This window comes from Theropithecus gelada, chromosome X (assembly GCF_003255815.1).
Source record: "Theropithecus gelada isolate Dixy chromosome X, Tgel_1.0, whole genome shotgun sequence".
Taxonomy (NCBI): Eukaryota; Metazoa; Chordata; class Mammalia; order Primates; family Cercopithecidae; genus Theropithecus; species Theropithecus gelada.
Window position 1 is genome coordinate 145,321,002 of NC_037689.1, and position 72,089 is coordinate 145,393,090.

General features: G+C 38.3%; 1 protein-coding gene across 1 annotated transcript; it reads left to right on the plus strand.

Annotated features, from left to right (window-relative positions):
• The first annotated feature begins 4,432 nt into the window (after nt 1-4,432).
• Nucleotides 4,433-50,923, plus strand: FMR1NB (FMR1 neighbor). Its single transcript, XM_025373153.1, has 6 exons — nt 4,433-4,824; nt 26,279-26,398; nt 32,184-32,324; nt 34,110-34,206; nt 49,119-49,267; nt 50,760-50,923. Exons 1-5 carry the CDS (start codon nt 4,560-4,562, stop codon nt 49,252-49,254), a joined length of 759 nt encoding a protein of 252 aa, XP_025228938.1. The 5' UTR covers nt 4,433-4,559; the 3' UTR covers nt 49,255-49,267; nt 50,760-50,923.
• The last annotated feature ends 21,166 nt before the right edge of the window (nt 50,924-72,089 follow it).

Below are 72,089 nucleotides of genomic sequence, written 5' to 3' on the forward strand. Positions count from 1 at the left end.
AAGAAACAAAAGGCTGTGGCAAGGATCTATGCTGAATCATGGCAGAGACTAATGTTGCGGCTGGATGGTCTTGGAAGGAGCAAGTTTGGAGGATTGCAAGTTTGGAGCAAGTTTGGAGCAAGGAAATTTGAGAAAGAAGTATGTGAATTGATCTATAATGTATGTCTTGCATATGAATATTTATCACAAGGTTCTCTTCGTAGGAGAGGTGCTAAATAGTCAGATGGGCTTAATGCCCATTCAGTGGATATCAGTCAGACTCTCTACCACTCCAGTACTTGATTGATGAGCTCATATACAAAGTGGCCTTGGGGACAAAGATGAAAATATGCATGGACTCAATAATATGAATTTCTTCTCACCAAAACTTACTATTACTACTGCTTGGATGTCAAATTTACCAGTAGCAGCCATTAGCCCTGGGCCCCTGATACGGTATAATATCCTATGGGTACCAACCAGCCATCTTGAGATAGTTTGATTGCTTTGGACTCCTTTTATTACAAACTGGACAGTGACTTTTTTCTTACCTTAAATAGATTGTAACTCCAAATTGGATTTGTTTTCCTGTTTACCATACCTCGGCTAGCCCTACCATCTGTAGATTTACTGAATACCTTACACAGCACTATTTTATCTCACAAAACATTGCTCCTATCAAAGGAACTCACATCACCCTGATCTAAGTACAGCAATGAACTGAAGCCTGTTCATACCAACTCACCTAGAAGAAATCAGCCAATAAAACAATGAAATCACCTCTTATAGATCTACTTATGACACCGCCTAGCAAAAACACCCTGTGAGTTTGGGGTACCATCTTGCAGGAATGTGCTGTGCATTCTGAACCAGGACTAGTGATCAACATATGGTGTTGTTTCCTCCATAACCAGAACACATGGGGCTGAGAACCAAGGGATGATGGCAAGATTGATACCTCATGATCCACTTACAAAAAGTTTTGTGTTTTGCTTCCTATTCTCACAACTTTGCTTTCGGCTATTTTAGAATTAGAAGATTATTATTCAATATTTCTTTCAGGGAACACAACAATGATTCCCCTCAATTAGAAGCTGGAACTGCCACCCTATGCTGGTAGGCAAACCAGCAAAAAAAAAAAAAAAAAAAAAAAATAGGCAATTTATCCTGATTATCGTTAAATGTTATACACTGTAGGAATGAACTAGTTTGCTTTTATCAACCTACTGGGACATCACTTATGTTATTTCCACTATAACAATGAACATCGTTGTACATGTCCGCTTGTACACATGAGTGAAAGGGTAGATACCTAAAAGTGGAATTCCTAGGTCACAGAATATGCGAATATTTAACTTTACAATTTGTTGTCAAAAACTCACCAAAGTGGGCCAGGCACAGTGGCTCATGCCTGTAATACCAGCACTTTGGGAGGCCGAGACAGGCAGATTACCTGAGGTCAGGAGTTTGAGACCAGCCTGGCCAACATACAGTGAAACTCCTTCTCTACTAAAAAATACAAAGTTAGCCTGGTGTAGTGGCACATGCCTGTAGTCCCAGCTACTTGGGATGCTGAGGCAGGAGAATCGCTTGTACCCAGGGGCAGATGTTTCAGTGAGGTGAGATCGTGCACTGCACTCCAGCCTGGGCAACAGAGCGAGACTGTGTCTCTCAAAAAAAAAAACCAAAAAAAATCACCAAAGTGGTTGTACCCATTTGTAACCCCACCTACAATGACCAAAGTCCTATTTCGATATATTCGTGTGGATATTTATTGAGTTTTGCTAATATAAGTGTGAAATATCTCATCATTGATTTAACTTATGAGTTATTTGTAACTTATGAGCTATTTGTAACTTATTTAACCATGATTACCTGAAGTCAGGTATCTTTTCATGTCTGTCTGTGGTGATATTTGAAAAAAAATAGTGTCAATTCTGTTTTCCACAAGAACAGTAGTTACATTCTGAGCAGTGATATGCACTACCTCATGAAGCAATTCTTGTATTCATGCCCCATGCAACACATTTTTATCTCTAATTAGGTCTAGGTTGTTTAGTATCCAATTTAGCTCCCTTGAGGGTATAGGACAAAAGAGGAAAGCCAGTGCAGGACTTTAAATTTACATCTGATAATCTGTAAAATGGACACTTCACATGGCTTTGCGTGTGTTCGTGTGTGTGTGTGTGGCCTCAATCTCGAATTAGTGTTGTGTAAGCCAGGAAGTGCTGAGATGTAATCTTAGGGATTTTATCCTTTGAGTTCCTGTTAGTAATTTGGGTTTCTAATGGTATAACGTGGATTGCATTGTAGTAGAACTGCCATGCCTCACGGGTTTGCAGCAACCTCAAATGCTACAGTCAAGTATGAGTCATAGCATGTCAGAGCTGAATGGTATCTTCACAATCGCGCTATCCACAGCCCATAATTGGTAAAAGGGGGAAACTAAGGCGAAGAGAGCTCAACCTGTGAGATGGCAAAGAGCTGAGTTCCCAATTGCATGCTCTAGCTTGATCTGAGACCTCAGGGTGGCTATGCGGTGTCTGGTCATATGATAATTTTCCACCTGTGCTATGATATGAACAAGGCTGCTGTTGGGAGGCAATTTTCCATGGATTTGTTGAGTTTCTGCATGTCTCAGGAGAGCTTTTGTCCTTTGTCTCTGACTCAGTTGTCTTGCATCTTCTGCCAGCATCTATAAAACTGCAACTAGTTACCTTGCTACTTGAAAGAAGAGTAAAATCTCAGATACTTCACGGTTCCTCACAGTTGCAAGTAGTAGTTTCAGAAGCTATTAATAAATGTTTTGTGTGATAACAATCCTCTCATCAAATTAGTTTTGGAAAAGCTGAAGCCAGAAAAAGGATTTAAAAAAATATAGAAGGAAAGTGGGTTCTTTTCCTGTTAGACTCTTTGATAAACTAAACGGCATTATGAATGGCTCTTGGGCATGGGGCAGGGATGGATGGAGTGTGCCAAGTTTAAAGAATTATTGGAATAGGAAGCCTTGCTTCTCCCTTCCTCTGTGGGATGCTTAGGAACACTGGAAATAACAATAGAATAAAATTAGTAGAAACGGAAAGTGCGTATAATTACGAATAAGGATGGAAATGCAGTTGGGGTGGTTTTCATATCCTTTGTAAACCAGAATGTGGTAAGCTAACAGTTATGGAAGCAATACCTACACAGTCCTTTTGCAGGTGTGCCCAAACCAAGGAAGGTAACGGGAGTTTGCCCAAGGGTCAGATTTTAGAGCCAAAAGGGGGTCTAGAAACAATGTTCAACCCTTCCATTTTACACATGAGGCACCAAGGCCTAGTTGGAGGAAGGCATGTACTTAGAGCCACCCAGTTCATGGGTAGTAATTTTGGCAATAAAGCGTAAATGATTTTAGTAACTTTTCAGTGTTCCTCACACATTATTTGTTCTCATGTTGTTGTATTGTTTTATTTATTTGTAACTCAGTTTTAAGGTTTCATAAGGCACACAGCATTTTGTCTAACACTCAAAGCTTCTACTAAAGTGTAATAATCTATTGAATATCTATGATATTCACTAGTCACTCTTCACATCCAGCACTGCCCAAAACAACTTTTTGCCATGATGAAAACCCTCCAGCAGGGCGCGGTGACTAATGCCTGTAATCCCAGCACTTTGGGAGGCTGAGGTGGGCAGATGACCAGAGGTTAGGAGTTCGAGACCAGCCTGGCCAACATGGTGAAACCTTATCTCTACTAAAAATACAAAAATTGACCAGGCGTGGTGGCGCACTCCTGTAATCCCAGCTATTTGAGAAGTTGAGGGAGGAGAATGGCGTGAACCAGGAAGGTGGAGCTTGCAGTGAGCTGAGATCGCCCCACTGTACTCCAGCCTAGGAGACAGCAAGACTACGTCTCAAAAAAAAAAAAAAAAAAAGAAAAGAAATAGAAAAAAAATCATATTGCCAGTGTCCAGGATGGCAGCCATGAGCCACATGCGGCTATTGAGCACTTGTTAATGTGACTACTGTGATTGAGGAACTCTTTTCTTAATTTCATTTAATTTTAAGTAATTGAAACTTGCACTTAAATAGCCACATTTGGCTAGCAGCTGCTGTCGTGAGCGCTGTAATGATGAACTGTAGTGACCGGACACTACAATGTGCACTCTAGGAATGAGGAAGAATGGAGTCAGAATCCGAGTTATTCCTTTTTGTTGATCTATGACAAGCAGTCATACCACTGGTCCAGGCCTGAAGCCCCGTTCACTTGTTCCACAAGCATTTAGCAAGCACCTATGTGCCAGGCTTTCAGTGGGAGTGTGAGGGTGCACCAACCACTGGCCACGTGGTTGTAAGGGTCTGGGCCTGTGGAATGAAGCAGAAGACGTCATCGTGAAGGAATCAGTTTCAGCCCCGCGAGAGTTGGCACATGCCACGCGAGAGTCACTGCCCCATTGGCTTCTGAGTCACGGACTGCCCCGGAAGCTTTTGTGCCAGGGACTGCCCCGGAAGCTTCTGGGTCAGGGACTGCCCCGGAAGCTTCTGGATCACGGACAGTTGGGCAGTGAGGCGGCGTCTCAGCGAGGCGGCACCCGGAGCCATGCCTTCAGATAGGAGGCAAGCGAAGGGGAGGAATAGGTCAAGTCGCCATGCCATGCGTGTGGCTCACTTACAGCCGGCAACTTATGAGGTGGCGGCAACTGGGTCGAATCCCGAGAGCAGCCATCCCGGGTACGAGGCCACCACGGCTGACAGGCCTCAGCCAGGATGGCGGGAATCTCTAAAGATGTGGGTCAGCAAACCCTGCGGGATGCTCATACTCTCCATCTGGATCCTGCTGTTGGTGTGCTACTACTTGTGCTCTGGTGAGTGCTGGCTCAGGCCAGACTGGGAAATGCTGGGGGAGGGGTAGGGAGAGGGGGCGGGGTGTGGCGATGCACCGGCACCAACTGTAGGCCTTCCTGCCCCTTCCTGTCCTCTCTCCTCCCCAAGGCCTTTATGGCCCCATCTTCAGCAGTCCTTACAAAGGCCTGCCCTCTCTCACCTGGCCGCAGGAAGTCTTTCCCGCCTAAACTCACTTCTAAAAGACTTTCCCTCCCCGACTTCCCCTAACAAAAGCCTTTCCTTCCTCACACTTCCCACCACAAAGTACTAACCTTCTTTGTCACCGCTTTTTAAAAGTTGAGGACCAGGCGCGGTGGCTCACACCTGTAATCCCAGCACTTCAGGAGGCCGAGGCAGGCGGATCACTTGAGGTCAGGAGTCCAAGAGCAGCCTGGCCAACATGGTGAAACCGCCATCTCTACTAAAAATAAAAAAATTAGCCGGGCATGGTGGCACACGCCTGTAATCCCAGCTACTCGGGAGGCTGAGGCAGGAGAATCGCTTGAATTCGGGAGGCGGAGGTTGCAATGAGCCGACATGGTGAGACTCCCTCTAAAAAAAAAAATAGGGCCGGGCGCAGTGACTCGCGCCTGTAATCCCAACATTTTGGGAGGCCGAGGCGGGCGGATTGCCTGAGCTCAGGAATTCAAGACCATCCTGGTTAACACTGTGAAACCCCGTCCGTACTAAAAATACAAAAAAATTAGCCGGGTGTGGTGGCAGGCGCCTGTAGTCCCAGCTACTCCGGAGGCTGAGGCAGGAGAATGGCATGGACCCGGGAGGCGGAGCTTGCAGTGAGCCGAGATCACACCACTGCACTCCAGCCTGGGTGACAGAGCAAGACTCCGTCTCAAAATAATAATAATAATAATAATAATAATAATAATAATAATAATAAAAAAATTGAGGTGAAATTCACATAACATAAAATTAACTACTTTATAGTGAAAATTAAAGGAATTTAATTCATTTAAATGTTGTGCAACCATCACCTCATGTAGTTCCAAAATATTTTAACCACCCCAAATTAAAACCCACACCCATGAACCAGTTACTTCCAATTCCCCAATCCATAAGGCTACTTCCTTCCTTTTTATGGCTGATTCGTATTCCATTGTAGGGGTATACTATATTTTTATCTAGTTTTTGAAATTTACCGAATTTGGGTTGTTTCCACTTTGGGCCTATTATGAACAATACTGCTATGAGCATTTGTGTACAAGTTCTTGTGTAGACGTGTTTTGAGTTCTCTAGGAGTAGAATTGCTGGATCGTATGGGAACTCCGTTGATCTTTTTGAGGAAGTCCCACACTGTTTTACAAAGTGGTTGAACCGTTTTACATCTCCATTAACAATGTTTGAAGGCTTCAATTTCACCAATATATGTTATCTGTCCCGCTTGTTATAAATTATAGCCATCATAGTGGGAGTGAAATAGTATCTCATTATGGTTTTGATTTATATTTTCCTAATGCCTAATGACTTTGAACATGTTTTTATATGCCTGCTGGCCTTTTGTACATCTTTGGAGAAATGTCTTTTCAAATTATTTGACCATTTTTAATTGGATTGTTTGTGGTTTTGCTGTTGAGCTTTAATAATTCTTTATATATTCTGGATACTGAATCCTTATCAGATACCTGATTTGCAAATGTTTCCTCCCATTCTGTGGGTAGTCTTTTCACTTTCTTGATAATGTCCTTTGATGTAAAAATGTTTTTAATTTTGAGAAAGCTCAGTTTATCTATTTTGTCTTTGGTTGCTTGTGTTTTGGAGTCATATCTAATAATCCATTGTCAAATCCAAGGTCATGACGATTACTCCCATGTTTACTTTTAAGAGTTTTATGATTTTAACTCTTATATTCAGATTGTTGATCCATTTTGAGTTGATTTTTGCATATGGTGTATGTTAAGGGTCCAACTTCATTCTTTTGCATGTGGATAACCACTTGACCCAGCACCACTTGTTGAAGAGACGATTTTTTCCTCAATTGAGTGCTCTTGGCAGCTTTCTCAAAAATCAGTTGATTATGGATTTATAGATTTAGTTCTGGACTCTCAATTTTATTCTGGTCTATGTATCTATCTCTATGCTGGTACCACATTCTTTTGATTACTGTAGCTTTATAGCAAGTTTAGAAATTGGAATGTGTGAGTCCATCATTTTCGTACTTCTTTATCCATATTGTTTTGTGTATTCATGGCCACTAACAACTCTATATAAATTTGAGAGTCAGCTTTTCCATTTCTGCGAAAAGGCCATTGGAATGTTGATAGAGTTGGCACTGAATCTGTAGATCACTTTGGAAGTACTGCCATCTTAACAATATTAAGTATTCCAATCTGTGACCACAAAATGTCTTTACATTTATTAATGCTTTCTTCAATTTATTTCGGTAATGTTTTGTAATTTTCAGTTTACAAGTCTTTAACTTCCTTGGTTACATTTATTTTTAGATATTTTATTCTTTTGTATGCTATTGCAAATGGAATGGTTTCCTTTTTCTTTTCAACTTGTACATTGGTGGTGTATAGAAACACGGCTGATTTTTACCTGTTTGTCTCGTACCTGTAAAGTTACGAAATTCATTTATTAGCTCTAGTAAGTTTTTTGTGGACTTTTTGGATATTCTAGATATAGAATCATGTTATCTGTAAATAGAGAGAGTTTTACTTTTTACTTTCCGATTTTCATGCCATTTATTTCTTCTTATTGCTTAATTGCTCTTGCTAAAACTTCCAGCACAATATTGAATAGCAGTGATGAAAGCAGGCATCCATGTTTTAGAGGAAGCTTTCGGTTTTTCAACATTGGTTATAATGTTAGCTGTTCATCAGCTCTTCATCATGTTAAGTAAGAGTCATTCTGTTCCTCGATTGCTGAGTGATTTTATTATGACAGGGTTTTAGATTTTGTCAGATGCGTTTTTTGTATCAATTGAGATATGAAATTGTTTCCCTTTGTGTATTATGTTGACTGATTTTCTTACGTTGAACCATCTTTAGATTAGTGGGATGAACTCCACTTTACAGTCATTGCGTATAATCCTTGTAATATGCTGTTGCATTTGGTTTGCTAGTATTTTGCAGGATAATTTTGTATCTATATTCATAAGCGATATTGGTCTGCAGTTTTCTTGTGGTGTCTTTTTCTGCCCTTGGGATCAGGTCACTACTGAACTCCTAGAATGAGTTAAGAAGTATTGTTGCTGAAGATTTTGAGAAAGATTGATGTTAATTCTTCTTTAAAAATTTGGTAGAAATTACCAGTGAAGCCATCTGTTCCTAGACCTTTTTTTGTTGAAACATTTTATTTTTATTGTTTTATTTTTTTATTTTTTACTTTAAAAAAGTTCTGGGATACATGTGCAGAACGTGCAGGTTTGTTACATAGACATACATGTGCCATGGTGATTTGCTGCAACTATCAACCTGTCAACTAGGTTTTAAGCGGTATTTGTCAAAACGCTCTCCCTCCCCTTTCCCCCCACCCCCCCGACAGGCACTGGTGTGTGATGCTCCCCTCCCTGTGTCCATGTCTTCTCATTGTTCAACTCCCACTTAAGAGTGAGGACATGCGGTGTTTAGCTTTCTGTCCCTGTGTTAGTTTGCTGAGGATGATAGTTCCCAACCTCATCCATGTCTCTGAAAAGGACATGAACTCATTCTTTTTTATGGCTGCATAGTATTCCATGGTGTCTATGTGCCACATTTTCTTTATCCAGTCTATCATTGATGGGCATTTGGGTTGGTTCCAAGTCTTTGCTATTGTAAATAGTGCTGCAATAAGCATACATGTGCATGTGTCTTCATAGTAGAATGACTTATAAACCTTTGGGTATATACCCAGTAATGAGATTGCTAGGTCAAATGGTATTTCTGGTTCTAGATCCTTGAGGAATTGCCACACTGTCTTCCACATGGTTGGACTAATTTATACTCCCACCAACAGTGTAAAAGTGTTTCTGTTTCTTCACATCCTCACCAGCATCTGTTGTTTCCATACTTTGTAATGATTGCCATTCTAACTGGCATGAGATGGTATCTCATTGTGGTTTTTATTTGCATTCTCTAGTGACCAGTGATGTTTAGCTTTTTTTTCATATATTTGTTGGCCTCATAAATGTCTTCTTTTGAGAAGTGTCTGCTCATGTCCTTCACCCACATTTAGTGGGGTTGTTTATTTATTTCTTATAAATTTGTTTAACCTCCTTGTAGACTCTGGTTATTAGACCTTTGTCAGATGGATAGATTGCAAAAATTTTATCCCATTCTGTGGGTTGCCTGTTCACTCTGATGATAGTTTCTTTTGCTGAGCAGAAGCTCTTTACTTTAATTAGATCCCATTTCTCAACTTTGGGTTTTGTTGCCATTGCTTTTGGTGTTTTCGTCATGAAGTCTTTGCCCATGCCTATGTCCTGAATAGTATTGCCTAGGTGTTCTTCTAGGGTTTTGATGGTTTTAAGTCTTTAATCCATCTTGAGTTAACTTTTGTATAAGGTGTAAGGAAGGGGTCCAGTTTCTGTTTCCTGCATATGGCTAGCCAGTTTTCCCAACACCATTTATTAAATAGAGAATCCTTTCCCCATTGCTTGTTTGTCAATGATCAGATGGTTGTAGATGTGGGGTGTTATTTCTGAGGCCTCTGCTCTGTTCCATTGGTCTATATATCTGTTTTGGTACCAGTACTATGCTGTTTTGGTTACTGTAGTCTTGTAGTATAGTTTGAAGTCAGGTAGTGTGATGCCTCCAGCTTTGTTCTTTTTGCTTAGGATTGTCTTGGCTACACAGGCTCTTTTTTGGTTCCACATGAAATTTAAAGTAGTATTTTCTAGTTCTTTGAAGAAAGCCAATGGTATCTTGATGGGAGTACCATTGAATCTATAAACTACTTTGGGCAGTATGGCCATTTTCATGATACTGATTCTTCCTATCCATGAGCGTGGAATTTCTTTTTCCATTTGTTTGTGTCATCTCTTATTTCCTTGAGCAATGGTTTGTAGTTCTCCTTGAAGAGGTCCTTCATGTTCCTTGTAAGTTGTATTCCTAAATATTTTATTTTCTTTGCAGCAATTGTGAATTGGAGTTCACTCATGATTTGGCTCTCTGCTTGTTTATTATTGGTGTATAGGAATGCATGTTATTTTTGCTCATTGATTTTGTATCCTGAGACTTTGCTGAAGTTGTTTATCAGCTTAAGGAGTTTTGGGGCTGAGATGATGGGGTTTTCTAAATATATACAATCATGTGGTCTGCAAAGAGAGACAATTTGACTTCCTCTCTTCCTATTTGAATACCCTTTATTTCTTTCTCTGGCATGATTGCTTTGGCCAGAACTTCCAATACTATGTTGAATAGGAGTGGCGAGAAAGGGCATCCTTGTCTTGTGCCGGTTTTCAAAGGGAATGCTTCCAGCTATTGTCCATTCAGTATGATGTTGGCTATGGGTTTGTCATAAATAGCTCTTATTATTTTGTGGTGCTGAGAAGAATGTATATTCTGTTGATTTGGGGTAGAGTCTTCTATAGATGTCTGTTAGGTCTGCTTGGTCCAGAGCTGAGTTCAAGTCTTGAATATCCTTGTTAATTTTCTGTCTCATTGTTCTGTCTAATATTGACAGTGGGTTATTAAAGTCTCCCACTATTATTGTGTGAGAATCTGTCTTTTTGTAGGTCTCTAAGAATTTGTTTTATGAATCTGGGTGCTCCTGTATTGGGTGCATATGTATTTAGGAAAGTTAGCTCTTCTTTTTGCATTGATTGATCCCTTTACCATTATGTAATGCCCTTCTTTGTCTTTTTTGTTTATATTTGTTTTATCAGAGACTAGGATTCCAACCCCTGCTTTTTTATTTTTTATTTATTTATTTATTTATTGCTTTCCATTTGCTTGGTAAAATTTCTCCATCCCTTTATTTTGAGACTGTGTATGTCTTTGCATGTGAGATGGGTCTCCTGAATACAGGACATCAGTGGATCTTGGCTCCGTCCAATTTACCAGTCTGTGTATTTTAATTGGGACATTTAGCCCATTTACATTTAAGGTTAATATTGTTATGTGTGAATTTGATCCTGTCATCATGATGCTAGCTGTTTATTTTGCACATTAGTTGATGCAGTTTCTTCATAGTGTAATTGGTCTTTATAATTTGGCGTGTTTTTGCAGTGGCTGGTACTGGTTTTTCTTTTCCATAGTTAGTGCTTCCTTCAGGTACTCTTGTAAGGCAGGCCTGGTGGTGACAAAAATCCCTTAGCATTTGCATGTCTGTAAGTATTTTATTTCTCCTTCGCTTATGAAGCTTAGTTTGGCTGGATATGAAATTCTAGGTTGAAAATTCTTTTCTTTAAGAATGTTAAATATTGGCCCCCACTCTATTCTGCTTCTAGGGTTTCTGCAGAGAGACCTGCTGTTAGTCTGATGGGCTTCCCTTTGTAGGTAACCTGACCTTTCTGTCTCGCTGCCCTTAACATTTTTTACATTTTTTCCTTCATTTTAACCTTGGTGAATCTGATGATTATGTGTCTTGGGGTTGCTCTTCTCGAGGAGTATCTTTGTGGTGTCCTCTCTATTTTCTGAATTTGAATGTTGGCCTGTCTTGCTAGGTTGGGGAAAGTTCTCCTGGATAATATCCTGAAGTGTTTTCCAACTTTGTTCCATTCTCCCTGTCACTTTCAAGGATCCCAATCAAACGTAGGTTTTGTCTTTTCACATAGTCCCATATTTCTTGGAGGCTTTGTTCATTCCTTTTCAATCTTTTTTCTCTAATCTTGTCTTCATGCCATATTTCATTAAGTTGATCTTCAATCTCTGATATCCTTTCTTCTTCTTGATTGATTTGGCTATTGATACTTGTGTATGCTTCACGAAGTTCTCGTGTTGTGTTTTTCAGCTCCATCAGTTCATTTATGTTCTTCTCTAAACTGTTTATTCTAGTTAGCAGTTCCTGTAACCTTTTGTCAAGGTTCTTAGCTTCCTTGCATTAGGTTAGAACATGCTCCTTTAGCTCAGAGGAGTTTGTTATTACCCACCTTCTGAAGCCTACTTCTGTCAATTCATCAAACTCATTCTCTGTCCAGTTTTGTGCCCTTGCCAGAGAGGAGTTGTGATCATTTGGAGGTGAAGAGGCATTCTGGTTTTTGGAATTTTCAGCATTTTTGCACTGTTTTTTTTTCTCATCTTTGTTGATTTATCTACCTTTGATCTTTGAGACTGAAGACCTTTGGATGGGATTTCTGTGTGGGTGTTCTTTTTGCTGATGTTGATGTTACTGCTTCCTGTTTGTTAGTTTTTCTTCTAATAGTCAGGCCCCACTGCTGCAGGTCTGCTGTAGTTTGCTGGAGGTTCACCCCAGACCCTGTTTTCCTGGGTATCACCTGTGGAGGCTGCAGAACAGCAAAGATTGCTTTCTGCTCCTTCCTCTGGAAGCTTTGTCTCAGAGGGGCACCAGCCTGATGCCAGCCAGAGCTCTCTCCTGTGTGAGGCACCTCTCAACCCCTGTTGGGAGGCCTCTCCCAGTCAGGAGCCACAGGGATCAGGGACCCACTTGAGGATGCAGTCTGTCCCTTAGCAGAGCTCGAGTGCTGTGCTTGTAGAATCCTCCTTGTCAGGGTCCACTGCTCTCTTCAGAGGCGGCAGGTAGGAACGTTTAAGTCTGCTGAAGCTGCGCCAACAGCTGCCCCTTTCCTCGGGTGCTCTGTCCCAGCGAGATGGGAGTTGTATCTATAAGCCCCTGACTGGGGTTGCTGCCTTTCTTGCAGAGACGCCCTGCTCAGCGAAGAGCAATCTAGAGAGGCTGTCTGGCCACAGCTGCTTTGCCGCACTATTTTGAGTTCCACCCAGTCCTTAGCACAGTCAGGGGAAAGCTGCCTACTCAAGCCTCAGTAATGGTGGATGCCCCTCCCCACACCAAGCTCAATCGTCCCAGGTTGATTTCAGACTGCTGTGCTGGCAGGGAGAATTTCAAGTCAGTCTTTCTTAGCTTGCTGGGTTCTGTGGGAGTTGGACCCACTGGCTTGGCTCCCTGGCTTTAGTCCCCTTTCCAGGGGAGTGAAAGGTTCTGTCTCACTGGGGTTCCAAGTGCCACTGGGCTAAGAAAAAAAAAAAAACAAAACTCCTGCAGCTAGCTCCATGTCTGTCTGAACAGCTGCCAGTTTTGTGCTTGAAACCCAGGACCCTGGTGGTGTAGGCACATGAGGGAATCTCCTGGTCTGCAGACTGCAAAAACCATAGGAAAAGCATAGTATCTGGGCTAGATAGCACAGTCCGTCATAGCTTCACTTGGCTGGAAAAGGGAGGCCTCCGCTCCTTGCACTTCCCAGGTAAGGCAACACCCCACTCTGCTTCTACTCACCCTCCATGGGCTTCACCCACTGCCTAACCAGTCCCAATGAGATGAACAGTGTACCTCAATTGGAAATGCAGAAATCCCCCACCTTCTGCATTGGTCTTGCTGGGAGCTGCAGACCAGAGCTGTTCCTTTTCAACCATCTTGCCAGCAGATGCCCCTGTTTTTGTATTTTTATATTGATATATCATAGTTGTATGTATTTTTGGAGTACACGTGATATTTTAATATGTATACACAATGTGTAGTGATCAAATCCAGGTAATTGAGATATCCGTTACCTCAAAAATTTATCTTTGTGTTGGGAACATTCCAATTCTTTTCTTCTAGCTATTTTGAAATATAAAACAAATTATTGTTAACTATAATTTCTTTATTGCAAGGGAGATTTCGTTTAGTGTTTCAATATCTTTACTTTTTATAAGTATTCTTTGAAAAGTCTTCCCTCCTTAACCTCCCTTCACAAAGTACTACCTTTTCGTTCCCTCTTTTCAGAAATGACTTTCTCTCATAGACGGCTTTCCTCCCTCATCTCTCCCAAGGTCTTCTTTTCAGTATCTCCATCACATGGGACTAACCTTCTTCACCGCACCACTCAAAGTACTAACCTCCATCATCTCCTCTCTTAAAACTTTTCTACCCCTAACCTCACTTGCTAACCTCCCGTACTTCACTACACAAATTTCCTCAGTCACTTCCCTTCACAAAAGTCTTTCCTTGCTCATTTCCCCTCACGAAAGCCTTTCTTTACTCACCTTCCATCACAGAGTCCTACCCTCCCGCATGTTCACTCACAAATGCCTTCCTTTATCTCCCTCTAAAGGCTTCTTATCACACTTCTTCTGACAAAGTGCTTCCTTTTCTCACCTCAGTCATGAAGGCCTTTAATTCCTCAACTCTCCACTAAAATTCCTTGTCTTCCTTCACAAAGACCTTCCTCCCTCATCTCTTCTCACAAGGGCCTTTCTTCTCTCATCTCCCTCATGAAATTATAACCCCCTTCATCTCCTCTTCATAGTCCTTTCTTCTCTCACCAATACATTCCCTGTCTCACCTTTGCTTATATAGTTCTAACCTCCCTTATCTCTCCTCACAAAGGTATACCCTCCTTCTTCTCCTCTACCAAAATCTTCTTTCCATGCTCTCCCCTAACAAAATTCTAACCCCTTTCGCCTCCCCTCACAAAGACCTCACCTTCTTTTATGGTTGCCTTTCCTGCTTTCTTTACCCTCACAGTTGACTTCCCTCCCTGCTCAAAGGCCTTCTTCCCTCAAGTCCCCTCACAAAACCCTAACTTCCTCATCTCCTTTCCCAAAAAACTTCCCTCCTTCACTTATCACAAAGGCCTTCCCTTTTTTACCCTCACAAATGCCTTCCTTCCTTCATCACCATTCCAAAAGTTTTTCTTGTCCTTCAGTCAAGGTCCTTTCATATCTCACCTCCCCACAATGACTTTCCTTTGCCCACTTCACAGGCCATCTCTCAAAAGCTTTTCATTCCTTATCTCACAGAGCCCTTTTCTCCTCTCTCTTAAAGTCTTCAGTCCCTTACTTCCCTTCTTTTACCTTATATCATCCTCTCCCTCTCTAAGCTACCTTCACTAAGGCCTTGCCTCTCTCCCTCAAATTCCTTCCCCTATCTCTTTATTTACCCTCCTCCAGGCCTTTACTCACTCCCCTTCAGAAGCCTACTTTCAGCTCTCCAAAAGTTCTCCTCACTCAGGTTTTCCTTCCTTTACCATCCAAAGGCACTTTCCAATTCTTCCCCAAAAGCCTCCTTTTCTTCCTTCTACTTAATGATCTTTCTGCCTCATGTGCCTCTCTCAAAGTCTTTCCCTTCTCCTCCAGATTCTCCCAACCTGAACTGCTTTTCCTTTTCCTACACCCTTCTTTCCTTCCATAACCTTCCTAAGTCTCAGATGGTTTTCTCAAAACAGCTTTCTCTGTATTACCCACAATAGCATGCCTTTTCTCCCAACCCCCTCACAAATGTATTTCATGTTCTCATCTGCACAAAGGCCTTAGATTTCCCACAGTCTCCTGCCTTTGAGCTCCAGACCCAAGCCCAAAGACTTCAGCATCCCCACATCTAATCTCAATGGCTTCTTTCTCCGTGCTCTCCCTAGAGGTTTTCCATCTTCTCAACCAAGGTCCACCCACAGTCAAAGAGGGAGGTAAAGATTGGGCAATGGCATCACAGCTAAAAAGAATGGAGACTTCTATACACTATGTCACAACTACATGGGTTTATAGGTTTTTGTGAGGAATGAAATTCGAAGTTAAATAAAATATATGCTGTGTCTTATCAATTATTTGAAATAAGTTAGAAAATATGATTTCTGTTCTTTGAAAAAATGTTAAGATATTTTTAATGATCATTTACAAATCATAATATTACCACAAATTATTCAGGTTTATTTCTACTATTTATCTAAAACACCAAAGTAATTCTGAATTACTGAATTTGTAATAGTACAATACTAAAAGTCTTCTTATCCTCTAAAAAAGTAAGCTGAAAAACAAAACTATAAATTGTATATTTTTTCTTAGTCAGTGAGTTCTTCATTTTCTATTTCTATTTTGAGTAGAACTCCCACAACAAAAAAGAATACTGTCTAATTCAGTGTGATTTCTTTATTTCCAGGAGTACTTTTTCCATTATAGGTCTAACATGTTTTCTCCTAAAATAATCCATGATTCATTCTTTATATTGTTAGATTTCCCAGATTCTTAGGAGGTAATATGTGACTGTATGAATTAAATTTAATTTGCATTTAAAATTATTTCACTTAATTAACATAACAAAATGCACTGTGTTACGGGGTGAATCGTGTCCCCTCACCAAAAACAGTTGCAATTTTAACCCCAATACCTTATTTGTGATCTTATTTGGAGATAAGGTCTTCATAGAGATAATCAAGTTAAAATGAGGTCATCTGGAGTGTATTTTAATTCACTATGAATGGTGTCCTTATAAAAAAGGGGAAACTTGGACACAGAGACAGACACCTATACAGGAAAGACTATTTCAATCTGCAAGCCAAGGAGAGGACTTTCCTCACAATCCTCAGAAGGAAACAGCCCTACTAACACCTTGATTTTGGACTTCTAGCCTCCAGAGGTGTGAAACAATAAATTTCTGTTTTAAGTCACCCAGTTTATGGTATGTTGTTACAACAGCCCTAGAAAACTAATATACATCAGAAGGTAAAATAATTGTCCATGGTCCTGTAGAATTATGCCGAAAGCAAAACATATGGTTCTGACATTAAAATTCCCTTTTTTGTTTCTAGACAGACCCCAGTGAGTTCTCTTACATTTAATGCTACTGAGAGGAATCGAAGTTGAGTGACCTGAGGTAACTCTGGGATATCCCTCCAGTTTGTATTGTCATTTGCATTCCCAAGCCACATTGCCTTTCCGGTTATATTTATGCAAAAGACATACAGACCAGTGGCATACAGGATGAGGAGAGAAGCAAATTGGGGACTGGGAGTTTGATCCCACCAATTATCTGTAACCTATTCAGTCAGTCCTAACTGCTCATCCTTTTTAGGGAAATTTAAAAAACGAGAAATAAAGATGGACCAGTAGGTAATATTTTCAAATTGCCTTAGCTCCATGGACAAATCCCAGTAACTAGTTTCTGTATCATTTTATTAGAATACCTTATTTATCTAATATCCTTGCGGAGTGAATGAGGCATTACACATAGAAAGTCTGGCTGCCTGCCATGTACCTAATTGAGCACAAGGCTAGCTTTTGCTTTAACCCCGTGTACATGTGGTATAGTTGGAGGAGCCCTAAGCTAGGAATCAGGAGATCTAGGTTGCCCTGATTGTTCACATTAACTTGCTGTGTGACCTTTGATAAGTCATTTTACTTCTTCAGGCTGTAGCTATCTTGTTGAAAAAATGAAGAAATTTCACTAGGTAAGCATTTCTTCTGTTCACTCCTTTCAAGCTAGGAGCCCTAAGCTAGGAATTAGGAGATCTAGGTTGCCCTGATTGTTCACACTAACTTGCTGTGGACCTTTGATGAGTCATTTTACCTCTTTAGGCTTCAGTTATCTTGTCGAAAAAATGAAGAAATTTCACTAAGTGGGCATTTCTCCTTTCAGTCAGAATGCTTGGTTATCTTGATGATACCAGTCATTCATAGTTCCCTTTAGGCTACCTTACTTTTTTACATTAATATATTTATTTAAAAAGGGAACTGTACCATAGTTATAAATGGAAAGTTGACCATATTTGCTATTAACATTATTAATAAAAATAAATATCCTTAAAACAAAGTAATGATATTAAATTTAAAATTGTAAGCAATAAAAATAAACAATGAAAGTCACGTAACAAACTATTTGTTTTGCATTGTATTAAACACTTCACATGTGACATCATTTAATCCTTATAACACTTCAAAATAAATATCACCATTTTGCAGATGAGTAAACTGAGGCAACGAGAAGTTTACTGACATGCTCAAGTTCACCAGCTAGTATGTGGTAGAGCCAGGATGCAAACTCAGGTCTGTTTGAGGCCAACACCCAGAAAGACAGTGGCATAGGTAGACCCTGAACTTAAAGCCCCAGTAAAATCCTTTAGATACTGATACAGTTAGCCACTGCTCTTTCTGTCTCCCCACCCTGTCATTCAGTTTCTCATCTATTAGACCTCACACCAGAGTGGGCGGGTGGGGCGGGAGGGGCAACATAATTTGTAAAATGAAAATACAAGATCTCTCATTCAAAATTTATGGATTTCAAAATGGTGATAGCAAAACATTAAACCAAGCATGGAGCTCCCCAAGTGTGGGGCCCTGTTTGACTGCACAAGTCACATATAGATGAAACTCTCTGTCTGCACTGAGTCTGGTGTTTCTTTTCTGTTGAAATGTAGTTAGATTTTTAGTCTTTCATTTGTTACAGGGAAATTTAAAAATAAAATTCTTTGTGACAAGGAAACGTAATTGGTTCTTTACTATTTTCTACTACCAATTTAAAAGGCTGATTCCTAATCTTTTATTTGCTGAACATGCTAATGAGTGTAAAGATGCAAATTAGAGGCCAAGAGGATGAAATTATTCTTCATATGAAAAAAAATGGAGGAGGGGAAAAAGGCCAGAGGCTGTTTGGGTAGAGAGGAAGACCTGAGAAAAAGGCTTGTGTGCTGGCTGATGGGAGACTTTGGAGAGAGTTAAAGAGGAAAAGGAGACAATCGTCCCAGGGAAGAAAGAACAGGGATGAAAGTTTATAAAGCCGAAGCAAAAAGAATAAAGCTGGAGGCATCACACTACCTGACTTCAAACTATACTATAAGGCTCCAGTAACCAAAACAGTGTGGTACTGGTACCAAAACAGACATATAGACCAATGGAACAGAGCAGAGGCCTCAGAAGTAATGCCACACATCTACAACCATCTGATCTTTGACAAACCTGTCAAAAACAAGCAATGGAGAAAGGATTCCCTATTTAATAAATAGTGCTGGAAAAACTGGCTAGCCATATGCAGGAAACAGAAACTGGACACTTTCTTTACACCTTATACAAAAATTAACTCAAGATGGATTAAAGACTTAAGTGTAAGACCTAAAACCATACAAACCCTAGAAGAAAACCTAGACAGTTCCATTCAGGACATAGGCATGAGCAGAGACTTCATGACTAAAACACCAAAAGCAATGGCAACAAAAGCCAAAATTGACAAATGGGATCTAATTAAACTAAAGAGCTTCTGCTTCGCAAAAGAAACTCTCATCAGAGTGAACAGGCAACCTATAGAATGGGAGAAAATTTTTGCAATCTATCCATCTGACAAAAGGTTACTATCCAGAATCTACAAAGAACTTAAACAAATTTACAAGAAAAAAAAAAAAAAACATCAAAAAGTGGGCAAAGGATATGAACAGACACTTCTCAAAAGGAGACATGTATGTGGCCAAAAAACATATGAATAAAAGCTCATCATCACTGGTCATTAGAGAAATGCAAATAAAAACCACAATGAGATACCATCTCACACCAGTTAGAATGGCAATCATTAAAATGTATGGAAACAACAGATGCTGGAGAGGATGTGGAGAAATAAGAACACTTTTACACTGTTGGTGGGACTGTAAACAGTTCAACCATTGTGGAAGACAGTGTGGCAATTCCTCAAGGATCTAGAACCAGCAATACCATTTGACCCAGCAATCTCATTACTGGGTATATACCCAAAGGATTATAAATCATTCTACTATAAGGACACATGCACATGTATGTTTATTGCAGCACTATTTACAATAGCAAAGACTTGGAACCAACCCAAATGCACATCAGTGATAGACTGGATAAAGAAAATGTGGCATATATACACCATGGAATACTATGCAGCCATAAAAAAAATGAGTTCGTGTCCTTTTCAGGGACATGGATGAGGCTGGAAACCATCATTCTCAGTAAACTAACACAGGAACAGAAAACTAAACACTGCATGTTCTCACTCATAAGTAGGAGTTGAACAATGAGAACATATGGACACAGAGAGAGGAACATCACACACGAGAGCATGTGATGTCAGGAGGTCGGGGGCTAGAGGAGGGATAGCATTAGGAGAATTACCTAATGTAGATGATGGGTTGATGGGTGCAGCAAACCACCATGGCCCGTGTATATCTATGTAACAAACCTGCACATTCTGCACATGTATCCCAGAACTCAAAGTATTAAAAAAAACAAAGTTTATAAAGATTTGCCATATGACAAGTCATGTCAGTCGTGTTTGATGTCATGGTAGGTTTGATATTTTGCTCATATTTTTTTCTTCTACACTTTCAAATAAACTCATAGCAAACATTAATATATTCATAAATATTCATCTATGTTCTACCTAAAATTCTTATGTACTACTAGTGATAGACTACGCTTTGAGACATACTGCTCAAGTTAGTTTAAAAATAATTGTCTTTCAGAGTATGGAAGAAATCAGAGGTGGAGGGCAGGGTATAATATATTCTAGACTTATGGTTGAGACTGCCACTGATGTTGCTTATCTGAGTTAAGATGTTTAATTGTCACTTTCATTTCAAATGCCCATTGTAATGACCGAAAGAGCTATAAAGGGTGAAAACCTGGAGAACCTAGAAAGGTTCCATCTGTCATCTATATGCCAGAAACTTGGAGGGTTCTCTGAAAGATAAAAACATGACGGAGAGAAATCACAGCAACTTGTGTTTCATGTGAAGCCAACAGCAAGCCTGTCCAGCAGGGACTGGGGGCTAGGGCACTCTGAGTTGGGGACTCTAAGTTGAGGGATTAATATTCTAGAGGAACTCCAGAGAACGCATAACTTGCTGAATATAACTTAGAATGGAGACTCCGGCCTCGGTGTGCTACTGTCAGCCAACACTTACTTCGGATGGTGTGCTGAATCAAGTGGCAACAAGGACAGCAAATTGACGAAGGGGGACACTGAGCAAACAAACAGAAATATGGAACAAAGGTCTTGTCAAGGTCTCTTCCATCTGTAGCTCCCTTCTCATGTCATGTGGGACAGGGTTCTCTGATCTGGCAAAGTGTGCCTAACAATATTAATCTCATTTCTTGTCCTTGTGCTGGAAGCACTCTCCCAGGCCCTTTGTTCAGCCAGCTACTTCTAGCCTTTTTTTTTTCCCAACTTAATTATCATCTACTCAGAGAGACTGGCTCCCATTTAAAGTAGCCCTCTCCTTTATTCTGTATCAGTATCCACTTTCTTCATAGCACTGATTACAATTTGTAATTATTTAATTTGTTAGTTGACTTACTTTTTGTCTGTCTTCTCCACTGCATTGTAGTAAGCTCCATGAAGGCAGGGATCTTGTCTGACTTGTTCACTGATATATCCTCAAAGCATAGAATATAGTAGGTGTTCAGTAATGAGTAAGCATTAGTAGAAAACAAGCAGGAAAAAATGGATTATTTTTAATATTGCCAAGATATAATATATAGTGAAGATAAAATTGTCATGATTGAATATGCATTGTCGGAGTATATGAAACAAATAGTTTTAGAAATTTAAGCAGAAATCATCAAAACCACAGTCATGGTGAGATACTTTAATATTTATCTTTTAGTCCTTGACAGAAAAAATAAAAATACAAAGCATTTGTATAATATAATTTAGCTTGATTTAACAGTTATAATAGAGTTCATTGTGAGAGTACACATTCAAATGTGTGTGTATGGAAGTTGCTCTCATTAAAATGAGAAAGAAGATATTATCATTGATATAAAGGAGTTTTAAATATTACAGTGAGTAGTCTTAAGGGCAGCCAGAGAGAAAGGTTGGGTTACCCACAAAAGGAAGCCCATCAGACTAACAGTAGATCTCTCGGCAGAAACTCTACAAGCCAGAAGAGAGTGGGGGCCAATATTCAACATTCTTAAAGATAAGAATATTCAACCCAGAATTTCATATCCAGCCAAACTAAGTTTCATAAGTGAAGGAGAAATAAAATCCTTTACAGACAAGCAAATGCTTAGAGATTTTGTCACCACCAGGCTTGCCCTACAAGAGATCCCGAAGGAAGCACTAAACATGGAAAGGAACAACCGGTACCAGCCATTGCAAAAACATGCCAAAATGTAAAGACCATTGATGCTAGGAAGAAACTGCATCAACTAACGAGCAAAATAGCCAGCTAATATCACAATGACAGGATCAAGTTCATACATAACAATATTAACCTTAAATGTAAATGGACTAAATGGTCCAATTAAAAGACACAGACTGGCAAATTGGATAAAGAGTCAAGACCCATCAGTTTGCTATATTCAGGAGACCCATCTCACATGCAGAGACACACATAGGCTCAAAATAAAAGGATGGAGGAAGATCTACCAAGCAAATGGAAAACAAAAATAGGCAGGGGTTGCAATCCTAGTCTCTGATAAAACAGACTTTAAACCAACAAAGATCAAAAGAGACAAAGAAGGCCATTACATAATGGTAAAGGGATCAATTCAACAAGAAGAGCTAACTACCCTAAATATGTATGCACCCAATACAGGAGCACCCAGATTCATAGAGCAAGTCCTTAGAGACTTTCAAAGAGACTTAGACTCCCATACAATAATAATGAGAGACTTTAACACCCCGCTGTCAACATTAGACAGATCAACGAGACAGAAAGTTAACAAGGATATCTAGGAATTGAACTCAACTCTGCACCAAGAAGACCCAATAGACATCTACAGAACTCTCCACCCAAAAGCAGCAGAATATACATTCTTACCACCACCACATCGCAATTATTCCAAAATTGACCACATAGTTGGAAGTAAAGCACTCCTCAGCAAATGTAAAAGAACAGAAATTATAACAAACTGTCTCTCAGATCACAGTGCAATCAAACTAGAACTCAGGACTAAGAAACTCAGTCAAAATTGCTGAACTACATGGAAACTGAACAACCTGCTCCTGAATGACTACTGGGTACATAACGAAATGAAGGCAGAAATAAAGATGTTCTTTGAAACCAATGAGAACAAAGATACAACATACCAGAATCTCTGGGACACATTTAAAGCAGTGTGTAGTGGGAAATTTATAGCACTAAATGCCCACAAGAGAAAGCAGGACAGATCTAAAATTGACACCCTAGCATCACAATCCAAAGAACTAGAGAAGCAAGAGCAAACACATTCAAAAGCTAGCAGAAGGCAAGAAATAACTAAGATCAGAGCAGAACTGAAGGAGATAGAAACACAAAAAACCCTTCAAAAAATCAGTGAATCCAGGAGCTGTTTTTTTGAGATGAACAACAAAATTGATAGACCGCTAGCAAGACTAATAAAGAAGAAAAGAGAGAAGAATCAAATAGATGTAATAAAAAATGATAAAGGAGGTATCACCACCGGCCCCAGAGAAATACAAACTGCCATCAGAGAATACTGTAAACACCTCTATGCAAATAAACTAGAAAATCTAGAAGAAATGGATAAATTCCATACTAATAATTGCTTTGTAAATAGATTATTTCCTAGCAAAATAAAAATAACAAAATTAACTGTGACCATGAAGTAAAAGATAAAGAACTACCCCTCTCCAAAAAATAAAGACTCAGACTTTTTCTGGATGAGTTTTCCCAAACCTTTAATGGATCAAATCATTCCTACATTGTTTCATCTGTTTTAGTCTAGAAAAAACAACAGGAAGCTTCCTAGGTTATTTTAAGAAGCAGGTATAACTCTCATGCCAAGATTTACAAATGTAGCACACAAAAGAAAACTAAAGACACACTTCACTTAGGAATGTAGGAATGTTGAATCATGAATCCTATATAAAACATTAGCACTTGTGGACTTTGCTCAGGAATGCAAGAATATTTTAATATTGGCAAATATATTAATAGTATTCAATAATTAATAGGCAGGGGGAAAGATCATCATGGCAGTAAATATTAAAAGGATTTGATAGAACCCCAGTTCTATCCCTGATTCAAAATGAAACAAAATAATAACAGAAAATTTGTAGAAAACGACAACTAGAGAAATACATCCTTAATTTAATAAAGGGTATCTATCTTACACCAGCAGCCAACATTATACTTAATTATGAAATACTAGCACATTCCCATTAAAGTCAGGAAAGATTCAAGAACGTCCATTGTTATGGTTATTAATCAACATAGTTTAAACATTTCTAGGCAATGCAGTGAAAGAAGAAAAATAATTCAGCTGTTAATATGGTACAGAAAGGAGACAAAGTCATCTATATTTAGTGATAATATGATTGTCTATCTGGAATGACACTGAAGAACAATGAGAACTAATGAGAGTTAACTAAGGTAGTAAGAAAATACATGTATAAAAATCAATAGCTCTCTTACATACCATCAATCCACTAGAAAATGTGGTGAAATGGGTTATATTCACAAAACAACAAAATATATATGATGCCTGGGAATAAATGTACTGCTCTCTTACATATCATCAATCCACTAGAAAATGTGGTGAAATGGATTATATTCACAAAACAACAAAATATATATGATGCCTGGGAATAAATGTACTAAGAAAAGTGCAGAGCCTATCTGAATACAATGATAAACCTTATTCAGGGACATAAAAAGAGACTTGAATGGAGAAACAAAACTACTTAGGTGAAAAAATTTTGTAACATTATCAGTTCTCTCCAAATGAGTCCACATTTAATTGAATTCATGCCTAGCACACGGGACACACAATAAATGATTTTTGAATGAATGATAAATAAGTGAACATAATTACCATAAAATTTAGAAATTTTTTTTGGCTTGACAAAATGATTTTAAGGTTCATCTAAAAATTTCTCAGAGCTGAAAATAAAATTTGATAATAGAGACAATCAAAAGATTACCAGATCAGTTATTAAAACATAATGACATAAGATAGGCCGGGTGCTGTGGCTTATGGAGGCCAAGATAGGTGGATCACCTGGGATCAGGAGTTTGATACCAGCCTGGGAAACATGGTGAAATCCTGTCTCTACTAAAAATACAAAAATTAGTTGAGCATGTTGGCGCATGCCTGTAATCGCAGCTACTTGGGAGACCGAGGCACAAGAATCACTTGAACTAGGGAGGCGGAGGTTTCAGTGAGCTAAGGTTGCACCATTGCACTCCATCTTGGGCAACAGAGTGAGACTCTGTTTCAAAAAAAAAAAAATAAGAAAAGATAAAATAAACAATAACATTAGTATTGGCACATGAATAGATAGATTTGTGGAACAGAATAGAAAGTCAAGAAGCAGATCTATGATTATGTAAGGATTTAGAATATGATGACGTTATCATAAGTATAATAGAAAAGGATGGATTTAATAAAGGGCCTTAGGACTGCTGGAAAAATTGTATCCCTACTCCATAACACACTGCAAAAAATATACTCCAGGTGTATTAAATATTTAAATTTAAAAAGTACAACCATGAAAATGTTGTTAGTATTAGAGTATAGAATGCCTTTATAGAGGTAAAAATAATAAAGGAAGAGATTGATAGATTTAATTACATATAAAATTTTAAGTTTCTGAGCTTCCCAAACACCATAAAAAATGTAAGGATAACCAATTACCTTGAAAAAAATATTTTAAATATGTAGCAGATTAAGAGTTAAGTTCTCTACTGTGCGACACAATGCGAAAGATGTAAGCTCACTGATTATGAAAGTTGCAAATTAAAACAAAGGATATTTTGTTTCATTTTGGCCATCAAATTGGCAAATAATAAAAAGCAGAGAGGTTTGAGAAAACTAGCACTTGCCTGTACTACTGGTAGAAGTGTATTTTGGGGTAACTATGCTGGAGGGTAATTTGGACATATTCAAGCACCATGCCTTAAGAATTTATCTTAAGTAATTTTTCATGAGTATTTGCAAATATATAAAGCTTCAACGATAATCATTGCAAGCTAATGATAGTGTAATGATAATCATTGCAGTATTCTTTATAACATCAATAAATTTTAAACAACCTGAATGTCTTCTTATGGAGAAATTGCTAACTCAATTATAATAGAGCCATATAATAGAATTCTGTGACATTATTAAAGATAGTTTTGGGAAATATTTAATGCTATGGACAAATCTGTGTTATCCTCTTCTCTTATGTAGGAGGGAATTGTGTAAATAAGACTGAAAACCAGTTCCTTAAAATAGTGAGAAAGAAGGATAAGGAAGGTTTTACTGTATGTAAGGCCTTGATTTTTATCAATATATATGTAAGCCAACATATTTTCTAAGGTTTTCTGTGATGGGATCTGATTTAGTTGGAATACATACTGTTTTCAGCTCATCAATTGATTAGGCCTCTTAATACTGTTTGTCAGAGGCAAGTTTACTATTGTAAATCAGTTTACAACAATGGGATGTGTCAGCCTATAGCTTAAGCATTTGCAAATTTAACACTTTTTCAGTTTCACAACAAAATTGCATTCTGATTATTAATAATAAGTTGTTAGGAGATGAAAGTATATCTGTTAGCTATTTGACTTTCTATAATTAATTTAAGCAAAGGTAATTACTATTAAAGGGTCATTGAAAGTGATATATGCTTTATATGTTGGGATTAATAATTTTACTTCTTCTTCAGGGCCCTCATATTTTGTGCTTCCAAGTGGGTATATCCTGCAAAACAGTGAAAACACTAATGGCCAATCTCTGGAAGAAGATTACGCATCGGAAGCTCTGCTGAATTTTTTCTTTCCAACAAGTAAGTTCTTGTTTGATTTTTTTCCCCCCTCTAATGTTCTTGTTTTGAAAAGAGTAGTTAAATGTTTAGGAAGCAGTGTGGTGTATTGGCACTGGAGTGGGACAGAGCTGAGTTTGAATCCTGACTCTGCTCTTTGGCTTAGACAAGACAATGTCTCTGAACCTCAGTGCCCTCATCTTTGAAATGAAGATATTTACCACTAAGAATTATGAGGACGAACTGAGATAATATTTGTAAGGCATTTCATAAATGTATATTACTGTTTATAAAATACTTTTCCTTTGCAAATATCTAAATCTTTCACAATTTACCTGAATGACATTGCCTGAAATTTAGTCACTGACCCAGTATTGTGAAATTGATGTCTTCTGTGGCATTAGTGAGAGGGTACTGTGTGATTGATGTTATGGAATATGCCAGATGTTTCCCCATCTGTTTTAATGATAGAAATCCCAGGCTTCAAGTCCCACCGTCTTTTTGTGATTCTGTATATAATGTGTTTATCAAGCACATTATGACCCCTGAGAATTATTAACCACAAATAAACATGTTTCATTTTGTATAGCATGTGGTGCCCTTTCAAGGAGAAGCTTCGTATAAACTGGAATATGTGAAGTACAAAGATAAAATGTTATGAAAAATCATGCAGAATTTATTCTAACAAAATTTGATATACTCTATAAGCACAAAATTATATCTGTTTTTCATTTCCAGGCCTTACTACTGAATTCTTTAGTGAACTTGAAAAAATCACTTTGTGTTTCTTTGTACTTGTTTCATTAAGTTTAAAATAGGCATCTACCAAGGCTGGTTCAACATTCGCAAATCAATAAACATAATCCAGCATATAAACAGAACCAAAGACAAGAACCACATGATTATCTCAATAGATGCAGAAAAGGCTTTTGACAAAATTCAACAGCCCTTCATGCTAAAAACGCTCAATAAATTCGGTATTGATGGAACATACCTCAAAATAATAAGAGCTATTTATGACAAACCCACAGCCAATATCATACTGAATGGGCAAAAACTGGAAAAATTCCCTTTGAAAACTGGCACAAGACAGAGATGCCCTCTCTCACCACTCCTATTCAACATAGTGTTGGAAGTTCTGGGTAGGGCAATCAGGCAAGAGAAAGAAATCAAGGGTATTCAGTTAGGAAAAGAAGTCAAATTGTCCCTCTTTGCAGATGACATGATTGTATATTTAGAAAATCCCATTGTCTCAGCCCAAAATCTCCTTAAGCTGGTAAGCAACTTCAGCAAAATCTCAGGATACAAAATTAATCTGCAAAAATCACAAGCATTCTTATACACCAGTAACAGACAAACAGAGAGCCAAATCATGAATGAACTTCCATTCACAATTGCTTCAAAGAGAATAAAATACCTAGGAATCCAACTCACAAGGGATGTAAAGGACCTCTTCAAGGAGAACTACAAACCACTGCTCAGTGAAATAAAAGAGGACACAAACAAATGGAAGAACATACCATGCTCATGGATAGGAAGCATCAATATCGTGAAAATGGCCATACTGCCCAAGGTAATTTATAGATTCAATGCCATCCCCATCAAGCTACCAATGAGTTTCCTCACAGAATTGGAAAAAACTGCTTTAAAGTTCATATGGAACCAAAAAAGAGCCCGCATCTCCAAGACAATCCTAAGTCAAAAGAACAAAGCTGGAGGCATCACGCTACCTGACTTCAAACTATACTACAAGGCTACAGTAACCAAAACAGCATTGTACTGGTACCAAAACAGAGATATAGACCAATGGAACAGAACAGAGTCCTCGGAAATAATACCACACATCTACAGCCATCTGATCTTTGACAAACCTGAGAAAAACAAGAAATGGGGAAAGGATTCCCTATTTAATAAATGGTGCTGGGAAAATTGGCTAGCCATAAGTAGAAAGCTGAAACTGGATCCTTTCCTTACTCCTTATACGAAAATTAATTCAAGATGGATTAGAGACTTAAATGTTAGACCTAATACCATAAAAATCCTAGAGGAAAACCTAGGTAGTACCATTCAGGACATAGGCATGGGCAAAGACTTCATGTCTAAAACACCAAAAGCAACGGCAGCAAAAGCCAAAATTGACAAATGGGATCTCATTAAACTAAAGAGCTTCTGCACAGCAAAAGAAACTACCATCAGAGTGAACAGGCAACCTACAGAATGGGAGACAATTTTTGCAATCTACTCATCTGACAAAGGGCTAATATCCAGAACCTACAAAGAGCTCAAACAAATTTACAAGATAAAAACAAACAGCCCCATCAAAAAGTGGGCAAAGGATATGAACAGACATTTCTCAAAAGAAGACATTCATACAGCCAACAGACACATGAAAAAATGCTCATCATCACTGGCCATCAGAGAAATGCAAATCAAAACTACAATGAGATACCATCTCACACCAGTTAGAATGGCGATCATTCAAAAGTCAGGAAACATCAGGTGCTGGAGAGGATGTGGAGAAATAGGAACACTTTTACACTGTTGGTGGGATTGTAAACTAGTTCAACCATTATGGAAAACAGTATGGCGATTCCTCAAGGATCTAGAACCAGATGTACCATATGACCCAGCCATCCCATTACTGGGTATATACCCAAAGGATTATAAATCATGCTGCTATAAAGACACATGCACACGTATGTTTATTGTGGCACTATTCACAATAGCAAAGACTTGGAATCAACCCAAATGTCCATCAGTGACAGACTGGATTAAGAAAATGTGGCACATATACACCATGGAATACTATGCAGCCATAAAAAAGGATGAGTTTGCGTCCTTTGTAGGGACATGGATGCAGCTGGAAACCATCATTCTTAGCAAACTCTCACAAGAACAGAAAACCAAACACTGCATGTTCTCACTCATAGGTGGGAACTGAACAATGAGATCACTTGGACTCAGGAAGGGGAACATCACACACTGGGGCCTATCATGGGGGGGGGGAGGGGGGAGGGATTGCATTGGGAGTTATACCTGATGTAAATGACGAGTTGATGGGTGCTGACGAGTTGATGGGTGCAGCACAGCAACATGGCACAAGTATACATATGTAACAAACCTGCACGTTATGCACATGTACCCTAGAACTTAAAGTATAATAATAATAATAAAAAAATAAATAAAATAAAATAAAATAAAATAAAATAGGCATCTACCAATGAGAATAGCAAAATAAAGAAGTTCCTTAAATAAACTCAAAATACTGCCATGGTCAAACTGAGTAAATAAAAAAGAAATCTGAGGTGTTATGTTGTATAGGCTGAAAGAATGATTTGAGTGCCAAAATTAGTCACAAACAGCAACTAATGATGATTTAAGCTTTAAAGCTTATGAAAACAACAGATGCAAATGGTCATATACTTACTTTTAATAACTACATTGTACAGACACTGAAACCACCTGTAAAAATGGTCCGAAAAGATATGTGCATTTCCCAAATATTTCTCCAACCTGGTGCAGGAAAGTGAGTCAAAATCAATTATATGAAGTAACAATTTTATCCAACAAAATAAAGTTGTTCCATTTTAATAGAAACGTCTGACCTAGGTTGATTCAAACAATGATTAAATATTTATAAAATGTACATAGTGTCTTCTTTGAAGAAAATAACTACAGTTTCATAAAGCGTGAAATATTTTTAACCAATTTATTTCCTCCCCCACTTAATTGAAAATAAACGTTCTTACCACTTAAGCATGAAAAAAATGATCATTGTTTTGTCATTAGGCTATTATTCATAAAATATTTATCTCTTGCAGATTAAAATGATAACCTTGACACACGCTGGCAGGAAAGCTTGAGAGATCACCTGATCTTTCTCCTTTTGGACAAAATTATATACTTAAACCTGACAAAAAATTGTTCTACCTTTTTGATTCTTTAAAATTAGCAATGCCTCTTAGTAATTTGAGCCTGAAAGTTAATTTGTTTTTCTTTTTTTGAGGCAGTCTGGCTCTGTTGCCAGGCTGGAGTGCAGCGGCATGATCTCAGCTCACTGCAACCTCTTCTTCCCAGGTTCAAGCAATTCTCCTACCTCAGCCTCCCGAGTAGCTGGGACTACAGGCAAGCGCCACCACACCTAGCTAATTTTTGTATTTTTATTAGAGACAGGTTTTCGCCATGTTGGCCAGGATTGTCTTGATCTCTTGACCTTGTGATCCACCCGCCTCGGGCTCCCAAAGTACTGGGATTATAGGCGTGAGCCATCAGGCCTGGCCCGTGTTAATTTTAATATCTAGCATAAAATCCATCAGATGCACTTAAAGTATAAATTATCAGCTGATCTTAGAGATCATATAGTCTAGTCTTGTCTATGATTTAACCCTAACAGTAACCCTCTCTTTAGCATTTCTGGAAAGTGGTGTTTGAACAGTACCCATGGTGAGAAACTCAGCATGCAAGGAAGTCCATCCCATCGTTGAGTAGTCCTGACTATTTTCACCGTTTTCTGGGTATTTGACACCCAGAACTGAACACTTGATGCAATCCAACCTAGGGGAGAGGAGCCACTCTGGGCCTAGCAGAATTGAAGAGCAGATTACTTAGAATATAGAACAACAAGTAGGATAAACTCTCCTGTCTAAAATGTTTGGAAAATGAGTATCTAGGCCACTTGGCAGTGCGTTACATTTTTTATCTTGCATAAGTTACTTTGATCCTTTATTATTTTTAAAACAGAGTTTGTAAAACTCAGTTTGGGAGTTTGTTGCTAAGATTAGTAATAAAGTGTGTAAAGCAAGGTTCCTGGCCCAAACAGGTGCCTAAAGAATGGTAGATATTATTATTTTTACCTTGGCTTCAGCAATTGCCAATCTTTAAAAAAGAGGAATGTAGTAAAGTATACTGAGATTAAAATTTGCATAAAACAATTATATTGTTCTTTGCTGATGTTGAAGTGCTTTAGTGATTATAAAATATCAGTTACTACTTTTAAGTTTGTAATCGTTGATAGTATAAGAGATTGAACCGAATCTATTCTGGCCTTAACACATAGACATACCGTGGAGGTTTTTCTTTTTGAATGAAAATCTGATATCGTGCTTTTTAGTTTGTATTTGTTTCTCTTATAAAGCAGGATATTATAGAAAATAAACTATTTGAGCTTGCAAGTCTTTTAGATTCAGGTATGTACGAATTTATTGCAGTTGCATGTGAATCTTGGTGTTAATGCCATGAATCATTGCCTGTTTAAAATTATAGAGTCATAATTTAAGGGTGAAACAAAGAATCTTAAAATGTAGTGCCAATATGGTAAGTGTTCACACAAAGTAGGTCAATACCAGTGTATCACTTTAGTCACTAGCAGCGAACTATGTAATTTTTACTTACATTCATTCTCATTGATGCATTCAGTGAGTTTCTGTAGCTTAGTAACGTTAAGTCAGAGGATATATGTGGGATCATTTTAACAAGGGGTTAGTTTTAAAAGCATTTGACCTGTTGTTATTTAGTTCTTCTGTGTTATATTTGCATCACCAGCACTCATCATTTATTGTCCTTTTAAACTATGTTACCAATGATTTGTTAACAACTTGTAATTTTCTGCAGTTCACCTAGATTTGAAAATGTGATATTAAATAACTTAGTGGTAACTTTTAGCTGGTCTTACTTTCTTTTAGCACCCATCACTAGCTGTATATGCCATTCAATGCTTGCTTTTCTTCTTTGTCTTGCAATAATTATTAAATTAGGGAAAGTGCTAATTAACCATGCTGAATTCTGTTTCTTAAATTTCTGTTTCTAAAAGCTTGCATTATGAGCGAAAATCAGGTGGTAAAGCCTTGTAATGAGCTGGAAGATCTTAATGAGAGTGAATGTTTGAGCTACAAATGTTGTTTTTCATCATTGGGGACCATGAGCTTCAAATGTTTTGCTCCATTAAGAGATGGTAAGTTCTTCCTCTTTCATTTATTTCTATTTTTTAATATTAAATAAGCAGATCACAATGGCATAAGTTCACATTTGGATTTCCCAGCTTAATACTTAAATGGGACTCCCAATTCTAGGGCAATGCTCCTTAGAAAGTCCTGAGGTGGTCACGACTCTAGTCAGGAGCAGTTTCTGCTTAGCCTTTAGATGGTGACTTTGGTAATTCAAAAATTAGTCTCACATTTTTTTTTGCTTTTGTCACTCTCTGTGTGTTGTCCTAAAGTTTCCAGGCTGTATGGAACCCTCAGTGGCTGAGAGAAGATACCGGTTGGGCATGCCTTAGCTTGCTTTTCCTTGCCCAGCTTTTCCTTCTAGGTAGAATTCTTCCCATTTGTCTTGTCTTCGACATCTCAGTATGTAGCAGTGGACTTAGATGTTTCTTTTAAGGTCTACTTATTAGTTTTTCTTTATTGGGTATTTTTTGAGATAGCATCTCACTCTGTCACCCAGGCTGGAGTGCAGTGGTGACGTGGTCACAGCTGACTGCAGCCTCAACATCCAGGGCTCAAGTGATCCACCTGCCTCAGCTTCCTGAGTCGTTGGGACTACAGGCGTGCGCCAGCATACCCGACTAATTTTTAATTTTTTTGTAGAGACAGGATCTCCCTAGGCTTCCTAGGCTGGTCTCAAACTCTTGGGCTCCAGCAGTTCTCCCGCCTCGACCTCCCAAAGTGCTGGAATTTATAGGTGTGAGCCACCACACCTAGTCTCGTTCTATAGTTTGTGAATTAGGTTCTTCTGAATACTTTTTTTTTACAAAGTTTTGAGAACTACACCATCTGTTTTTGTTACCTTCATTTGGATAGTGGGGATGTATTTCCAGTTGCTCTCATGATGCATGGATTTGATATGATGAAATACTAACAAATACTACAAAAAGGATGCATGCAAAATAATATCTTAAGTTAATATAGTCCCTATTCAATTTATGGCTTTTTGTTGAACATGTAGTGTTAATACTGGAAACTAAAAGCTGATCATGAATATAATATTACAATTTTAACACTGTCACATGTTATTTGTAATTCATTTATCAGTTCGGTCTTTATATTATGTATGAAGCAACATTTGGTTCTTGCAGAGGAAAAAATTTAACCATGACTTAACAATCCCCCAATCACATTAGAATGCATTTTCCAATGAATATAAGACTAAAATATGCTTATTTCACCTGCGCATTCTTGATTCCTTGTTTAATTTAATATTTTGTAATTTGGAAGTAAACCTGCAGCACCTGGTTATTCCCAGTCTCCCATCCAAGTACTAACCAGGCTACACCCTGCTTAGCTCACAAGATCAGATGAGATGGGGCATATTCAGGATGGTGTGACCATAGATTAAGAAGCTACTTATTTACCAAGTTAATGGTTCATAGATTAATGTGCTCCCCAAGTGCTCTAAGATGTACAACATATGGTCAAGAGAAAAAACCTATTTAGGGCCAGAGGAAGAAATATATTATATGCATCATAATAATCAATGATTGTACAAAAAAGAGTAGGATCATTTTATTAAGGCTTCATTAAGGGATACATATTGAAAGTGTAGCCTTCAGTGTGTTTCAAGAACATTTCATGAACTCCTGTTCTTTATAAAGTAGCAAGGATATTTACCTGTCACATAAGAATACCTCCTCATTTCACTTTATTAACTGATAGTTTCTTTATAAAGACTTTATGAAATAATTTGGATTTACTTCTCTTGCTTAAGTCGTGAAAGTAACAGGATATAATTAAACCAACAGAGCCTAAACAGATGATGCGAATGTTTGGGCTTGGTGCAATCAGCCTGATCATCCTGGGATATCTGCCCATTTATTGCTGCTCTCTTTTCTGGAGGAGGTAGGCAAACGTAAACTTTTATTTGCTGGTTGCTAAGTATACATGAGTATTTGTGTATAGACATATTTATTAATATACTTCAGAAATATAGGGATTATGTTTGGGTTCTTTATGTTGAAAATATGGTAACTTGGGAAAAACCTAAAACTAGAGTTGCCATAATATGTTTTTAAAATACATGTTATCAGCCAGGCGTCGTGGCTCATGCCTGTAATCCCAGCACTTTGGGAGGCTGAGGCGGGTGGATCACTTGAGGTCAGGAGTTCGAGACCAGCCTAACCAACATGGCGAAACCCCATCTCTATTTTAAAAAATACAAAATTAGCCGGGCATAGTGGCACATGCCTGTAATCCCAGCTACTTGGGAGACTTAGGCAGGAGAATTGCTTGAACCTGGGAGGCCGAGGCGGGTGGATCACTTGAGGTCAGGAGTTCGAGACCAGCCTGGCCAACATGGCGAAACCCCATCTCTATTTAAAAAATTAGCCGAGCATGGTGGCGCACACCTGTAATCCCAGCTACTTGGGAGGCTTAGGCAGGATAATTGCTTGAACCTGGGAGGCAGAGGTTGTAGTGAGCCAAGAACACGCCACTGCACTCCAGTCTCAGCAACAAGAGTGAAAATCCATCTCAAAAATAAAATGTGCATTATTTTATTTTTCCATAGATTTTCTTCCTGCATAGTATCTGTACATTCCCTCATCAAACAAATCCACAGTTCGAAAGAAAAATAAAGTAGCAAGCTTGGTGTGTGTGCAGTGGGGGTGGCTATTAATTGTAAATCAGAACAGTTCCTGGAAGTGTTAGCTTCCATTGAGTCATCTGCCATTGCTCTTTAATGATCATCTACCGTTGGGTCATAAAGCCTTGATCTGTCTTCAAGCCAATTGGTAAACAGATTTCTTCGTAGCATCTTATACAAAATGCCAATGGACTACCAGCATGATGCTTCCCAGTTTTTTTTTTAAGAATATATATATTTATATATATATATAGCTCCCCACCTATGGGGACAGAGTGGGTATGCAGATATAGAGCACAGTCAGGACTAGAGTGAGGTGAGTGAGACGCTTAGAGCACAAAGTTAAGGGAAGCACCCACGCTAAGGTTTGTGCGGTGCAAGGTCAGTGTTGTCACTACCCTGAGAATAAGTACCTCCTTAAATTCTCTGATAAAGAGAAGGTGCCTGTTGAAGGTTAAGCATCTTTGATGTTTTTATTGAAGTTAATGGGGAAGTAGTAGTTGAGTTACCAGAATATGGTTTAGATTTTGCAAGAAGAATTCGACTGTACACACTACCTTACTTTGGATAAAGATCGTCAAGGTGATTGGCAGTAGGAGTGGAATTTTTGAGCCTTCCTTCTTCTCTTCAAAGGTTGATTTTTTATTAAAAAAAAAAAAACCATGAATAAACAATAAAGTAACATTTGCTAGAAATTGGTGACTAGGAATATACCATGAAATTTAGAGACTTTCTAGGATAATAAGTTTGGTATGATAACTTCATTATGGTCCCTGTGTTATGCCTCTGCAAAGGAATTTTATGGGGGTGTTCAGGTTCTCTGGATTTTTTTTTCTCTAAAGTGAAATCCAAAGGATTATTCTCTGGATGCTAATATATTTCCTTCTTTCTGCATAATACAGACTGCTTGAGAAACTTGAACAATGTGAGTAAGTGTATATATTGGATACTATACGTTTTGGTTTACTATGTTTATTTATTTTACTATTTTGTGCAAGAGCAGTATGCTCCTTCTGTCATCTTGAGCTGACTATCATGACCCTTGGAGCAGGCAGCAGATTCATCTTGCTGCTTAGCTGAATTTCCAGGAACAATGATTGAGAGTGGATGGGCACTTTAAGCCTATTATGGTAGGCTGATTTTAGAGGCAAGGGGAATAATTGTGTAAGAATGGGGAAATCCCATCCCTGATACCAAACAAGGAGCCAAGTGCAGGCCAAAGTCTGCTTTTGCAGGGCACGATATCTCCTTAGAATGATTTCCTTAACTCACTTTCTGTTCTCCATTTCAAAGAATAAAGAGATAGATAAAATATTAGAGTAACTAAAATAACCCATAAAAGAGAAATAGACACAGCAGTAAAATCAATATGTGATGGCTTAAAAAGGAAAAGAAAGAAGCCAAACACAGTTGTTTGTCTAAATCAGAGGTACTAAAAGCTATTATGACTATCTGCAGTAATGTGATTTGGGCCTCTTTTGGAAGACCTTTTTTTGTTCTTTCATCATTGGAAGATACCCTTAAGCTCCTCCTCCTGCTAAATCCTGTCTAAACATTAAATAACTGAGCATTCCTTTAAGAAAGAACTGTCATAGCTCTTCTCTTGTCCTTCAGTTGCAAGCCAAAACAAACAATGTTTTGGTATTCCCCAACCTCTGCAATTTGGACAGTGCCCTTTTTTAAGGATCACCTAAGGAGCCAACAACTGGCAAAAGTTGGAGAGCTTAAAAAATGAGAAGTACTTTGGGAGACCGAGGCAGGCAGATCACGAGGTCAGGAGTTCGAGACCAGCCTGAACAACATGGTGAAACCCCGTCTCTACTAAAAATATAAAAATTAGCCAGCCATGGTGACATATACCTGTAATCCCAGCTACTCAGGAGGCTGAGGCAGGAGAATCGCTTGAACCTGGGAGGCGGAGGTTACAGTGAGCCAAGATCATGCCACTGCACTCCAGCCTGGGCGACAGAGTGAGACTCCATCTCAAAACAAAAACAAAAACAAAAAAACAAAAATGTGAAGCAATTTGAGTTCGTGGGAGAAGTAAAAGCAGTGTAGGTGAAAAGGGTAATTACGCACCAGAGCCATATGTACTTCAGTTTCTGGCACCTAAGTCATTTTTTCCACTATTGACCATATTCATTCAATGTTTGCATGTGCCAGGTATAATGGAGGATACAGAATTTTTAAGACATAGGCCCTAATTTTAAGGAGCTTAAATCCACCTTAAAACAAATCCCAAGTATGACACATTTAAATTACAATATAAGATGAAAATAATTAAGGACTAAAATGGATGGTAGCAATAACTTACAAAAGTTTTGAAGCAGTGGAGAATAGGTTAAGTGGGAGAGGGCAGGTCAGGCTTCATGGTAGAGGTGCCGTTTGAGGTCGATTTTGAAGGGGGACAGATTTGGAGTAGATGGAGGGGGTCCTTTTCACAGAATTAATTACATTCAGATGGTGGTCTTCTCTCTATAGACACCTTAACTGATTTCACTTCTGAGCAGATAGGGCTTAATTTTTCCACTGGAATAATCTATAAATGAATCTGTAGTTTACTTCTAGTTGACTTGAGTTCTAGTGTGATATGAACCCGGTATACAGAGGACTCAAGCGGGCTTGAACTGGGTGCACATACAAAAGGAAGCAGAGAGCCTTAGTGAAAAACTTTCTAAGAATTTACTAATAACTATATTAAACTAACATATAAGATGTGTTTTGAAATTTATTGCGTCCTCAAGGTTATGTAAGATCTATTTTTATCCTAATTAATAGGGATCAGAAGCTTCATTAGGTATAAGTGCCACTAGTAGGCTTAAGCCTTCGCTTAGAGGAGAAGGAAGGAAAAGATCAAGTGGATAGCAACAAAAGGAAGCAGGGAAGAGGGATTCTAAGGGGAGGAGAAAAAGGGAGGTGGCTGAATTGTTTTTATAACAGCTATTACTGTAGCCAGTGACAGTAGTCTCAAGTGCAGTTTCTAATTCGGTTTCTAATCTTTATCTGCTTTTAGATGAAGTTTAAATCTGTGTGTATATACCATTTAAACATCTGTGGATTATGTAGTGATATGATACTTGAGTGTGTCTGTAGCTTTGGTAAGGTGGAAAATTTAAACATTATAATACCATACCTGTTACATTCAGATGAAGTGCATTTTCATGTTCTTTTTCTTCCTATCAGATTGAATTTGTAACTTTAAATTAAGACAGAATTCAGAACTTAGTCTGAAAATGACAAAACTGTATTTTCTTTCAACTAATAAAATGTCTATTTTTTTTAAAGATTGCAGATCATCTGATACACAGATGATGTAAAAAGCACATCCCCCATACACTTTCAATGTTGCTACTTGCCAGATGGCTGTTACTGAAAATTTCTACATTTAGACAAATCCTGCTGCATGATTCCCTGTATTATAATTTGGTTTTCATTATGCCAATAGTCTTAGTGCCACTTATTTTCTTACAATGAGAGGTAAAGAACTGGGAATAAATGTGTCAAAAACTGCCTTAAAATCATCACCCATTGAATTTAAAAAATAGGCATTTACACTTTCAATTTCCCACGTTTGCATGTCTCATTATACTGTACAATATAATTAGTAATGTTATTTTGAAAAACTTTATGCAGTAATTAGTGAACTACTGGAAAGTTTGAAGTTCCTAGGATTATATACATCTGGATTCAGAGGAAGGAAATAAAATCTATAAATTTTGAAAAGTATGACTAGCCTCTAAGAACTTTGATAAAATATGTCAGATGAGAATGTGAGCAAACTGTAACTCTGTTCTAACATGAGTCACTATAGGTTTGAAATTTGTATAAAGCTGGTTCTTCTTGGACGCTGTTCAGAGTAATTTAATTACTGAAATAATAAGAAAACCTCATTATATGCGGATCGTATGTCTGAGGTGTTCCCATTGCAAGGACTCCAAGGACAGCATTTTAGAGAACTCTGGCATAGTAGGTACTATTAAAAGGAACATTCTGTTGCCAAGTAACTAATAACTTCATTGCAAAATGAAGTGGCCTTTTCTCAATTCCCATTCAATTAGATGTTTTTGTCACAGAGTACACTGTTGACTGCTCCCTTCTTGAAATTTTCCCCTCTTGGATTTCATTGTTCCTCTTAAAATTTTGATCCATCTCAGTCTGCTTTTCTTTGTTCTCCCAAATGTGGTTATTTCCCAAAGCCTTACTCTCATTTATCAGAGAATGTTAGAAATATATAGGAGGAAGACATTTTAAAAGATCTGTGTTCCAATTCTGCTTTTGCCATGTTTCATGGATGTGTTTAAATTCTTTGAGTATTGATTTTCTAACAAAATTATAGTAGAGACTTGAGTTAGATAATTTCTACGGTATTTTCTGATCATAGTATTCCAAGAGTCTCTGGGTAAATTACTCTTAAATCCAAATCCTAAAATCCTCACCTCTGTCTGTTCCATATTTCCAGTCATGCTCGTGAATTAGATGTTTTATCAGCACCTCAAATGCAACATGTGAAAAAGTGAACTCATTTTCTTTTTCTCCTAAAGCATCTCCCCTTGACACTTCTCCATTCCTGTCAGTGATTTCTTTAGTTTCCCAAGCTGGAACCTTAGAGTCATTGGTGACTATTTCTTCTCATTTATCCTCAATATATAATTTTTTCACTTACTCTTCTTGTAATTTTTTGTTGTTGTTGTTGTTTTGTTCTTCTTTGGAATGAGTCTGGAATTTGTCCCTTCTCCCATTTTATTGTTGTAATTTAGTCCCAGCCTTGAGTGCTTTTTCCCGTTCTAGGCAAGTGGCTTCAGGAGAGGGGCAAAAGGGGACTAAGGGTAGCATCTAAAGAGCAAAGGCAGGTTTCAGAGCTGAGAGGTCATACTTATATATCTAATCCAAGAGATTCTTAGAAGAGAGACACTATCTGAGATGGGGCTGCAGGTGGGGCTTGGAGGATGGCTAGGAGGTGGGTTCCAGAGAAGTTTCTTGGTACTTAAATAGGAATGTATGGCATTGGCCTTAGGTGAAGAGGAATTAAGGATACCTGCCAAACCAGTTTGGACATACACCTGGACTCCTAAGCTACTCCCCCTCTAATCCATCCTGCAATGTCTTGCCAGACTCATCTTCCTGAAATATCTCTATTTCATTTCATTATATCATTCAAGAACTTCTAATGCTTTCAATAATATCTGTGTTCCAGGCCTTGTGTTAGGTGCTGTGAAGGACAAAGAAGCAAATCAGATTATGCTCTGTGCTCCCAGGGAACACATAGTTTATCTAATAAGGGACATATACAAGTATCTAAGGTAGAAAATCATTGTCCATAAAAGAGGTACAGGTAAAAACTTAGCATGTAGATGGCTTCTATGGAAGTAAACCTGGGATTTTTTTTTTTTTTTAAAGACAAGTTCTCGCTCTGTAACCCAGGCTGGAGTGCAGTGGCACAATCATAGCTCACTGCAGCCTCGACTTCCTGGGGTCCAGCAATCCTCCCACCTCAGTCTCCTGAGTACCCAGGACCACAGGCGTGTGCCACCACACCCAACTAATTTTTGTATATTTGGTAGAGACAAAGTTTCACCATGTTGCCCAGGCTGGTCTCAAACTCCTAAGCTCAAGGAATCCACCTGCCTTGGCCTCCTAAAGTGCTGGGTTTACACACAGAAGCCAACGTGCCCAGCCCGTGGGTCCTGGGCTTTTCTTTACTGGGAGAGTTTTGTTATAGCTTTGCTCTCATTACTTGTTATTGATCTGCTCAGGTTTTGGATTTCTTCCTGGTTCAATTTTGTTAGGTTGTATGTGTCTAGACATTTTTCCATTTCTTCTGGATTTTCCAATTTATTGGCATATAGTTGTTCAGAGTAGCCACTATTGACCTTTGAATTTCTATGGTATCAGTTACAATGCCTTCTTTTTTATCTCTGATTTTACTTATTTGGGTATTCTCTCTTGTTTGCTTAGTCTGGCAAAAGGTCTGTGAGTTTTATTCATCTTTCTTAAAAAACAACTTTTTGTTTCATTAATCTTTTGTATTTTCTTCATTTCAAATTTATTTATTTCTGCTCTCATCTTTATTATTTTGTTCTCCTAATTGTGGGTTTGGTTTGATTTTGCTTTTCTGGTTACTTAAGATGTATCATTAGACTGTTTATATGAAGTTTTTCCTCTTTTTAATGTAGGTACTTATAGCTATAATCCTCCCTCTGAGTACTGCTTCTGTTGTATCCCAGGTTTTGGTATATCATGTGTCCATTATCAGTTGTTTCAAGAAGTGTTTTAATTTCCTTCTTAATCACTTCATTGATTCATGGCTATTCAGGAACATATTGTTTAATTTCCATATATTTGTATAGTTTCCAAATTTCCTCTTGTTATTGATTTCTAGTTTTATTCCATTGTGGTGAGAGAAGATGCTTGTTATTGTTTTAATTTTTTTCAATGTTTTAAGGCTTGCTTTGTGACCTAACACACAGTCTATCCTTGAGGATAATTCATGTGCTGGGGAAAGAAGGTGTATTCTGTAGCCATTGTATGAAGTTTTCTCTAAATATCTATTAGGTCTATTTGGTGTACAGTGCAGATTAAGTCTGATATTACTTGGTTCATTTTCTGTCTGGAAGATCTGTCCAGTGCTGACAGTAGGGTATTGAAGTCACTAGCTATTATTGTACTGGGGTCTATCTCTATCTTTAGCTCTAATACTATTTGCTTTATGTATCTAGGTGCTCCAGTGTTGGGTGCACATATATTTACAATTGCTATATTCCATTGCTGAGTTGACCTCTGTCATTATTTGGTGACTGTCTCTTCATATAGTTTTGTTTTGAAATGTATTTTTTCTGATGTAAGTATAGCTACTCCTGCTCTGTCTTGGTTCCCATTGGTATGGAATGTCTTTTTTTCATTCTTTTATTTTCAATCTATATGTATCTTTCTAGGTGAAATGTGTTTCTTGTAGGCAACTGATGATTTCATTGATATGGAATGTCTTTTTTCATTCCTTTATTTTCAGTCTATATGTGTCTTTATGGGTGAACTGTGTTTCTTCATATAGTTTTGTTTTGAAATATATTTTTTTCTGATGTAAGTATAGCTACTCCTGCTCTGTCTTGGTTTCCATTGGTATGGAATGTATTTTTTTCATTCCTTTATTTTCAATCCATATGTGTCTTTTTAGGTGAAGGGTGTTTCTTGTAGGCAACTGATGATTGGGTCTCGTCTTTATATCTATTCAGCCACTCTATGTCTTTTGATTGGAGAGTATAGTCCATTTATATTCAGTGTTATTATTGGTAAGTAATGACTTACTTCTGCCATTTTGTTATTTGTTTTCTGGTGGCCTTGTGGTCTTCTCCTTCTACTTTCCTTCCTTCCTGTCTTCCTCTAGTGAATGTGATTTTCTCTGGTGATATGATTTAGTTTCTTGCTTTTTATTTTCTGTGAATCCATTGTATGTTTTTTGATTAGACGTTACCATGAGGCTTGCAAATACTATCTAATAACCTATTATTTTAAGCTGATAACAACATAACATTGTTTGCATAAACAAACAAGGAAAAAGGAAACTAATAAAAACTTTACATGATAGCTTCATCCCCCAACTTCTAAACTTTTTGTTGTTTCTGTTTATATCTTATAGTAGTCTATGTTTTGAAGAGTTGTTGCAGTTAATATTTTTGATTGGTTCGTCTTTTAGTCTTTCCACTTAAGAGTGGTTTATACAACAGTTACATTGTTATAATATTTTGTGGTTTTCTATATACTTATTGTTACCGGTGAGTTTTGTGCCTTCAGATGATTTATTATTGGTCATTGACATCCTTTTCTTTTTCGTCAAAGTATTCAATTTAGCATTTTGTGTAGGACATATCTGGTATTGATGAAATCCCCCAGCTTTTGTTTGTCTGGGAAAGTCTTTATTTTTCTTCATGTTTGAAGGATATTTTCGTTGGACATACTATTCTAGGGTGAAGGAGTAGTATGTCTTATTTTTTCTTCAGCACCTTATATGTATCATGCCACTCTCTCCTGGCCATAAGGCTTCTGCTGGTAACTCTGCTGCCAGACTGACTGGGGCTCCATTGTGTGTTATTTGTTTCTTATCTCTTAGTGCTTTTAGGATCCGTTGTTCATCCTTGACCTTTGGAAGTTTGATTATTAAATGCCTTGAGGTCATCTTCTTTTGGTTAAATCTGCCTGGTATTCTATAACCTTCTTGTACTTGTATATTGGTATCTTTGTCTAGATTTGGGACATCCTCTGTTACTATTACTTTGAACAAACTTTTACCTCTATCACCTTCTCTACCTCCTTTATAAGGCCACTAACTCTTAGATTTGCCCTTTTGAGACTATTTTCTAGATGTTGTAGGCATGTTTCATTGTTTTCTTTATTCTTTTTTCTTTTGTCTCCTCTGACCATTTTAAATGCTATTAATGTATTTTAAAATAGCCTATCTTCAAGGTCACTAATTGTTTATTCTACTTGATCAATCTGCTATTAAAAAACTCTGATGCATTCTTCAGTATGTTGGTTGCATTTTTAACTCCAGAATTTCTGCCTGATTATTTTTAATTATTTCAACCTCTTTGTTCAATTTATCTGATATAATTCTGCATTCCTTTTCTGGGTTCTGTTGAATTTCTTTGTGTTTCCTCAAAACAGCTATTTTGAATTCTTTGTCTGAAAGGTACTATGTCTCTGTTTCTCCAGGATTAGTCTCTGGTGCCTTATTTAGTTCATTTGGTGATTTCACATTTTCCTGGATGGTCTTGATGCTTGTGAATGTTCGTCTGTGTCTGGGCATTGAAGAGTTAGGTATTCATTGTACTGTTCACTATCTGGGCTTGTTTGTACCTATCTTTCTTCGGACAGATTTCCAGGTGTTCTGAGGGACTTGAGTGTTGTTATCTAAGCTGTATTTGCATTAGGAGGCATACCAAATTCAGTGACACTGTGGCTCTTGCAGACTTGTAAAGGTATTGCCTTAATGGTCTTGGATAAAAAACAGAATAATTCCCTGGATTACTATCAGAGGCTGTAGTTCTCATCCTTTCCTTTTCCCCAATCAAATGGAATCTCTCTCTCTCTGGGCTGAGCTGCCTGGAGATTTGGGGTGAGGTGACCCAAACGCCACTGAGGCCACCACCATTGGGACAGCACTAGGTCAGACCTTAAGCCAGCACAGCACTAGGTCTTGTCCAAGGCTCACTGCAATCACTACCTGGCTGTGTTCGCTCAAGGCACTGGGACTGCTGTTTGTAAACAGCAGGTGGCAAAGCCAGCCAGCCTTGTATCTTTTCCTTCAGGGTGGTGAGTTCTTGCAGGCCCCAGGCATGTCCAACGGTACTTTCCAGGAGCCAAGAACTAGAGTCAAAATCTTAGAAATATACCTAGTATTCTGTTGTACTGCAGGTGATCTGGCACTCACCACAAGATGCAGTTCTTCCCACTGTTTCTTCCCCTTTCTACAGGTGGAAAAGCCCTACCTTGTGGCAACCACCACTGCAGGCCCACTGAGAGTACTGCCAATGTTCTCTTAAAGCCCAAGGACTCTTCTGTCTGCTTGTGGTGAATGTTACCTGGCCTGGAACTCACCACCCTTCAGGGCAGTGGGCTCCCCTCTGGCCCAGGGCAGGTCCAGAAATGCCATCTAACAGCCAAGGCCCAGGATTGGGTACCCTAAAAGCCCACTTGGTGCTCTACTCCCCTGTGACTAAGCTGGTAATTAAGGTTCAAGACAAAGTTCCCTTTACTTTTCCCACTGCTTTTCTCAAGCAGGAGTCTCTCCCTGTAGCCACAACAGCTGAGGATGTGCTGAGTCACACTTGCATTCAGCAAGTCTCAAAGTCTCACCCAAGGCTCACAGCATATTACCTAGGTATCACTGCTTGTTATTCAGGGCCCGAGGGCTTTTCAGTCAGCAGGTCCTGCCAGAACTGGATCCTTCCCTTTAAGGCAGTAGATTCTCTCCTGGTTCAGGGTATATCTAGAACTGTCATCTGTGAGCTAGGGCATGAAAAGGGGACCTCTTGACTCTGACTGGTGCCCTTTCCTACTGTGGCTGAGCTGATATCCAAGATGTAAGACAAAGTCATCTTCACTCTTCCCCTTCCTCTTCTGAAACAGATGGAAGGAGTCTCTTTTGGAGCTGTGAGTTTTGCAGCCTGGAGTTAGGGGAGGGGTGGCACCAGCATTCCCTTAGGCACCCTGGCTAGTGTATCAGTAGGTTGTGTGCCTCCTAAATCCACTGATTCTTAGCCCAATTCAGCACTAGGACTCACCTAAGAATTGCAGTCCTTGTGGCCTAGACTGCCTTTCAAGATTATTGAGGGCCGCAGTGAACTTTTGGCCCACAGTGACAAGGCTTGCCAGATTCAATCCTGACCACTGGGATGGGTGGTTCCCCTCTGGCTAGGTCTGGTTTAAATAGTCCCCCTGTGAGTGGGCATCAGCTGAGTTTAGCCTGGTTTTGCTTTCTGCTTTGACAGGGCAGCTCTGAGTTCAATGTAATGTCTCACAATTGCTGCACTCTTTCTCTCCCAAGTGCACAGATTCTTTTTCTGTGCCATGCAGCCACTGCTGGGGGTAGGGGAGAGGTGGCATTGGCAATTCAAGACAGTCTTTCATACTTTCGTTAGTACTTCTTTCAGCTATATGAAGGTAAAAGCAAGTACTCTGAGTGCTCCCCTGATTTTTGATTCTTATGAAGGTGCTTTTTTTTTTTTTTTTTTCTGTTTAGATAGTTGTTAAATTTGGTGTTCCTATGGTGGGGTAGGATGGGGATAATTGTTAGAGTCTTCTATTCTGCCGTCTTGCTCTGTCCTCAGGCCATTTCTTTCTTTCTGATCAGTTATGTTAAACTCTTGAGGTTCCAAAACACCCAACAAATTTCTTCAGTGATGTATGTTTTTGTTTCTTTGAGCCCCTAGCCTCAGAGTTGCCTGATGTACTCAATTCTGAGGAATTGCCCCTTTACTCATCGTTGGCCACCGAGTTTCATGCCCACATCTTGAACATTGTTATTCACTAAAAATTGAACCTCTGAGTCTCTGAAATCTTAAAGTTCAAAATCCTACTCTTTGACCATAGGTTCCTTGGCCTCTAGCTTTTTCTCTGCTTTTTTTTTTGCCTCCAGCCTCTTTAACTCTCTTTTTTCTCCTGGTCTGCCATCTTCCTAACATCATCTGCTTTTTTTAAAAATCCAGCCTGGATCCCGTTGTCTAGTACTTTAATCCATTCTTGTTTCCGGTCCCCTTGTTTCATTGAAACTGAATCCATACCACTTCTCTGCTCTTAGATCTAGGCTCCTGGGAATTTTTAGAAGAAAAAAATGTCCCACAACTATGTGGACCTGTGTCATTAGAAATTTCCAGTGAGCTCACTTAACATTTCCAGCCATGCTACTCTACTTGATGTTTACAAACAACATGCCATCTTGCCACTCTGATTCTCATAAAGTGTATCTGCTAACTGAAATGCTCTTATGCATCTCCCCACCTCCACTTTTCTTTATCTGGCTCTCTCTACTCAGGCTACAGGTCTCATCTTAGATGTCACCTCTTCTAGGAAGCTTACTCCAAACCTCCTGCGCACAATGGGTCAGGCTTCTTCTTGTCTGCCTTCTACCAATCTCTGATTACCTCTACTTGAACTTATCTCAATGTAATATTGTTTGTATATCTACTTTCCCTTCTAAATTTTAAGCTCCTCAAGGACAGGTACCATATCTTATTCATGTTTATGTCTCTAGTACTTAGAATAATGCTTATTTAATAAATGAGCAAATATATCAGTGAGTGAATGAGTGTGCAAGAAATTGACCTTTTCAGTGTGAGTATGCTGGCCATGATATATAACACTTCATATGAAAAGAAGAAAATCACCTCTAGTACACTGAAAAATCATTTCACTCCTACTCTCTCCCTTGGGCATTTTCACTGGATGTTAGGTGGAATAGCTAACCTTGGATCTCAGTAGTAAATGTTAGTCATATAGCCAGTTAGTGATGAGGCTGAACAAAAACCAAGTCCTCTGAAACCTAGGCCGGTTTTGAAATAATAAGGCCGTGTTGCTTTTATGTTGATAATTAAGGTGAAATGTACATGACCAAATTTAAAATAAATCTGTGGATAAAGAAGACATAGTCATTTTAATTATATAAAATAGGATATATTGACATCACAGCATTAGAAAAAAGCATAAGTTCTCAGTTTCTTCTCTAAAATCCTGAAATTCAAAAATTTCTGCAAACCTAAAAATTTTGTTTTATTCATTTTGTGACAAATCTGGACTGAGATTCCTTCTAGTCATTATTTAAATCTTAGAGTGAATATTCATATATTTTGTTGCAGAAATGTTACTGTGTTTGATTATGAGATGCTACCCCAGACCCCATGGGAATGTCATGTAATATTCAATATATGATGTCATATTACCTTTCTAAAATCCAAAATAATCTGCATTCTCAAACACATCTGGCCCCAAGGGACTGAGAACTGTGTAGTTCTTTCAGTTATTATTTTTTTAGACTGCAGGTAACAACATGGCAACATAAACAGGCCATAGATAAATCATATAAATATATTTTTTGCCTTCACTTACCATTTCATTTATGCCAGGAGACATTTTTATGATAAATTGGGAAAGAATTTCTTTGTTCCACATTTGTCTAACCTAGTGGAGCTCAGTGTCAACCCAGTAATACAGTTTTAGGGTAGAAAAGTTAGTATTATCTTCAAAGTCATAATTTCAAAGGCAGACTTATGTATCTCTGGGACCCACATGCTCAGAACCTTGTTTTTCTGTACAGCTAAGTAGCACTTACAATGTCCTTGTATCTTCTTCTGTATGCTACCTAGCTTGAGCTGAGGATAGGATTATTTATCTGTCATTACCTCTTCATCATATTGTGTGCAAATCTTTCTCTCTTTTTTTCTATCTTTGGATTTTTCTCTTTGCTTAACTCTGCCATGAACATTACTATTTTTTTCTTCTTGGCTTATGTTTAGTTCTTTAGAAAGTAAAAGCCCTATAAGCATAAAAATCAACAAACATTTCTTGATAAAAATCAACAAACATTTCCATTTCCTCTGTGGGATATAAAAAGTGATAAGGTGAGGTTCCAGTCTGAAGGAATTTACAAGCTTTGAGGAGAGAATGAGACAGGTTAGTGTAGTAGGAGAGAGATTGTACTTTAGATTTAGGTAGATCTGGATTTGAATCCTGCTTCTACTACTGAGTAGTTTGGTGACCTCGACAAGTTACTTTCCCTCTTGGTGCCTCAGTTTCCCCATATGAAAAATGGGAATGATAGAAATAATACCTGCCTCATCAAGTCGTTATGAAGATTAAATGAGATCATGCACATGACATGCTTATATACAGGCCTTGGCACATAGGAAGTTTATCATACCTGCTACTAGCCATTATTCATGAACACTGCAAAGTGGTCTAATGGAAAAAGCTTGTACTTTAGAGTCAGACAGACCTACCTTTAAATCCTGGCATCTCCATTACTAGTTATCTGTGACCTTGGGTGAATTATCTTACCTCTTTAAGCCCCAGTTTAATCATTTGCAAAATAGGAAACACACATTCTAGGGTTATTGGAGGATTTAATGAGAAAGTATATAAAGCACTTAGTGAAGTTCTTGGCATGTGGTAGCCTCTCAAGTGCCCCTTTACCAACTGTCCACACAAATACAAGGAGGTACGAGATTGTATACCCAATGACAACAGGAGTAAGTGAAAGTGCTTTGAAAATTGTCAATGCTAATATAATGTGAGCCATTACTATGTAGATTTGAAGTTCATAGGAGGAAGGAATCCCTCTAAACTAGGAGTGGAAGAGAAGGCTTCCTAGACAAGATAATATCTATGCTTACTGTTAAAGAGTGGGTAACATTGATGTTAGCACAGGGAAGTGGGAGAGCATTTCTGTTACAAAAGGTCACATAATCAAAATGACTGTATAGAGAATAATAGTGATGGTTATGATGATCAATATGAGCAAGCCAAGTGGAATAATTTCTGTCAGATTTATTAAATCTGGTGAGTTAAAAATATCAAGTGAGAGAGTATAGTTATCTGGGCAAATATTTTTTCCTTATAACCTCCCATTATTATTCTGTCACTAACGAGAAATAGGGTTTCACTTGAACTTCTTATATTACAGCAAATGGGCCAATTATTTACGAAGGAAGGTCAGCAGAGTTGTAACGGGTTTGAAGAAACAAAGAAGGAAACGAAAGAGGAAGTCTAAAATGTTACAGAGAGCAGCAAGAGGAGATGAGGAACATGGTGAAGAGTAGCAAGAGACCAAAGGTAATTGACAATAGGATTTAAAGTTGAAGTGCTCAATCTCTGATTCTTGTTAGCTTTATATTTCTACCATCATCTTGGTTTGACTGAAACATTTTTTTAACCACACAAATGTTTGGATCACAGGAGGGGCAGCTTCTGAACAAATATTTATCACTAGAGATATTGAGATGGTAGGAAAATGGATAAGAAATGTGCCAAATTGTTTTGAGTGCCACATTATATGGTATACACAGGTCAGCTTTTCAGAGGGAGAAAAGAAGTTGAACCTGCCCACTCTGACTCTATGGCTCCCTGATAGACACCCTTGGTAAATAATGAAGGCCACAGTCCTCATATGTGACCACATCACATATCCAGTGGAAGGAGCATGGCCTTAGGAGTCTGACAGAGCTGAGATTGAATCCTGGATCTTACCTGTTAGTCTCAGCTACCTGTTCTTCAAACCTTCATGATGTAGTGTTAGAAGAGGTTGAGAGAGGGATCCCAGAATCATATACTAGGGACTACTTTGTACAAGTTACACTTGTACAGGCTTATAGACCCCTAGCCTTGACTTGGGTGTCCTCCTCCCAAAATAACTGTGAAGGACCAAGTAAGAATAAAATGGTTGGTGAGAAACAAAGCTGTATCTCAGGGACTGGGAGTAAGGAGACCCAGGTCATTAACTAGTAGTGTTTCCATAGGCAGTGAAATTAACCTTTCAGTTCCTTGATACCATCATCTTAGATTTTTTGTGTAACTTAAACAATATAATGTATGTGAAAATGTTTTGAAAATTGCAAAGCACTACCCAAAATTAAGGTGTTAAGTTACAGAGAGGCAAAGGAATGGAATAACAGATCACTGAATTCCGTGTCAGGAGACTCTGGCTTTAGTCCCAGTTCTGCCATTATTTACAGTGTATGCTTGAGCAAGTCGTTTAACTTTCGTGGGCTTCATTTCACCAATCTTCAGAATGAGAAGGTTGATTTGATGAATAGGAAAAGCAATTTATCTCAGAAGAAAAAAAAGAAAATCTTTATATAAGGTATCATATATGTATATTTGATACATATTTACTTAAGCTAACACATAAATATATATTACTATAATAATGCCTTGTATTATTATTCATATGAATATATTTCCTTGTATCAGTTTGATGCAATACATGTGTGCATATGTACACATGTAAACACACATATATACATATATAACATTATAACTAGACTAACAAAACTTGGTTTCTGTGGACCATTCACTGAGACATGGAAGTTAACTTTGTTATTCAGAAATTATCTCTCTAATGATATTTGCTCTAATCTATTTTATATGTATGTCTCGCAGAACAGAAGATGATGTACTGGCAAACTGAAAATACATAAGTTAATCATAACATTCACTATAAAGAATTTGATAATTTTGTTGCAGGGACTTCCTTTTATGACAAAGTGTGATGTGTGAATACTAGTCTTTTCAAGTTGTTTAACCCCACTTTACTTTTCTCCCATAGCATTATTTTCCCCTCGAGACAACACAAACCATTCAGAGCAGAGGGGACTGTCTCAGCCATCCAAACCTCATGAAGCATTTTGGAAAGTTAAAAATTGGTTCTTATTTTTGTCATGTTTACTTTCAAACGTGAAATAAAATTGAGTTCTGTTTTCATGCATCAAACCAGAATCTGAATTCTTTTCATTAAAAACGGTTCCTACAGAATCTTTAAAAACATGCCTAAAACACTGGTGGCATTTCAGATCCTAAAAAGTTACATGATTTTTCCAACTTGGGTTATTGTATCAAGGTATACTTCTGTTGGTACTAAATAAGACATATGTTCCATATTGTTATTCACCTGTCAGCAAGCAGAGAGAAAAACCCCAATGATCATATGTTGCAGTGTATGGTACTTCGTTTATTTTGAGGAAAAGAGGTGAAGATAATTTGTAGGGTTTTTTATTTTATAATTTATAGTATTACTTTTCCCACTATAAAAGTAAAATACAATTATTATAGGAAATTTGGTAAAGAAGAAAATATAGGATAAAGGAAAAAAATCATAATTTCACTAGTGCTAAATACTGTTATCTTGTGTTTTCTTTTTAAATAATTGCGTTCTGTGATATATATGAATTTATTATGCTTATTTTTAAAATCATGTCCTATGATTCACTTTTTTCTTTGGAAATATGTGAGACTCAAGTTTACCTGGGCTTGTTACTCATTCATTTGGCAAACATTTATTGAGTTCCTGTTATGTGCCATGCACTCTGTGTGCTTGGAGATAGAGTCATGAGCAAGACAGACTTGGCCCTGCCTTGATGGAGCTCACAGTACAGCTGGAGAGGAAGCCAGGTAAAGAAGTAATGGCAGGGCTATGATAAAAAGAGTATCAAGTCTATGGGAGCACTTCACAGGGGCACCTTTCCCAGACTAGTAGTCGCTTGGAGAATGAGAAGAACTGAAAGGGGAGGACACTCAAGTTTCTCAGGATTCAGTTATGATATGAATAGATTGCAATTTTGAGGGAAGAAGTCTTGGTTTTTGGTGATCAGAAAAGAAAAAGCTCTTATTACAAAAACTTTGGATAGATCCAGAGCTTGCAGATATAATGAGAATAAAAGAGTTCTTGTCAAATGGAGGTTCATAAAGGCACCATGCCTGGGAAATGTACACATCTCCATATTTGCTCTGTTGTAGGAGGTGTCATTTGAGCCAACAAAGCACAAAGCCCCACAATTGAAAATGCTTGCTGTAGGTAAGATCCACAACGTGTGCATTGCAAGATTTATCAAGACAGCAGTATGATTATCTTCTGAAGAAGCTGTTGAGATGTTTGATAGACACCAGACAGAAGGAGATCTGTTGCAGATACCCTTTTGAATCAAGAGTCCAAATTTTTCAGTGCAACTGAAATGCACATTTAGTGCAACTCGCTTGGATGCAAATGAAAATAATGTGGTCATTTATTCATTTATTCAACAATATGTGCTAGGTACTGTAGTGCTGGGGAGACAGAAGTAAAAAAAAAACAAAACAAAAATATCTGCCCTTATAGAGTTTACATTCTAGTGAAGTATCCAGAAAAGAAACAAAATCAATCAGTAAAATACATAGTATGTTAGATAACGTGTGCTAAGGAGGAAAAAAATAAAGCAGGAAAAAGTACTAGGGAGTGTGAGGGAAGTTTGTAGTTTTACATAAGGTGGCCAGAGTAGGCCTTACTGAGAATATGACATTTGAGTGAGAATCTCAGGAAGTAAGGGAGCAAGGTGTACAGATATCAGTAGGGTATGTATGTATGTGTATTTTATATATATATGTGTGTATATACACACACACACACACATATATGAATATATATGCACAAATAAATGTATTATAAGAAATTGGCTCATGTGGTTATGTAGGTGGACAAGTCCCAAGATCTGAGTCAGCAAGCTGGAGATCCAAGAGAGCTGGGTTTAGTTCTAGGCTGAGTTCAAAGGCCTGAGAACCAAGAGAGCCAATGGTACAGTTTCCATTCAAAAGCTGGCAGGCTTGAGACTCAGGAAGAGCCAGTGTCTCAGTTTGAAGGTATTCTGGCAGGGGGAATTCTTTCTTACTCAAAGGAGGGTCACCCTTTTTGTTCTACTCAGGGCTTCAACTGATTGGATGAGGCCCACTCATGTGAGTAAGCACAATCTGCTTTACTTAGTCTACCAATTTAAATGTTAATCATATTCCAAAACACCTTCACTGACACACCCAGAATAATGTTTGACCAAATTCTGGTCACCCCATGGCCCAGTCAAGTTGACACATAAAATTAACCATCATAGGCTAAAGTGCCTAGGACAGTGTCTGATGTTCAATAAATAAAATATCTGTGTGTATAATTGAATTAGAAACAAAAATGACTTGTGGAGTTCTTCGCTTTTGCTATGATGAACAGGCATTTCCAAGGCAAACTGAAATCATAGAAAGGAGTCATGTATACCAAATGATCACGAGTTCAGTAAACAAGTGTTTGCTTTGAAAGTTATTTCCCAAGAATCTGATATTGCTGCTCTAAATTTTAAGAGCTGTATTCAGCAGAAACGAAATGAAAAAGAGCAGCAAAAAAGTTTGTTGTGTAGAAATAAGTAATAAAATAGCTACATAAGAAAACAATTACTTTAGAACAAGCTTGTCCAACCTGCAGCTCGTGGGCTGCATGTGGCCCAGGACGGCTTTGAATGCTACCCAACACAAATTTGTAAACTTTCTTAAAACGTTACAAGAGTTATTTTGCAATTTTTTTTTTTTTTTTGGCTCATCAGCTATCTTTGTGTTAGTGTATTTTATGTGTGGTCCAATTCTTCCAGTATGGCCCAGGGAAGCCAAAAGATTGGACACTCCTGCTTTAGAACTAAGATTGAAATTTTACTGAAAACATTTGTAATCTATAAAGAAGATAAGTATAGTCTGAAGTAATACTTTGAAAGCAATAGAGAAGAATTATCTGCAACTATTCTTTAACAGATTAGAAGTTAGGTTTCAGGGTACACAGACAAAGATTATCATTAAGTGGTCAAAGAGTGTGAGCTTAGAGTGATAGTTGAACAATTAGTGCTGCAGAAAAAATGCTGGACCAGAGATGAAAATTGAGGCAATCAAAGGTTGTTGTTATTAAAGATTAAATGCCAAAGGGACTCACAAGAGTGGGAAGGAAATAAGGTTGTTCAGAATGCTGTCTCCAACACCAGTGCCTAATGCAGTACCAAATCATGTCTGACATGGATGTTCAAGCCCTGCAAGTCATAGATGGGTAGATAATAAGTGTGTAACTAATGTACAAACATTAATGGTCACAGAGTCATTTCCCTCAAGCCATGACCATATCTATTCCAAATGAAAAGACACTAGCTAAATGAGAAGTGTCTCTGATGAAGAGCCTGAACTTGACTAGGGTGACTGCTTTAAAGCCAGAGGTGCTAGACAATCTCCTTACTTCCACAGACACAGGGACTTTAAACCAAGGATCACCAAGTGGTCAAAAACAAAGATCTTTCACTTCAGCCCTAGGACAACCAGACTTCGGTAGAGAATCTGGATACATGTAAAGTTCAGTCACTTGGAAAATGTGGACAAGCTCTCTCTTGGCTATTAGCATCAGCATTGTGGACAATGGAAGCTCTATAAAATAAGTGGCTCTTTAGTGTAATAAAGGAATATTTTATTCATTATGACATTTAGGAATGCTTTTTGTCTATTTATGGTCTAAATGATACACAAATTTCCCTTGGAGGAGTGGTTAGGAGAACTGATACTACTACTATGGGATTGCCAGCCTGAATTTAGAGCCCCAGCCCAAGCTGTAATATGTGGGCATTCCAGGTTAGCTGCTGCCTGCCCCACATCTCAGGCAGGGGACTTGCCAAGAGAATTTACCTGTAGATGAGTTATAACTTCAAGGGTGCCAAACTCAAATGGAAAGGTATTCAGGACTAGCAGGACTGGCTGTTTGACGTGTGGAACCTAGAGCAAAATGAAAATATGGGGCTGTATTTTAAGATAGCAACAGCAGAGCCTTAAACCAAGCATGGGACCCTTCTAAGAACTAGATGCTATGTGATTGCATAAGTTGCATACTCAGGAAGCCAGCCTTAAGAAATAGGTTAGCTCATAGGATTGATGCAATGCCTAACAAGGGGTATCAAGGTGTATCGTGAATAATAAACTCTACTTAAATATTTCATTGGCTTCAATTTTGCAGGAGTGCATATATAAAGCAGAATGCACTGTTTATAGTACTATCAGAACACTATACTTAGCAATTCATTCATTCGTTCATTCATCATTCAAGAAATACTTACAGAGCCCTTATTTTTTTGTCAGTCACTGTTCTATGTACCAGGGATAAAGCAGTGGGCAAAATGGACAAACATTCCTGCTCTCATGAGCTCTACATTTTGCTTATGTGCTTGCTGCCTAATTGAGGCTCATTTTAATTTGATGCATTATAATCTCTTGCATAGCCAAGCCTGGCTATTTGCATCATGAGGACAGAACCACAAAGTCACTGCCCACTTACTGGCAGGATACACAGTAGGTGAAGGCCGAATAAATAGGCAGAAATGACTCTTTGAAATTTAAAAGTTGAGAATAGTGTTATAAATGCATTGAAACTATGACTTGACAGGTAAGGGGAAGTATGAAGGGTAGAGCTCTAATGGGTAGGTCTATTGCTTGGTAGTCAGGATTCCTAAATCCTACTCATAGCTTGTACACACTACTTGAGTGATGTTGGCCCAAATGATAAGAAAAAAAAAAAAATAGTTGCCTGTCTTCTCCTAAAGTTCTCTGAAAATAATCAAGACAGTATATGTTGGGTTGTTATGAGATACTGTTAGTTCATAACATTCTCTGTAATTACGTTAATCATTCAACACAATTTAACAGCCTCCTACTCTATGTTAGACACTGTGTTAAATACTGGGAGGGGGTAAAAATAACCACAGTCCTTTTTAAGAAGCTTGCAATCTAATGAGGCAGACATTCGTCAACAGTGCCTTAGATTTAGAAACAGATCACTGCTATGGGAACAGAGAGGAGAGGTGCCTAACATTCTTTGTAGTGGGTAGAGCAGGGAAACATTTTCCAAAGTTCTAAGGAATTTTGAGCATACAGGAAAGACAGATGACATCTGAAAGGCAAAGAATGTCTGAATGTGCTGTAAGAGCAAAGGAAGGCAATTGACAAAATTTTTAAAGGCCTGTGTTTCCTCTTGCAAAGTTCCTTTAAATCAGCAAACCGAGTCATATGGAACAGAAATTGTCATATTTGGCAAATCAAGTTATTATATATAGCTCCCTCTCCCACATTCCCCTCTGCCAATGCCAAAAGAGTGATAGGGGAGTTAATGGAACTTGGTGTCAAACAGCAACGAAAAGTCTAGAAGTCCAATAATTTAAAGTTTTTCAAAGATCTTTGGGCAGGGCCAGTAAATGAAGGGAAATGTACAAGATAGGGCCTATGTATGGTGGAGTGGTTAGAGTAAAGGTTTCTCTTTGCAATCTTTACTTTCCCCTACTTGTTCTTAGGGTTAGACCCCAATTTTTTCAGGTGAATTTTACTGAAATTTCAGAACAAATAATCTCAATCTTATATACGTTGTTCTACAGAATAGAAGAACAGAAAAAGCTGCTCATCATGTTTATGAAACTAATATGCTGTAGATATCACAACCAGCCAAAGGTAGTGCAAGAAAAAAGTGATAGAGGCCAATTTAACTTACAGACATAGGTATAAAAATCTTATAAGTCTGTCTTTCTATCTATCTACCTATGTATAATCTCACAATGTACTAAGTAGACTTTATTCTAGGAGTTCAAGGATGTTTCACTGCTGGAATGTGCAGGAGTATAATTACATTAAAGAAGAGAAAAATTACGTGATTTTCTGAAAAGGTATAGAAGACAGCAATGGATAGATATCAACGACGATTTCAGATTTAAAGAACTCAGTACACTAGAAATGGAAGGGAACTCCCCTGACCTTATAAAAGTAAGCCAAAATAAAAATATTTAATGGAGAAAATTTAGAAGCATTCCCTTTAAGGTCAAGAGCAAGGCAGTGAGGCTTGTTCTCAAAGCTACTATTTAACATAATACTGGAAGATCTAGCCAAAGAAATTATATAAGAGAAAGAAATGACTTCTAAATTCCAAATCAGACAACCACTCATCTGCATACAATTTCTATCATTTACATAATGGAAATCCAAGATAATCAACAAATAATTGGGACTAATAAGAGAATTAAAAGTGCTAGACCCAACCCCTAGAGCCTATATGTGGCCTGAAACACATACAAGTCCATTGCGTATCTGCTTCCCCTTATTGCATTGGGCAAAGATGGCCAATTACCCGGCTTACCTAGGATGGAAGATGTTTCCTGAATGTGGAACATTTCATGTGAAACCTGAGATAGTCCTCCTAGTTCTGGCTGTGATTTCTTTCTTTCCTTATGACCCCTGGAAATTCACTTTCCTTTCAAGCTAGGCTATGCATTAAAGTTGGATGGTTTAGGTATTATATTTTATCCAGCATTCCTAGATGTTTTTAAGCATAAAGTATATATTCATATCAGCTCAATCTGCTCTTTTGCCAGAATTCTCCTTATTTAGCCTTTAAGAATAATGAAATGTTTAATGGCATGGGAAAATGCTCATACGTAGAGTGAAAAAAGCAGATTACAAAAACTCTATATACGGTGGGATTTCAATTTTGTTGGAAAAATGTATCACATATTCATGTCCTTGAATTTTTTGTGATAGCTAGCTAAACTTCTGCAGGTATAATTGACTTCAGTGTCTTTGTGGGGGAGAAGTTATTGTGGATAGGTAGGAAAAGAAATCTTACAGGAAGAGTAGCTGGAAAAAGGGAAGGATGGTGGGGTACAGGAAGAAAAATGATGCAGATTGGAAAGGTAACGCAGTGGAAATGTTTCTGTTGTAATGAGAGGGTTTGCATTTTAAATACTTATGACCCATAGCTCTTTTGCATATTGGAGATAGAAAGTTATCGAATGTTATTCCTCAGAGCCGTAGATCTAGATTTCATTGTCTTATTGAGCATGTAACTAGGTCATTGGAGGAGGCATTTTAAACAATCGCTTACTAAGGGATTTTTTTTTTTTTAAATCTATGCTTCAATAATGACAAGAATAGAATAAGTTAATTAAAATATATTTGAATATTAAATATTCCTAGAAAGGCCCAGATTTTTTTACGGCAGTAAAGCAAACTGGTAGTTGTGAGCTTTGGCTGAAAACAGAAGTTTGATAAGTTGTCAGAGATTTCTTTGCCATGAAAATGATACAGCTGTTCTCAGAGTTTTTAGGTATAGGTCACAACAGGAAAATCCCATCTTCAGCAGCACATTCCTTAAATAGCTGAAAATAGATTAAGTAGAGAGGAGGAGGATGGATGTAACTGTAATTGTTTAGCATTAGGGAGATCCTTGTGGTGATGGAATACAGTAGGTCCTCGCATAACATTGTTTCATTCAACAATGTTTCCTCATGACATCCATGAGGAAAAAATTGATTTTCTGCCAGGACCACTGTCTGTGTGGAGTTTCCATGTTCCTCCCATATCTGCGTGGGTTTTCTCTAAATACTCCAGTTTCCTCCTACATTCAAAAGCTGTGCACGTTAGGCTCATTGGCCTGTCTACGTTGTCTGAGTGAGTGTGGAGGTGTGCGTGAGTGTACCCCGTGATGGAATGCTGTCCTGGCCAGGGTAGGTTATTGCCTTGCACCCTGAGCTGCAGAGATAGGCTCTGGTCCTCCAGAACCCCAAACTGGAATAAGTAGGACGGAAAATGAATGAATGAATGAATAAGTACAAATTATGGTAAAATAAAAATTTGTAAAGCCTACAGTAATCTTACACATACATGACAATACATGAAACGGTAAGAAAGTGATCAGTGAGCCTGCCATATTTGTTATTGCTTGTTTCTGAACTGAGTGGTGGGAGGAGGTGCTCCTAACAATGTTCACTTTGCAGACATTTATTTCTTTATTTAATCCATTATCACTATGACCACTGTGATCCACTGATTCACCAAAAATTTGCTAAATAATTATCTTGTTTTCATTAATCTTTTTAAAATGTAGGGATAGCTTGCATTCATTTCAATGTTTAATATTAGAAGTGTTTGAGGCCTTTATTTAAAAGTTTGGTGATGTTTTTGTGACCAGAAATATACCATAGAAACTTGACTCTTGTTTATATCAGTTAGCCTATGGTCAAATTGGCTTCATTATATGTAATTTCACTTAAAGTCACAGTTTCCAATAACTATCAACAACATTAAGTGAGGACTTACTGTATTTCTGCATTTGGATTTCAGTGATGGTTATAATAAATCTACATATGTGATCAAATGGAATAGAACTATATACACACATTGTTCCAATGCCAATTTCCAAGTTTTGATATTGTACTGTAGTTATGTAAGATGTAACTATTGGGGGAAATTGGGTGAAGAATACACCAGATCACTCTTTTTCATTTTTGCAACTTCTCATTAATCTATCGTTATTTCTGTTAACCTGAATAACAGAAAGAAACAAAGATGTTTATTTGGAAATAGAGTATTGTACTGGGAATACTCATGTCATATTTAGGGAAGTAAAGGAAGACAAAGCTTTTTCAGGGAAAAAATGGGGCGAATTATATATTCATTTTGAAATAATTATCTTTGGCTACAAAGATCAATAACAAGTGTGATACCAGTCCGAGGTTGGACAGGCAGTCGTTGGGCAGATAGTCTTGCAGAAGTACTTTTATGTATTGGGTTGTGATGGCCCTTGTGTAAGGTTGTGTTTTTTGTAGTATTTTGAATGTTATTTTGTTATTGGTCATACAAGCATGAGAACCCTCTCTTCATGGACTTTCCTGACTCTATTTGTTAGGGTGTTCCTAACATTAGTAACTGCATTTTGATTTTGACAACTTTTGCATTACAAAATAAAAAGCTTTTTAAAATGTAGAAACAACAATAAAATAAGCCAAATAGCTAGAATCTCCCAGGAAAAGCCAACATGACCCTCTTATGTCCTGCCTACTCTGTCTTCGTTGGGAACCAAAGCTGGGAGAAGACACTTGGGCTGACTGATGCCTGTGTCTCTTGCCAAATAATGTGATAGATAAGGGAAAGCTAAATATAGCTTTGCTTACTTTCACTTATATAGGCCACAGTGTCTTGCTGACTTTAGAGAAATTCCCTTCCAAAACATTATTCTACAACTGGTTTATTTGGACAGTCCAGTCAAATGACCAGTTGATTCACTGAAGGGGAAAAAAAAAGTCACCTAACAAGTTGAATTATCACTCAGAATATCAACTCCTTCACCCAGTACAGACAGTTATGGGATGTATGTTCATGATAAAACAGCTCCGAGAACAGCTTTTAGGTAATTTAACTTGGAGTTTTTAAAAGTAGAGAATCATACTTGGAATAAGCATTACAAATAATTAGCACTTTGGAAATATGATAATTTAACTGTAAAAACTAAGCTGAAATGTCACAAGAACATTTAGAGCTGGAAAAGACCAGAACTGTTCCTGTGTTAGTTTGCTAAGGATAATGGCCTGCAACTCCATCCATGTTCCTGCAAAGGACATGATCTCATTCAGTTTTATGGTTGCATAGTATTCCGTGGTGTATATTCACCACATTTTCTAATACCACATGTTCTCCCTTGTAAGTGAGAGATAAATAATGAGAACCAATGAGCACCAAGAGGGGGAACAACAGACACTGGGGCCTACTTGATGGAGAAGTGTAACAGGAGGTAGTGGAGCAGGAAAAGTAACTATTGGGTACTATGCTTAGTACCTGGGTGATGAAATAATCTGTATACCAAACACCTATGACATGACAAACCTGCACATGTACCCTTGAACCTTAAATAAAAGTTAAACAATAAAAAAGACCAGAACTCATCTACTCAAATCACTTCATTTTATATGTAGCAGAAGTTTATATCTGAGTGAAAACTAAATTTCAGGTATATCTGGGCATCCATTTCCTCAGATTCATTATAGGGACTGGGGCCTTGGAGGACTTTGTTTTACTTTCTGGCCCTTGAGGGAAGAATCTTGGTGATGAATGGGTGAGTAGAATACCTATTCCTTTGGCTCCATAGACTAGGCCTGAGTCCTATGGAAAGAAGAGCATTCTTTCCATTTCTCCTCGGAACATAGCATGTGTTAAATGCAGTGAGGACTGAATGGAAGCTGCAGATTGGGAGCACAAGAAGGCAGTGTTTCAAAAACAGTAGCAATGGTAATGACTTTTCTGGAAGCAAAGAGAAAATTTGTCTATTTATTTAATAAATGTTTGTTGAGGACTTACTATATTCCGGGCACTGTTCTGGGTGCTTGTGATACAGCAGTGCTCTCAGGAAGCTTACATTCTAGTGATGGGAGTAGGGAGAGTACGACAGAGGAAGAAACAACAGGTATAATAAATAAATAAATTATATAATGCACTTGAATGTTTTAAGTATTACAGAAAAAAGTAAAAATGCAGAAGGAGAGGGGTTCAGAGTGGCACTGAGGAGAGGTAGAGGCTGTACTGCTGAATAGTCAGAATAGACTTCATTAAGCAGAGAAGATTTGAAGGACATAAAGGAGTTAACAGAGCTGACATCTAAGGGAGGTGCATTCCAGCAGAGGAGACAGCCAGAGCAAAAGCCCCAAGGTGGGCATGTGCCTGCAGGTTTGTGGAATGGCAAAGAGGCCTCTGTGACTGATTGAGAGAGGCAAGGGAAAGAGTATTGGGTAAGTAGTTAGAAAGGTGATTGCACCAGATGACATATAGGGCCTTGCAGGCCATGGCGAGGACTTGGGCTTTGACTCTGCAGGAGATGGCAGCCAGTTTGGGGTTTTGAGCAGAGGAGGGGCAGGGCCTGGCTTGTGTTTGAATGCAATCACTCTGGCTGCTGTGCTGGGAATAGACTGTAGGATGGCAAGAAGATAAGCAGAATACCAGTGATGAGCCTGTTGCAGCAATGTAGGGGCTCACACCAGAGTGTTAGCAGATAAGAGGTGGTGTTAAGAAGGTCAGATTTGGCCAGATGTGGTGGCTCACACCTGTAATCCTAACACTTTGAGAAGTCGAAGTATGTGGATTGCCTGAGCTCAGGAGTTTGAGACTAGCCTGGGCAACATGGTGAAACGTCCTCTTTACAAAAAAATACAAAAATTAGCCAGGCGTGGTGATGCATGTCTGTAGTCCCAGCTACTTGGGAGACTGAGGTGGGAGGATTGCTTGAGCCTGGGAGGTCAAGGCTACAGTGAGCCATGATCATGCCACTGCACTCCAGCCTGGGTGACCCAGTGAGACCCTGTCTCAAAACCAAAGCCAACCAAACAAAAAAAGGTCAGATAGAAGGTCAGATTTTGGGGAATGAGTTGAAGGAAGTGTGTATAGGATGTGTATAGGATCTCCTGAAGATTGGATGTGAGGTGTATGAGAAAGGAAGTGATCCAGAAAGCATGAGAAGGATGGAGTTGTTATCAATACTGATATGGGGCAGACCATAGTAGAAGCTGGTTTGAGGACCCAGGAATTGGCCATGTTGAATTGGAGATGAGTATTAGACACTGAAGTGCAAATGTTGAATAGTTGCTGGATATATGAGTCAGGAATTTAGAGCTAGAGATATAAATTTGGGGATCGTCAGCAGAAAGCTGATATTTAAAGCTATGTAGTAGAGCAAATGAGATAGTTACAGAAGAGGACCAAGGATGAATCCCAAAATTGACGTAGAGAAAGAGAGGAAAGTCAGTAAATGAGACTGAGAGTGTTGAATGAGGTAGGAGGGAAACACAAAGTGTAGGGTGTTTTTGAAGTCAAGGGAAGACAGGGGAAGGGTGTAATACAAGCTCAAATGCCCCTGATAAGTCAGGTGAGAGATAAGACTTGAAGGTAGATTTATCAATATAGAGGTTATTGTAGGAGTGAAAGCCTGATTGTAGTGATTTTAAAAAGACTAGAGGATGCCTGGGTATAATAGTTCGCAGTTGTAATCCCAGTGCTTTGGGAGGTGAAGGCAGGAGGGTTGCTTGAGGCCAGGAGTTTAAGACCAGCCTGGGCAACATAGTGAAACCGCATCTCTACAAAAATTAAAAAAAAAAAAAATTAGCCATGTATGGTGGGATGTGCCTGTAGTCCTGGCTGTTTGAGAAGTTGATCATGACACTGCACTCTAACCTGGGCTAAAGAGCGAGATTCTGTCTCAAAAAAAAAAAAAAAAAAAAAGAAAAAAAGACTAGAGGAATTGGAGACAGCAAAGATAGGAACTCTTTTGAGAATTTTTGCCTCAAACAGGAATGAACAAATCAAACAATAATTAGTGGGAGGAGTGAGGTCAAGGGAAATGTGCTTTTTTTAAGGTAATGTATTTCATAATTTAAAAAGGAGATTATTTCCACCTTTGAAGTTTATCGACAAATACCCAATTGATGCAGATTGTGTTGAATTAAGATGTGATATGTCAAATGTAAAAAGAGGGTGTAGAGCAGTGATTTTCAAAGCAAGATCCCCATAACAGCAAGAGCAGTATCATCTGGGAGTACGTGAGAAATGTAAATTCTAGGAGGCCACATCCCAAACCTACTGAGTCAGAAACTCTGTGGTTCAACAAGCCCTTCAGGTGATTCTGATGTACATTAAATTTTGAGAGCGCCTGGTGTAGAACACTGTTATCAGGTGAGTTTACTTCCAAATCATTAACATGAATGAATGAAGAATTTTTATTTTTTCTTTAAGAGCAGAAGGTATTTTTATTTTTTTCTGTCCTTGCCCAACCACGTATTGTTCAGGTGTCTCCATCCTAAGGAAAATCCCCCCTGCACTCCCCTACTCAGAAATAACGGCATATTTATATGTTGGTGGAAATGATCCAGTAGAGAGTAAAACATTAGTGATATAGGAGAGAGAGTGTAAAAATGTTGGAGTCATGTACTTCAATAGGTGAGAGAGGAAGGATCAAATACATAGGTGACATTAGATAGAAGCAAGTAGAGCTTCACTTATGGTGATAAGCAAGATGGCAGAGAGCATAGGCACAAAGGTGGTGGCAATAGGAGTCTGTGGAGTTTCTTATTGCTTTAATTTTCTCAGTTAAGTAGGAATCAAAGTCATTAGCTGAGAGTGAGGATGGAGAAGTTTTGACAAGCTTGGCAACACATTCTATGGGCAATACTCTATGAAAATAGTCACTCAAACATTGCTAGTGTGAAATTATAGTGACTCCTTTGGAGAGAGATTTTGCAATATTTTTATCTTTTGACACAGCAATCTCACTTCTGGTATTTTAACCAGAGGATCCCCCTCCACAAAGAAACAACATATGTACCGAGGTTATTTATTGCAGCATTGTGTGTAATGGAAAACAATATTAGAAATAACCTATATGATCATTTATAGAGGACTGGCTAATGATGTATCATTTGGTTGTTTGAGTTTTGCTTCTTTTTTTGATGTAGGTGCTTATTGCTATAAATTCTCCTCTTAGTACAGCTATCACTGTATACCATAGGTTTTGGTATGTTGTTGTATTTCCATTTTCATTTGTTTCAAGATGTTTTTTAATTTCCATTTTAATCTCTTCATTGACCCACTGGCCATTCAGGTTCATACTGCTTAATTTCCATGTGTTTATGTAGTTTTCAAAATTCCTTTTATTATTGATCTCTAGTTTTATACCATTGTAGTTAGAGACAATGCTTGATATTATCTCAATATTTTTAATTTTTAACACTTGTTTTGTGGCTACTATATGGTCTATCTTTGAGGATGATCCATGTTCTGAGAATAATGTGTATTCTGCAGTCATATGATGAAATGTTCTATTCTGTAAATATCTGTTAGGTTTATTGTTCTATAGTGGAGATTAAGTCTGATGTTTCTTTGTTGATTTTCTGTCTGGAAAGTCTGTCCAGTGCTGACAGTTGGGTGTTAAATTACACAGCTATTTTTGTATTGGGGTCTATTTCTCTAGCTCTAATAATATTTGCTTTATATATCTGTGTGTTCCAGTGTTGGATGCTTATCTATTTAAAATTATTACATCCTCTTGATGAATTCACTCCTTTATCATTATATAGTGATCTAATTTGTCTCTTCTTATAGTTTCTCTCTTGAACTCTATTTTGTCTGATATAAGTACAGTGACTCCTACTCTTTTTTGGTATCCATTAACATAGAATATCTTTTTCCATCACTTTATTTTCAGTCTATCTGTGTCTTTATAGGTGAAGCATGTTACATTTAGGCAACCGATCACTGGGTCTTGCTTTTTAATCCCTTCAGCCATTCTGTGTCTTTTGATTGGAGAGTTTAGTCCATATACATCCAGTGTCATTATTGGTAAGTAATGACATTCTCCTGCCATTTTCTTGTTTTCTGATTGTTTTATAGTCTTTTTTTCTTTCTTTCCTTCCTTCCTCTCTTCCTTTTAGTGAAGGTGGTTTTCTCTGGGGTATGTGTTAATTTCTTGATTTTTAATTTTGTGTATCTGTTGTATGTTTTAAGATTTGAGGTTACCATGAGGCTTGCAAATAATATAGCTCATATTTTAAAATAACAACACTTATTACATAAATACAAAAAATCAACTAGCGAGAAGACTAATAAAATCTCCACACGTTAACTTAATTGCCCCAGTTTTTACTTTTTGTTGTTTCTGTTTCTATCTTACTATACTGCCTAAGTCTTGAAAAGTTGTTTTAGTTATTAGTTTTGATTAGATCATCTTTTGGTGTTTCTACTCAAACTATGAGTAATTTATACACCATAATTTCAATGTTATACTTGTCTGTTTTTCTGTGCACTATTACCAGTGAGGTTTTTTTTTTTTTTTTTTTTTTTTTTTGAGACGGAGTTTTGCTCTTGTTGCCCAGGCTGGAGTGCAGTGGTGCGATTTTGGTTCACTGCAACCTCTGCCTCCCAAGTTCAAGCGATTCTCCTGCCTCACTCTCCCAAGTAGCTGGGATTACAGGCATGTGCCACCATGCCCGGCTAATTTTGTATTTTTAATAGTGATGGGGTTTCGCCATGTTGGCCAGGATGGTTTCGAACCCCTGACCTCAGGTGATCCACCCACCTTGGCCTCCCAAAGTGCTGGGATTACAGGCGTGAGCCCAGATGTTTTCTTACAGTTCATTAGCATCCTGTTCTTTCAGATTGAAGAACTCCCCCTAGCATTTCTTGTAGGACAGGTCTTGTGTTGAAATCCCTCAGCTTTTGTTTGACTGGGAAAGTCTTTATTTCTCTTTCGTGTTTGAAGGATATTTTGTCCGGAAATGCTAATCTAGGATAAAAGTTTTTGTTTTTGTTTTATTCCTCAGCACTTTAAGTATCTCATGCCACTCTTTCCTGGCCTGTAAGCTTTCTACCGAGAAGTCTGCTCCCAGACATATCGGAGCTTCATTGTATGTTATTTGTTTCTTTTCTCTTGTTGCTTTTAGCATTCTTTCTTTATCCTTGACCTTTGGGAGTTTGACTAATAAATGTCTTGAGGTAGTCTTATTTGTGTTCAATGTGCTTGATGTTCTATAGACTTGTTTTTGTACTTGAATATTGGTATCTTTCTCTAGGTTTGGGACATTCTCTGTTTTTATCTCTTTGAATAAACTTTCTACTCCTATTTCTCTCTCTACCTTCTATTTAAGGTCATTATCTCTTAGATTTGCCCTTTGAGGCTAGTTTGTAGATCTTGTAAGCATGCTTCATTCTTTTCTCTTTTTTTTTCTTTATTTCGTCTCCTCTGAGTGCAGATTTTCAAATAGCCTGTCTTCAGGCTCACTATTTCTTTCTTCTGCTTTATCAATTCTGCTGTTAGGAGACTTTGATGCATTCTTCAGTATGTTACTTGCCTTGTTCGCCTCCAGAATTTCTGCTTCTTTTTTTTTTTTTTTGAGACAGGGTCTCACTCTGTCAGCCAGGCTGTACTGCAGTGGTGCGATCTTGGCTCACTGCAACTTCTGCCTCCTGGGTTCAAGCAATTCTTGTGCCTCAGCCTCCTGAGTAGCTGGAATTACAACATGTGCCACTGCGCCCAGCTAATTTTTATATTTTTAGTAGAGACAGGATTTTGCCATGTTGGCCAGACTGGCCTTGAACTCCTGGCCTCAAAGTGATCTGCCTGCTTCGGCCTTCCAAAGCACTAGGATTACAGGCATGAGCCACTGCACCAGGCCTGCTTGATTGTTTTTAAATTTCAATATCTTTGTTAAATGTATCTGATAGGAGTCTGAATTCCTTCTCTGTGTTATCTTGTATTTCCTTGAGCTTCCTCAAAACAGTATTTTGAATTCTGTCTTAAAGGTCACATATCTGTTTCTTTGGGATTAGTCACTGGTGCCTTTTTGGTGAAATTATGGTTCTTTGGATGGTGTTGATGCTTGTGGATGTTTATCAGTATGTGAGCTTCAAAGAGTTAGGTATTTATTATAGTTTTCACAGTCTGGGCTTGTTTGTATCCTTCCTGGAATCTTTCCAGGTATCTGAAGGAACTTGAGTGTTGTGATCTAAGTCTTTGGTTACTGTTACCATATCTGCTTTGAGGGTTCCCAAAGCCCAGTAATGCTGTGACTCTTTAAGACTTGTAAAGTTACCGCCTTTGTGGTCTTGGGTAAGATCTGGGAGAGTCCAGGGAGAAACTCTTGTCTTCTTCCCTTACATTCCCTGAAACAGAGTCTTTCTCTTTCTCTCTCTCTCTCTCTCTCTCTTTCTCTGATGCGTTGCCAGGAACTGGGGGAAGGGTGATACAAGTACCCCTGTGACCACCATGACTAAGACTATACTGAGTCAGACCTGAAGCCAGTACAGCACTGGGTCTTACACAAGGCCTGCAGTGACCACTGCCTGACTACTGCGTATATTCACTCAAGGCCCAAGGACTCTACAATCAGCAGTTGGTAGAGCCTGCCAGGTTTGTGTCCTTCCCTTAAGGATGGAGAATTCTCTCTGGCTCTGGGTAGGTCCAGTGATGCTGTCTGGTAGCCAGGGCCTGGAGTTGGAAACCTTAGAATTCTACCTTGTGCTCTATTTTATTATGGCTGAGCTGGTACCCATGCCATGAGACAAAATCCTTCTCACTCTACCCTCACCTTTCCTCAAGCAGAAGAGACTCCCCATGGCCACCACTGTTTAGGCCCATGGTAAGTGCTGCCTGGCTACCACAGATGTTCAACTAAAGACTAAGGATTCTTCTGTCAGCTTGCAGTGAATGCTGCCAGTCTTGAGTCTCTTCAGCATTGTAGATTTTCCTTTGTCCCAGGGCGGGTCCAGGAATGCCATCTACGGTCTAAGGCCTGGAAACAGGGATCCTAAGGGCCTATTTGGTGCTCTACCCCACTGTGGCCAAGCTGGTACCCAAGCTGAAAAAGTCCCCTTTATTCTTCCCTCTCCTTTCCTAAAGCAGAAGGAATCTCTCCCCATAGCCACCATAGCTGGGAGTATGTTGGGTCACACCTGAAGCCAGCACAACTCTGAGTCTCACCCAAGGCCTACAGTGAGTGCTGACTGGCTACCACTGCTGATTATTCTGGTCTCAAGGACTCTTTAGTCAACAGGCGATGCCTTCTGCCAGGACTGTTTTCCCTTTAAGGCAACAGTTTCCCTTCTGGCCCAGGGTGTGTTTAGAAATGTCGTCTGGGAGCTAGAGCCTCAGGACTCTTCCTCGGTTCCCTATTCTACTATGGCTAAGCTGGTATACAAGTTGCAAGACAACATCCTCTTTACTTTCTGCTCTTCTCTCCTCAAGAGAAGGAGTCTCTCCAAGAGCTGCAAGTTATGCTGCCTGGTGTTGAGGGAGAGGGTGATGCAAGCACTCCCTTGGCCACCCCAGCTTGTGTCTCACTATGTTGTATGCCCCCTAGTCCACTGGCTTCCAACCTGGAAGAGCACCAGGACTTGCCCGGGAATTGCGGTCCTTGTGGCCTCGACTGCCTTTCAAGTTTATTTAAGATCCTATAGCCCTTTAGCATACAGTGGTGGGGCTTGCTGGAACTTAGGTTCCAACCACTGGGCTAGATAATTTGCCTTTGTCTAAGGTTGGTCTAAATGCTCCCTCTATGGGCACCAACTGAATTCTGCCCCATGTTGCTTTCCACTCTGACAGGGCAGCACTGAATTCCAATGCATAGTCCCACAACCATTGTGCTCTCCCTCCAACAAGTGCATGCATTCTCTCTCCATGTGCCATGTGACCACTGCCGGGAAAGCGGGAGGGGTTGTGTAGGCGACTGGGGACTGTCTTTCCTGCCCTCTTCAGTGCCTCTTTCTTTAATATGATGTTATAATAAAACCAGGTACTGTGATTGCTTTCTTAATTTTTGGTTCTTATGACGGTGTATTTTTGTGTAGATAGTTGTTCAATTTTGTATTCCTGCATGGGGAACAATTGTGGGAGGCTTCTATTCAGCCATCTTGCTCTACTTCCTGCTCCAACTGAGGTTTCATATAAATTTGAGTATCAGCTTATTAATTTTCACAACAAACTTGTGACTTTTTAGGGGGAGGGATTTTATTGACTCCATAAATCAAGTTGGGAGGAAATGATATATTAACAAAATCAAGACTCCAGCCTATGAACATGTATATTCATGTTCATAAGTATATTCCTGTATTTAAATCAGTTTTTAAAAATTTCTCAGAAAAATCTTATGGTTTTTAGTGTAAAGACCTTACACATCTTTTTAAAGATTTATTTCTAGGTATCTGATTATTTTTGGAAGATACTGTAGTTTTAAACATTTGTACTTACTCTCCTGATCTAGATAAATGAAATTGATTTTTATATTTTCAACTCCTACCAACCTCCTTAAAACAGCTATTAATTCAAAACTTTTGTAGATACTTCTGGATTTTTTCACTTCTAATCCTTATACCTCTCCTTCCTTTCTTTCTTGACTTATTATGCTAATTAGGATCTCTAGTGTGACATCAAATAGAAGTATTGCTAACAGACATCTTATCTTGTTCCTGATCTCAGGGGAAATTTTTAAAATAATTTAACAATAATTATGATGTTTGCTGTAGGATTTTTGTAGCTACTATTTATTCAGATTGAGGAAGTTCCCTTGTCGTCTAAGTTTGCTAAGAGGCTTTCTTTTTTTTTTTTTTTTAATTAATCACAATTGAAAGTAGAATTTCATTAAATGTCTTTTCTGCATCTAGTGAGGTGATCATATGATTTTCTACCCTTTTTTCCTGTTAATACAGTAAATTATAAGTTAAATGAATTAATTTTCCATAAGCTTCATGTGGTTGTGATATATTAGCATTGTTAAATATCACTAAGTTAGATTTACACACACACACATATTATTAATGTGATTTTTATTTCTTGAAATGTCTTTTACAAGTTTTCATTTTGCTGGCTTCATAAAACAAGATGGGAAGTGTTCCATGTTTTCTCTCTCTTTTTTTTTTTTGGAAGTATTTGCGTAAGATTAATATTATTTACTCTTCAAGTGTTTGAAACACTTTGTCAGTGAAGCCATTTAGGCCTGGAGTTTTACTTTGTGGGGAGGTTTTTAATAACAGTGTTTTTTTCTTTCATAGATCTAGGACTGTTTATTTTTGTGTCAATTTTGTTGAGTTCTGTTTCTTAAAGAATTTGTCCACTTTCTCTAAGGCTGCTTGTACCCTAACTCCCTTGCTCTTCTTTTCTTAGGTCCCCCAACTACACTTATATTAGTCTTTCCCACTATTATATATATGTATGTATATCTTACAACCTTTTCAGGAATGTCAATGCTTTTTACTTCTACACTTCATTCTAGATACTATCTAGTGCACTAATTCCATTTTCAACCTTGCCCAATCTGCTGTTAAATCCATCTGTTGAGCTCTTAATCTTAGCTATTTTATTTTCTGTTTCAGACTTCCATTTGGCTTTTTATTGTAGATTCCAATTCTTTGGTGACATTCTGTCTTTTGCCGTATATTTCCTTGAACCTATTCATCACAATTATTTTAAAGTCTTTGTCTGATAACTCCAATATTACCTGTTTCTGTTTCTAGCCTCTCTCTTTTTCTCTTGCTCCTGTTTATTTGTATGTCAGTAAATTTTTACTGAATAGATCAAGAATGTGAAGGACTAGACCCTCCTCCTCTCTGCCTATTTCTGACCCGAGAGATGAGGCCTGAACTGAGATTGAAGAGAAGATTTGAATTCAGAATGAGATTGAAGTTTTGATTTGAACCGAAAAGCTTTAATACCTGAAATGAAGATTGTTTTAAAAAATGAAAGTGCTTATGTTTCTCTTATTGTTTTGTCAGAGTTTGAAAGAATACAACTCTTTGTCATATAAAAAATGTTTTTGACTGAATGCCCAACATTGTGTATGAAACATATAGAGACTCCAGATCATGATATCTTCCTCCAGAGGATATTGCCCTTTCCTCTGTGAGGCAGCAGAGGATTAGATAAATGTAATTCAACTTGGGGCTTTGCTTACTGAAAGCTAATTTGCAGTCGTTTTATGTCCCAGTTTATTTCTGGTTTACACCCACTTCTAGGGTGTAGCTCTCTAGGAGTTCCAACTAAGAATCAGGGTTGTTTGTTGGAGCTCCTCCTACTTATAAGGTCATGAACTCCAATTTTTCACCCTGGAACATTGTGAGCCTGCTTGCTTGCTCTGCTTTGTTGATGCTTTCTGCTTGGCTTCTTACCCTAATTTTCTGCACTGTTTAAACTGTAAATGCCTCTAGAAGAACATTGGTTCCAAGCGCTAGGTTCTTTTCTCTGTCCCTTCTATCTCTCTGGGAGCTTGGTCTCTCAACATCTAGCTGCCTTGTCCACTGCACAATTTAATCTCCGCAGCCCCAAGAGGTGACCTAAAACTGCTCTGCTAAATTCTTTATCTCATCCTCCATGCCAAAAACATCCAGGAAGAAAATAAGTTTCCATGAAGTAAGCTTACCTTAATGAGCTCCCTTCTTTCTGGATCTAGTTTCTTAGTAGCCTTCTTATTTCTTCTCAAAAGATGTTTATAAAAACCTGCCTTTTCTAGTTTTTCTTGTTAAAATATTCATCTCTGCTACAAGCTACTCAATCATAGAAGACATCTGAACTCATGATTAAAATGCATGCATGCATGCATGTGTGTGTGAGTGTGTGTGTATGTATCTCTGTTTATCTCTGTTCATTGATTGACTGGATATAGGAGTAATGACCCTGTAGTAGCATACATACCTAACACCAAGATATTTGTTTCTGTGCATCATTTCCTACTTAAACTAATCAGGTTTCTTTGGAGAAACTACTGATTTCAGTGAAAGTACAAGC

What these genes read in the sequence shown, in the direction of transcription:
- FMR1NB (XM_025373153.1), top strand. Translation starts at nt 4,560, where the DNA reads ATGCCTTCAGATAGGAGGCAAGCGAAGGGGAGGAATAGGTCAAGTCGC. An exon ending in TTTTGCTCCATTAAGAGATG is followed by an intron (nt 32,325 to 34,109) that starts GTAAGTTCTTCC and finishes TTAAACCAACAG; the next exon opens with AGCCTAAACAGATGATGCGA. An exon ending in TGCTCTCTTTTCTGGAGGAG is followed by an intron (nt 34,207 to 49,118) that starts GTAGGCAAACGT and finishes CTTATATTACAG; the next exon opens with CAAATGGGCCAATTATTTAC.